The sequence below is a fragment of the Chenopodium quinoa genome, unplaced genomic scaffold (assembly GCF_001683475.1).
Source record: "Chenopodium quinoa cultivar QQ74 unplaced genomic scaffold, ASM168347v1, whole genome shotgun sequence".
In the NCBI taxonomy this organism is placed as follows: Eukaryota; Viridiplantae; Streptophyta; class Magnoliopsida; order Caryophyllales; family Amaranthaceae; genus Chenopodium; species Chenopodium quinoa.
Window position 1 is genome coordinate 2,041,424 of NW_018742810.1, and position 71,790 is coordinate 2,113,213.

Consider the following 71,790-nt stretch of genomic DNA (forward strand, 5'->3'; position numbering starts at 1 on the left):
TGTTTGCTAGCTTTGTAATTTCCTTATCTAAGTTCAACATAAAAGTATAAAACCATTGTCAATGATAGCGGTTTAACACTTTATAGCCGCTAATACGGATCGCGGTTTTACAACTAAAATCGCTATCATGGGTAGCGGTTTTATGTTCAAGAAAAAACGCCGATGTTGTTTTCAGTTTCATCTTGTACTCCCTGCCATTCGTCGAGAAACGCGGTAGCTGTTGTTGGTCGAGCGAGTGATATGAATCATATGATCGCTGCTCTGCTTTGTATAATATTTTTAGTACTACTTTTGTTGACAGAGAGTGTGAAAAAGAAGAGTATATAAGGGTGTAATTATTAAAAGAAGAACCGCTAACTATTTAGTAAAACTGCAATCACTAACAATGATTTTACTAATTAAACCGCTAATAACGTTACTGGTTTCACTACTTACAAAAATTATAAAAATAAATTAATTAGTATCCGGTTCTAGGTGGACAATACTTTGGATCTTTGGGAATTATTTTTTCATCCGACGCATATAGGGAATAAGTTTTGATTTAAGCTATTTATATGGAAATCGTTCTAAAACATCACCTTAAATTTTTTATTATTTTTTTTAATTTTTGTTGAGAGGACATCACCTTAATTACTTACGTAATTAATTACGGAGTAGTTGCTTATTATATCGCAATTGGAATAGTCGCTTGGTGAGTTAGTTACTAAAAATAACGACGGTAAAAAGAAAAAGAGCCAGCTGTTAGATGCTCTTACAAGATGATGACCTCTAATCCAATTTAAAGACGACACGTATATCAATTTAGGAACTCCAATTTACGAAAAGGTACACTGTATCTTACCATGAAACCCACCGTATCATATCACACCCCTAATTATTAAATAAATATATAAATAAAATTGAAAGAAAACGTCTCTGAGAGAAACTACCCGCCCCCCGCAAAAAAACACGAGCCGTTCTTTCTCTCTCATCAATCCCGCTTTTACTTTCTCTCTCTAAAATTACTCACTTTCTCTCTCTATTTTCTCCGCCCTTCCTTTCGACAGCGAAATCGAACTCTGAAGAAAAAACAAAATATTCCGCCCAAAAAAATAAAATAAAAATCAAATCGAATCGAAACCCTAACCCTAAATAGCAAAACTTATCCTCTTCTTCGTCTTCCTCTTCGCGTTAAATCTCTTCCTTTGATTTCACTTCTGTCTTTCTCTCTCTTCAATTTTTGTGGAAGGAATCTCGATTTTTTTGTATTGTTATTGAGAAGGTGGCGAAAAATTAGGGTTAGGGTTAGGGTTTGTAGATGGAATTTCCGAGTGGTGGTGGAATTTGATGAACGATAATAGCCGATGTCAGGGACGCAGGAAGATGATGGGTAGGGGAGCCGAAGGAGGCTGTGGAACGGAGGAGAAGCCGTGTCCGGTTAGTCGGAGTTCTCCGCCGGCGTGTTCTCCGGTGCCGGCGTCGGTGACTTCGCCGGAAAAGTTGGGAGCTGTTAATTTAGGTGTAGACTTTTATTCGCAAGCTTTGAAGGCATTGTCGGAGCGGTCACCGTTTGATTCTGATGAGGTTTTGGCTAAAACTGTTGCCACACTTCCTAGTGGGCTGGCAGGTTTGTTGTCGAAACAGTCTGATAGTAAGAAGAAGCATAAGCGGCCACATTCGGAAACCAAGTCGTCTCGAAAAGGGTCTACTGAGAAGTCTAAGAACTCTGCGCTGTGGACTGAGTTGGAGGATTACTTTAGGGAGCTGACATTGCAAGATATTGAGAGGTTGCATCGATTCTCTACTTCATTTGATTCATTATTGGATAGTAGTAATTCACTCTTAAAAATTCCAGCATTAAAAAATGGTTTTAGGAGTAGTAGTAATGATGATAATATCAATAAGGTGGAAGATGGGCATTCTGATAATCCTGTAGCTGCTACAATTAAGGAGGAAGAAGAGGAGGTGGTTTTGGATGCTGACGTTCCAATGCCAGATGCTGGAGGTTTGCAAGATAAGGAGGATGACGACAAAGATACTGATAAGCTGCCGGATGTTAAAATCGAGAATGGAAGTAGTGATAGTTTGAATGTAGTTGAGAAGGGCCCATCGCCGGAGTATACATTGCCGTCTTGTAGCAGCATAGAATGGGTTTTAGGCTCTAGGAATAGGGTATTGTTGACGACAACACGTCCTACAAAGAAAAGAAAGCTTTTGGGTGCGAATGCTGGGTTGGAAAGACTTATAGTTGCTCAACCTTGTGAAGGAAGCTCCAGTTTATGCCATGTTTGTAGTATGGGAGACTCAGGGGACCAATTGAACCAGTTGGTTGCTTGCAAATCATGTAAAGTTGTTGTTCACCAGAAGTGTTACGGGGTGCAAGGAGAGATTGATGGCTCTTGGCTGTGTTCCTGGTGTAAAAACATTGTTGATGCTCAAGCTGGACCTGCCCCAGGAAGTGATAGACCATGTGTTTTTTTGTCTTAAGTCTGGAGGGGCTTTGAAACCTTTTCAAAATGCAGGGAGGGGAAACGACGGTTCTGCTGAGTTTACTCACCTGTTTTGCAGTATGTGGATGCCAGAGGTTTACATAGATGACACCAGGCTGATGGAGCCAGTTTTATGTCAGGGAATGAAGGATGTTCGGGGGAAGTTAGTATGTAATTTATGCAAATTGAAGCTCGGTTCATGTGTCCGATGCAGTGATGGTATGTTTAGTAGCTTGCTTAGTTATCAGTGATTTGGGTAAACCATATTGATGCAAAAATTTTCTCAGTCAACTGAATTATATCTACTTGAATTGGTGCCATATTATATAGTCTCAAGCCTAACAACCTTTTCAAGTAAATGTGGACCAAAATGAGACTTTTAAGTAGATGGCTTGTGTATTCACTGCCAAGCCTCATAAAGACAAAGAAAGTTGTATTTATATTTTCATCTAGCACCTAGTTCAACTATGCTCCTAATAGCTTACCTCATTCACCCTGTTTTCTTGTGCTGAATTTCTAGAGTTAGTATGTTAAATGAACAACTGTACAATGTATACTCATTGCTGATGCTTTACATTTATTTCCAGAACTGGTATGGTTTACGGCATCTTGTAGTATAAATAAAGGCTTGCCTAGGCAATTAGATTTTGAGCATTGTTTCATTTGATAATATGGATTAAAAATTAAATTACAGGTGAACCTTTGTAATGCTGCAAATTAAATCTACACTTTGAGAGAGAGAACGTCATTTTAGCGATCTTCTATGTTTGACGCACTAAATCAAACTAATCCTTAAACAGTTGTCATGCTTATTTGATTATGCGCATCAGCATAATAAATCTTTATATCAAGTGGACAACATTTCAATTTTGTGTCTGGATGAGTTTATGGGCTTGGAGACTTGGAATGAGAGGAGTGGTGATATAAACATAAATGGTTCTTGTCTTAGTTGGTGTGCTTCTCAAAAATCTTCACATAGTGAAAGAGTTATCTTTACTTGTATGAGAGGCCTTTACTCGGAATTTAGGTTTTTGGCGCTTATACTTTTGGCTTCATGTAGAAAGCTTGGTTGTTGGATTAATTTAGTATAATTTCCTTTCAATTCCCCAAATATACCATAAAATGTAATAGTTTGGCGAGCCTTTTGATGGATATCTAATGTTATGGAAACCTAGTATCTGGAAATTTTGTTTAATTTTTCCTGTTTGGTGGGTTGGCATTTATTGTGCCCTTGTCATTCTTTGGATTCTGTTTTCTGTTTGTTTACCGATCTTTAGTTTGTTTGACCTTGCTTAGTTAATATGTTCATGTTTTTAATCAAATGCCTTATTACCAAAAATGAAAGCCTTTCAACAGTTGAATTGAGAATTGGATACTTAAAGCAGAAGTGAGTTTTTTGGATGTACTTTGCTCTGTTTAAAGGGGAGTTTATCTTTGCTTTTTCATACTGAAAATTCATGCTGGTGACGTGGTGAGTGGTGAACTAGGAGAGGTAGTAGAGAGCAAGGCTTGTTCGATATTCTTGGATGCTTCTGTCTTTAATATCTATGCAATTTTTTTCTCCACTAAGATCTTTTTTTCTCTTGAGGCTTTTTTAGGGCTGGAATGTGCTTTATATTTTATTTTTATTTTTTATTTATATATATCTAACCCAATTTTATGTGATGTATGAATGAGTGAATGCTATTATTTCTGTACCATAGTCTTCATGCTTGAATACTATAAAATGTCTTCTGGTGAGGTATGTCTAAGCTGCATAAACTGTTGTAGGTTGGGTTATCTTTAGATTGTGCTGGTTTGAGTTTTCCCAAGCGTAATAGTTGCTTTCTATAGTGTGCATGCACTTTTATTGATTGGTAATCTGCAGTCTTACCATCATAGACATTTCCTGTCATAATGTTGTCTGTTGTATTCCAGTTTTACATTTTGAAGGGGCAATTTATTGTGCAGGATCATGCAGAACTGCATTCCATCCTCTTTGTGCTAGGGAGGCAAAACATAAACTTGAGGTCTGGGGAAGGTTTGGCTGCGATGATGTAAGCAATTTTTACATTTGAATCTGGAATTGTATATGTGATGGTGTCAAGAATAATTTTTTGCTGATTAACTACCAGTATCAGCCTATTTGATGATGGCTGAAACTGCTTTATTTTGTTTTCTTGACAGATTGAACTACGGGCTTTTTGTTCTAAACACTCTGGGAATTTTAATCCTGAGGACAGTGTTGCCTTAGAGAGTCATGAACAGAATCATGCTGTTGGCAGTGATTTACTTGGTTCCTCAATTGAACCAGCTTCATTGCCGGAGAATAAAATAAAGAAACTCAAAATAGGCTGTAAAAATGGAGATAAAGTTACTTTACAAATCGGAGTAGCAGATGCTGATTCTAATAATTTGGGAGAAAGAGAGTGGCAGGACCAGGGACAAGATGCAAATTCCAATACAAAGCTTGAATTAGGATCAGGTGATGGGGAGAAGTTAAGTGATATGGGCTTAGGGGGTGCATGTGAGGATGTCAAGATATCTCGCCTTCTTGATCTTGGCTTGGTTCTTAAGAAGGTGCGTGCAATTAGTTTCACTTTATTAGCACTTAGTTGGAGTTCTGTTTGTATTCCGTAGATTTGTTGTAACATGTTTTTTCCCCCCCTTTTCAGCTAATAAATCGTGGAAAAGTTAGTTTGGAACACATTGCTTCTCAAATTGGCATCTCAGAGGATTCTTTGGCAGCAAGGCTCACTGTAATTTCCAGTTCTTTTTATATGACAATTTATGGATCAGATAGAATATGAATTTAGCTTGACATACATTGTCTATCTTCATTTCTATAAAGTTACACTTGTAATTAAATGCCCATTGTGTGTGACAATCAAATTGCTACTGCAGGACAATCAGTTAAGCCCTGAATTGTACTTCAAGCTATTTAAGTGGCTTAAAGGTCGTTCTTACCTGGATACCGCAGCAAAGGACTGGAGAGAGAAACTTCGCTGCTTGATGCCATCAGAAGCTGAGTTAAATACTGATGATAGGACTGATGCTGTTACTTTGAGACACTTTGATATTTCAGATGATGTTCCTGTCAAGTCAGTTCCTCCTAGGAGGAGGACAGTTGGAAATATCAGAATTCTGAATGAGGACAAAGATGTATCCTTGTGCAATGATAAAAGACTGGTGAATGGTGCATCAACTAAGGAGGCAGCAGAACATGAAGATATGAATGATGATAATGAAAAACCGAGTAAAGATTCAATTTCAGATAGCATTGAAGAGGTGACATCTTGTATCATTTTGCTGTCAATTTCTTTATGTTAAGTGTATTATGTTCTGGTTTTAGTTGGCTATTGATTTATTATATTATGGGTCGATTGAGTTAGCTTCCTTTTCTTTGCAACATTATTACTTTTATTTCTTGTATCAAGATCCTCTGATAAGCCTGCATCCTACTTTATGTTGTCTTATTCATGAAGACATTAGGGTTGTGATCTGTGATGAAGTTGCTATTTGATGTCCTCAACGCAAACTAGTTTACACGTTCAGAATGTTTAAGTGTTTTAGTAAGCATTTGGTGGGTCTATGTTTTGATATCCGAGCTTAATAGTAGATGTGGGTGATAGTGTGTAATTTATACCCCCTTTTGTCCCAATTTAATTGTCACCCTTCATTTTATGGGATTGGCCCACTAATATTTACTCCCATATTGATTCTCTCTTTTCACCACCAAAAGTTAGGGCTCTACCCCTTCTCTCATTTAATTATTTCTTTTTCCCACTATCTCCCATCAATGTACTTTTCTATTAATTTGATAAGCCCATAACAGTTTATTGCTTACAAGTTTAGCTTGACATAACAATTGTATTGAGACAGAGTACTGTTTTGAGAGAAAAAGTAGATAATAGGTAATTTCTATTGAGAGAGAAGTAGATGTAAATTCCTGTGATTAAAGAGAGCGATTAATTGTATATTGGGAGAAAGTAGATTTGACTTCATGTTATTAAAGAGAGGTGGTAATTGTATATTGTGGAGAGAGAAATGAAAATGTGACTGGAGGTAGTCCTTTTCTTGAAATAGGAGTCCCTTATCAGAAGTTGGTTATGTAATTGGGAATATGACAAACAATATGAGGGTCAAATGAAGAGAGAGTGCCTGAGAGGACTATACTACGCAAAAGAATCGGTCAACACCTTTTGAAAGTTTGGTTCTTTACTGTGTAGGACGTCCTTTATAGGCATTAAAGTAAAGTTGTTGTCATAGTTGCCATTAGTTAAAATTGGTTTCCCACGTGCTTCCTGTCCAGATGTTTCATGATCTCCACTTGTAAGTTAAAGGGAACGTGAAGAGACACTTGTTTTGTTTGTCTGTTCATCTTTTGGATTTTGTGGTAGTCATTATTGATCTGTAATTTTGATGAAACTTTGAACATGTTCAGCACTTTGAGTATCACTTTTTCATGTTCAAATTTTGTGGTAACCTTTTATTTTTATAAGATTCAATGAGTGTATCGTTGTTGAAATTGGCTATGTTATCTTTTTGCAGATTATGGTTGATACTAATGGTGTTGAACGTCCAACAGCAGATGCTTCGCCTACATCTGATAGTACGTTGTTTCTTTTAAATGTAATTGTTAATTAAACTCTAGTATATATGTCAAAATTATTGAATAAGACCACTAGGTATAAGTAATTGTTTTCTGGTAAACTAGTTAGTCTATGTTCAGTATTTTTGTTTTCTCGATCTTGCTTCTCTAACTTTGGTTGCATTAATCTTTTCAAATTTTCTTAAGTATTTTATAAAATAGTTTGTGCTGTATGGATTGCCAGCTAGCTTAATGGCTCACACATATTGTTCAGGTACTATATTGAAACCAAACAGCCATTGTGATATTGATTATAATGGAGCAGAAGAGGGTACTTCTTCTGGAAAGAGTTCATTGTTGGATTTGGACCAGGATACTCCTTCCTGCTCTTCTGTTTATACAGTTGGCTATTGTGATGGGTAAGCCTTCTTGTCAAACTATTAGTTTTCAGTTTTTCACATATATGTTCTTGTGTCTCTTTGAGTTCATCTTACTAGAATATTTGTGCTTGTTATAGGCTTAAAATTTATTTTCCTCTTCATTTGGGGTGAATTGTTTAGCAAATCTCATTTTACAATGCAGAAATAGTGAATCTGGAATCAATTCTTCTGTGCACCCTTACATCCAGAAGAAATTAGATGAAGTGCAAAGTTGGCTTAGTCGAAGAACTCCTGATATTGATGGTTGGGTTTCATTTTTCTGTCTGCTCAATTTCTGAAAGTAGGATGAATTTAAACTTTACTTGTATTTGTAGGTTGTGTAGAACTGGAGTCTTTGGCTATGGAGCAGACTGTAAATGCTGAAAAGAAAGTTTCAGTATGTAATGACGAGGGTGGGGAAAGAGAAGTGAAGGCTGATGAGATGGGTGTTTCTGACTTATCCCCGGAAAATGAATTGGAAGGAGAAATAATCTTTTTTCAGCAGCAATTGTTATGCAATACTGTTGCTCTGAAGCGTAAGAGTGGTCAGTTCCTTGTTCCAGTAGTATTCCTTCTAGTTTTGAGGGTGATTTGATGTCTGATTTACTGTTTCATCATTAACATTGTCTTCCGAGTGTTTTTTTCATTTCGTTAATTACTGAGTCATTTAATTTGGTCATCATTTGGTGCAGATCAGCTAGTTTGCAAGATTGTCAAGAGTTTGCCAAATGAAATGGATTCAGTAAGGAAGCGTAGATGGGATTCTGTTCATGTTAACCAGTACATATATGAGCTTAAAGAAGCAAGGAAGCAGGGTAGAAAGGAGAGAAGGCACAAGGAAGCCCAAGCTGTACTGGCTGCTGCCACTGCTGCTGCTGCTGCTTCGTCTAGAGTTTCGTCTTTGAGGAAAGACATGGTTGATGAATCTTCACCGCAAGAGGTTTTAAATTACAAGCCATTCTATTTGTTGGTTGTGATGTAGTAGCCGTTTTGCAGTATTCCCTTTTACTCGTGTAATTATCGATGTCTTATCATTTGCCCTTTCAGAATCTATTGAAGGTGGAAAGTGGCAGGGTTCGTGGAAGCCTATCATCACTGTCAGCTCCACGCACGAAGGTGTCCAACCCTACCTTGGATGCTCCCAAGGCAAAATCAGACGGATACTCTGATGTGTTTCAGTTTTCTTCTGGGACACCAAAAGAACATCCAAAATCATGTGACATATGCAGACGCTCTGAGAGTTTACTGAATCCTATATTAGTGTGTTCTAGCTGTAAGGTATGCCTAATTTAAATCATATTTTTCCTGTGGACTTGATTCTATTTATTTAATTGTTGTGACGTCTTTCCTTTTCTTTTTGTTTTTTTTGGGGGTTTTATCAGGTTGCAGTTCATTTAAATTGCTATCGCAGTGTCAAGGAATCTACCGGTCCCTGGTATTGCGAATTATGTGATGATTCATCTTCATCCAAGGTTTCTAGAGCTACCGTTATTTCTTGGGAGAATTCAAATCCTATCGAAGAATGTGGATTATGTGGGGCTTCAAATGGTGCGTTTAGAAAATCAAGCAATGGTCAATGGGTCCATGCATACTGCGCTGAGGTAAAATATCAAAAATTTTGCTGTCATTTGCTTGTTTCTCTTACAAGGCTCTAATGGATTTCTGCTATTGCTATTTATCTGTGTAGTGGGTGTTTGATTCAACCTTCAAAAGAGGTCAGGTGTCTCCTGTTATAGGAATGGTATGTCTCCAGACTATTTGAATTCAGTTCTACTGTCATCTTCCGTGTCTATGTTTTCTAATGGGTTTCCGATGTTGTAGTTTAATATACCTTATAAAAGGTTATTCCTTGTATTTGTTGTCTTTTAGCACTTGTTAAATTTGCAACTCTTTTGATGCCAGGAAACATTGCCGAAGGGGAATGACATGTGCTGTGTCTGTCATAAGAAATTTGGTGTCTGCATAAAGGTGAATGTCTATGAGTTTTTATGGCACGCTAGGATTGTGAGTAATATTTTGAAGTGGTAATGAAGACAATATTGAGAATGATGATATGTGGTAATAATTGAGGAAGGGAGAACTACTACCCCCATTTTAGGGGTGATATGTTATCCTATTGTGATAATAGGTAACTATTGACCCCAAAATTAGGGAAATAATTCCCTTATACCTCCCTTCTTATACAATTACGACCTCATTCCTTCTAGAACCATCTTCTTCCACCCCTTTCTTTATTTTTGTCTTTCATTATCCCCTTGATACATTATTTTCAATCCAAACATGCTCTAAGTAGAAAAATGTGCTTTGACCTTTGCGGAGGCTGTTAAAAGCTGACTTTCCTTTCACACTTGCTGTGTAGTGCAATTATGGCAATTGTCAGTCTACATTCCACCCATCATGTGCCAGGTCTGCTGACTACTATATGTATACCAAATACATTGGTGGAGGCAAGATGCAGCATAAAGCTTATTGCAGTAAGCATAGTTTGGAGCAAAGAACAAAAGTAAAGTCTAACCTTTATTTCTCAGACTTTTCCATACTTGTTTTGCTCTTTAATGCTGTCGTGACTAGTTCCTCATTATTTGGTTATCAGGCTGAAACGCAGAAGCATGGTGTTGAAGACCTAAAAATTGTTAAGCAACATCGGGTGAGTGGGGGAAATTTTTTGCATTGTTTATCGCATAAGCTCTTGTTGCTTGTTATGATATTGTCTATTCTCAACTGATTGGTTCCTGGAGATTTTGCAATTTTAGTAGTTTAATTTTTTTTTGGTAAACCTGCTCTTATACACTATCTGTTGGACCTGTTAGATTTACCAGATTGCAGTTTCTCTCTCCTGTGTGGGTGGGCCTTGTCTTTTGTTCCCTTAGCTCTTAGGTCTTTCCTTGCAATTTGTTAAGTGGTTTGTGACATGATTTTTTCCCCCTATGATGGTGGTTATTGTTGCATGATGTCGTTGTCATAGGTCAATGATTTAGTCTCAACAGTTTAGAATCACTTGACGATTGAGTTTGTAAAGGACCTTGCAGATTCAATTTTATACAATGCGGCACTCCTTCCACAATCTCGGAACACTTAATATTTGGTATTGCGATTGTAAATATGTGCATCTGATAACTTCTATAAACTTTTGATGTGTTTTATTTTCTCAGTTAGAATATCTGGTTCCTTTATTTTCTCGTTGTGGGCATGGAACAATGATTGTTTATTTTTTCATGCACATCTGTGTTTTTGTACTTATCTCGATTGAAAAATGTTGCCTCAATGCATGTGTACTAGATCATTTTATTTTATAATCAAAGTAAATTTCTAAACGAAACTATTATGTTTGTTTTGGTCAGGTTGAGCTGGAAAAGTTACGTCTCCTTTGTGAGAGGATCGTCAAACGGGAAAAGTTGAAGGTAATTGAGGAACGCACCTTTCTTTTTATTTAGTATGGAGGGCCTTTATGTTGCTTTGCATTTTTTTTTGTTGTTTTTGCCTGAGATTATTTTAGTAACTTGGATAGCAGTTGTATGGTTTTTAAATGAATGGTGATCGTAGGTCCAGTTTTTCAAACTAAGTGAATTCTCATTGGATAGTGGGGTGTTACTTGTTTAATACCAGCCATTTCATGCAAGTAATTGGAATTTGGCATTTGCTTTCTCTGTTACTAGTAGTTTTGCATGTGAATCTTGTTTATTTTGTGTGAGCTCTTTGAGATATCAATTATTAGTTTGATTTTTTTTTTTGTAAGAGGTAATCCAGGACTGTTTTATTTTGAGTTCCTGACCAGTTGTATGGATTGCAGCGAGAATTGGTTATTTGCAACCATGACGTTTTTGCTTCAAAACGAGATTCTTTGGTTTTCTCCATGCTTGTACACCGTCCCTTCTCATCTCATGAAAGTTCCGACTCGGCTACCACATCCCTTAAGGGGCATGTGGATGGTTCTAGGTCATGCAGCGATGCAATGCAAAGATCTGATGACATCACTGTTGATAGTGCATTATCAACAAAACGGCGTATCAGGCTTCCGCTGTCTATAGATAATGATAAAAAAACTGAAGTTAGTTCAACATCACGTCATCATGTACCAAAGCCGCCGGACAGGGGTTCGTTTGCTGGGAAGCAAATTCCTGTTAGAGCTGCCTTGGCAAGTCGTGATTTCTCACAAAGCATGGATAATTCATTAAATTCCAGAAAGGTATTTAACATTTTTTTTATTTTTATTGTTTATTCTTCTACCAACTGTTTTTTCTCACTGTAGGAGAGTTCTGTCAGTTGGCTTACAACTACTTTAATAAGAATATGGTTAATGCTTTTAATATCTATCTGTGGATATTCTGAATTATGAAATCTCCTCTTTTATGTTAAAGCTGCATAATAATCTTTAGTGTCGTAATCCTCCTCAAAACTCAAAAGCTATTTCTTTTGCCTAGTTAATTTTGTTTTTGACTAGATTATTTTTTTTATTGGAAGACTTGGAGCCTAGGTGGTACTTTTTCGAGGAATTTGCCGTTATGTTTAATGTTTTATGTATCTATTTGATGCCTGTATGCAGCACCTTGAAACATTTGAGAAGGAGCTGGTAATGACTTCTGACCAAGCATCTTTGAAAAATAGGCGGTTACCAAAGGGATATATCTATGTTCCTATTGATTATCTCTCCAATGGGAAGCCGGTCAGGCACAATTCTGTTGAAAGAGAAGAAGTAGATGATTAGATTGGCAAGGTTTTTACTCCATGGCTTGTGCTTCTGGGTGAAATATCATGGTTTACACTGTTATTGATGCTCATGTGGTTGCATTTGTCCTAGCATGAGCCTCAAATTGATGCCTGGATGAAGGTTTGGGCTCATTTCGTGACATGAAGTTCTCGTTTGTTTAGAGAAATTTTGGCATCATTTGTTGTATATTCGTTCTCAGAGCAATTGTACAGTGGGTGAGGGTTTGATCTTTGATTTGTTTTATGGGGCCGCAAGTGCTTCCTATATTTCCTGATAGCAAGATGCTTCTTTTCCTTTGCCGTTGTAACTGTAAGCAAGCTAGAAGGATACACCTGCTGCTAATGTTTTGTAAAGTTAGTGTATATATCCTTATAGTGTTCCGAAGTAATCGCTCGGACATCAGATCAATACAAAAATTAAATTATTTTTCTGACCACTGTTGATCGAGATCTGAGTACATTCGTGTATTTCTTTGCACCTGTATAGGTTTTTTTTTATTTATTTATTTTTTATTTAGATGCACTCTTTCTATAGTCTATGTGTGTCAGTTTTATCTTTGTGGTGCCTTAATCTTGATAAAATCAGCAAGGTAAGTTCAATCTTGGCATTCTAGCTAATTTGTGAATTTTCTTTGCTGGTTGTCTTCTACTTGTGATCTGAAGGCCCCTGTTAAAGTTGAATGGCGCGGACTTGGAAAAGGAGGAGATGCTCAGTTGCTTCACGTATTTTACCTTTCGTTTTTTTTGGAAGAGTGGTGCCCATGGTGGTGTGATTTTGACGGTTTTGAATGAGATATATGTTACTATCATTTCGAAGTACTTGCACAGAAACTGGTTGGATCATTACAGTTCTCTGAGTAGCAGGGGTTAGCTTCTGGTAAGAGATGTTTTAACTTTGAATCTTTCTAAGTAGAAAATTGGTGCGACTCTGGTTTAGCTGTTTAGGAAATACCAGGAAGATATTAAGTGGCGACTATCTCAAGAATTCGCTTATTAAATTCTCTCATTGCTTAATCCTGAGTTCACTTGTGTGAGCATTACTTTGCTTTGGCTTTCTGGGTAATACGGAGTACTCTGTAAGATCAAGGTGCTCTCATATTCCTATGGAATTTTGCGTTCGTTTGGTTGCGTGTTTTTCAGCTACTGTTATTACTTCTATATTTTGCTGTAGATTCTATGAAAGGGCCTTCTTTTATTGTTGGTAGAGATCCTATGGAAGTACGAAGTATAAGATACTTAGGAAGCTTATTACGGAGTATGCTCTTTTATTCTTGTATTTCTATTCGAATAATGTCTTTACGGTGGATTTGAATGATGATAGGTATTAAAGGTTGGATTTGAATGGGAAAATGGGCTTAAGGTTCGATATTTTATTTATTTATTTTATTCTAAAAAGTTGTACCTGTGTAATATGATTTATACATTACGAAGGTAAAGTTAATATAAGTAATACCTGAATTATTTGTTACTTTTACGTAATAATACATATATTGAAAACAATTGGCCATATAAATAATCTTACAACATATGAAAGTAATATAACTCATAGTAATATAATAAGTATATAAACGTTAATTGTGATATTGCAAGGTGATTATCCTACAACATTCCAGTATCACCTAAAAACATAATTTTTCTATAAAATTTCAATGACTTAGCCAAAGATAAAACCCGTGTTATATGATTATCGAGTTTGGGCTTTAGTATCGTTTTGTTGAACATTTTATAATCAAAATGTCAAGTGTTGATAAATAAAAAAAATAAAAAGTAACAAATAAAAACCATACTTATGTTTGTAAAAAAATAAAATAAATAAATAAATAAAAATAAATTTATGTGTTAGAGAATATTATGTCTAAATGCCTTTGAGCATTCACTTTAGGGGCTTTGTTTGATTGACATAAAAAAATAAAGGAAGTGAGACTTGTTAGGAATTACTCATACAGTCATACTAGTTAGGTGTGTTATTTGGTTAACAAAGGTTTAATGAAATGGGGGGAAGTGGAATTTCTTGAGAATTGTAAACCCTCAACAAAATATAGGAATTAGGTGCAAATCCCCCCTTAGGTAAGTAGACATTTTTGTGGGATGCAATTTGATTGTGAGAACTTCTAATTCCTAATTTCTATTCTATATGAACCAAATGACCACTATTTTTTATTTTTTTTTTCCTTTGTTACTTCATTGTCCTAAGCTAGTGTCATTTTGTGTAATTAAGTTTGGAATAATCACTTTTACGAAGAATTCTATCTCGCGAAATCTCTTAACACCTTACTTATATCCACTTTATCCCTTAATTATTAATATACACGCTCTCTAGACGAAAAAGTAATTGTTCCGTAATTCTTTTTCCAAAAACTATAAAACTTGGAATTAACAATAACCCATGGCATAACCCTTGACATTGTATTTCTATAACACCCCCCCCCCCCCCCCTCCCCCACAAAAAAAAAAAAAGAAAAAGTTGACATTGTATCTGGGGCGAGCTAGAATTATTATCATTCTCACCTTCCACACTCTTCCAGTGCAACAAAAACAAAAACACCAATCACTAGGGGAAAAAAAAAAGGAAAGAAAAAAAATGGATGTACCGGAGCTACTGGCGATATTCGGGCCGGGTATCGCCGGCGCCGTATTCGGGGCGGGTTGGTGGTTCTGGGTTGACGCCGTGGTTTGCAGTTCCATCGCCGTCTCTTTCGTCCACTATCTTCCTGGTTTTCCATCCACTCTCTTTCTTCATTTTCTCTCTCCTCGCTTTTTTCTCTCTCTTTCAACAATCACTGATTTTAGGGTTTCTGCTTTTTCTTAATTATTAGGGATTTTTGCATCTTTGGCTGCTTTGATGTTCAATTGTGTCAGGAAAGAGGATATTGATTACTCTCCTTACGATGAAGGCGAGTGGAGGTCTGCTTTTTTGAATTACTGCTTCTGACTTTTTATTTTTGTTTTGCAATTTGATTACTCATAGGGTTTTGATTGATTGATGGATTGTTTTGATTATTGTAATGCAGTAAAATTTTAAGCTAAAGTTTTTTAATTGATGATTTAATTGTTTCTTCATTGATTGTTTTTCTTTCTGTAATGCAGTAAAAATTTTAAGCTAAAGTTTTTGATTTGATGATTTAATTGTTCCTTTGAGTATATTATTTGCTTTTATGTTCATTCTCACCATATTTGCTTGGATCCTGCTTTGTAATGTGATCGTACATCAAAATGCCTCATTGTGATCATATGATGTTATCTGCATATTAAGCTATTAGCTGTGCTTGGAAAGGTGACATCTTTTATTGGTTTCAGTGTTACTGCTTTATCTTATCATCATTCTGGAAACTCTCCTGGTTTGATCATGAATACGTCATTGTGTGGACAGTGATTGTGGTGATGTCCCATTTGATAGTGATCAGGGAGGTTTGGTTAAGTTTACTTTGCTTGCAAATGAATACTTTGTATGATGGTAGAGATGTGGATATAGATACTGAGAAGGTAGCATGCAATCTTGCAGTGAACTAGGAGAGTTCTATGAGTAGTCTTGTATAAAGTAACACGTTTAATAGGGGTCGTAATAAAAAGGAAATACGAAGTGGGAAATATGAGTTATAGAAGAGAAATGAATTAAGGAGTTCAGTACACTCTTTTATGGTGTGTTTGGATAGAAGGAAATGGAGGGAAAGGAAGGGAAGGGAAATAGGGGGATGGGGTATCTTTCATTTGGATAACAAATAAGGAAGGAAGGGAATTGGAGGGGAGAGAAATGGAGGGATTAAATTGAAAGAAATTGATCCCTCCAACAATGGAGAAATTTGGAAGGAAAACTCCTCTATCTTCCCTCCCCCCCTCTTCCCCTCCCTCTCCTTCTTTTCCTTCCCTTTCTTTGTCCAAACACACTGTTTGAGAGCCTTTCCTTCCATCTGGTTGAACTCTTATAACCACTCTCTAGTTTGCTTATGATAAGTTTTCTGGTCAGCTATTGTTTGACAGAATACTGTAGAACTACTGCTTGCATGTGAAATTGGATATTAACTTTGCTGCTAACCAACAATGATTTTAATATGCTGATATCTTCTACTGAATGCTATTGCAGATTGAAGCTTTGGCTTTTCCTAGCTTATGTCGTATCTTTTGTATCCCTTGCGGCATCAGTTGGGTTACTTATACAAGATGCCTTGATGCCTTCCGGACCATCAACATGGACAGGGGTTGCTGGTGTCCTGCAGTGTGTATTTGTGCTAATCAGGTCAGTATTATTTTTGTGATGTTCATTTTAATTTTCTTTTCTGTCATTTTTTGTGTGTGGGTCAATAAAGTGCATTTTACACAATATGGATGTCCCATTATTTAAAGTGATTATAACCTTTTTCATATTGTTGTACACTCTTCCTTGCAAACCAAATACATCATGTGGAACTTAGTTGCTTTCTTTGTTTTATCAAGACCTTATAACAGCTATTAGGTTATGGAATATGGATAATTGGTATGGAGGAATTGATCATTCTAGCCAAGTGTATTAACAAGATAAGAGCTGAGTGACTTGAGTTGAGTCAAGAATGTGGTACCTTGTCATGGGAATAATGAAATGTTTTGAGCTTTAGAAGTTTAGTTTTGTGAGGTACTGTTTAAGATCCATAAAGTTTAGATACTTATAATGGACGCCCTGTCGCCCTGAGAGACCTTTTTATTTTATTTAATTTTTAAGAGGGGGCCTTACAACTTCATTTAATAGAGTACGGACCCTTGGTTTTACCTGATACCAGTACCCCTATCTGGGTATGAGCATCATAGCATTAGATAGTTGCATAAGGTCATAGATTATTTGAAAATCAAGATTTATAACTCTTGTCAATACCTTTCATGTCCAAGAACCCTCTGTGAGCACCAGTTGGATATCTCAGTTAATGTTGTATGAAAGGTTCTCAAATTCTTAGCAAACATTGTTTTGTCATATGAGTCATATCACTTGTTTGAAGGTCATGTTAAAAGAATTATTTCTCTCATGTGATCTTTTCAATTGGGAGTAACCTCAATTGAAATCAGAAGAAAGCATGCTCTGAAGACCCATTGACTATGAAACTGATTGCCTTAGGTATAGTCAGTCGTGCATTAGATACTAATGGAATTTTCAATAGAGAAAAATAAAACCATTTGAGGTGGGAGGGGGTTGAAGGGAGAGCGTGTGCTTATAATGTGATGTACTAATGGAATTTTCAATAGAAAAATTATTTCATTGGAGGTGGGAGGGGGTTGAAGGGAGAGCGTGTGCTTATAGTGTGATATACTAATGTAATTTTCAATATAAAAATTATTCCATTGGAGGTGGGAGGGGGTTGAAGGGAGAATGTGTGCTTATAATGTGATCATTGTTTGACATATGTCTAGTACTCTAATTGTTTTCAAGCCCACCTAGTAACCTCATTTAGGAGACCGTGGTGATTCCCAACAAAATTGCATATAAGTCTCCTTAATACTCGAGATTTTTCAGATGGTCACACTTGGTGAGCATTACCCTGATAGACATGCTTCAATATGTGCATGAGACATTTTTTTTTTAAAGTTCTCGAGTTAGAGAAAATCTCAATGTGATGTGGAGGAAAGTATATTAGTTCATTGAATGGCTGACAAAAGTATTTGCCCTCAATTCATGTAGTGTGTGTGTCTCTCTGTGCATGTGTTTGTAAAGGGTGGGGGGTGTTGTGTTAAATGACATGAGAGCAAATATCATATGTTGTAATGTATATATAGGATTGGGATCCGGTGAGAAACATACTTATTGTGAGAAGGTGAGAAGTAGAGATACATCAAAAGTGTATTACAAATATATTAAATGTAGAATATAGATACATCAAAAATACACTATAGATATATTATAGATACTTTGAAGATACATTATAGGTACATAAAAAATAATTTAAAGATACATTGAAATTATATTATAGATACATTCCAAGTTCATTATAGATACATTGAATAAATCAAAGGAAGTTAAAAATCAATTTGTATTTATCATCTGTTGGCTGTGATAAATTGTCATACGGAATTACAACATCATTAGTAGGAGTCTTTTGCTCCAATCAACATGCTCATCTACTCTCCACTATCCACTTCATCAATAATCTCCACCTCAATACAAACTTCTAATGAATAAACCAAATATTATATACAAAATCAAAACAATAGGTACATTAATTAGTTTCTACAGTTACATTAGTAACCAATATCACATACATTAGAAACAATAGCATATACATTAGAAAAATGATTATTATAAGTGTGACTAATTAAATCAAATCAAATAATTATACAACCTATATCATAATTAGATTGTATATGAAATAATTTGGTGAGTTAGTCTTAGAAAACAATATTAGATACGATATAAATAAACAGCATTGATTCGGAGACATCAAAAATCATAATTAAGCAAAAAGAGGGAAAATCAAAACCTAGATTGACTACAGCGATTTATGACAATCGATCATCTATATCAAAATTCAGCAATCAAACTAAGTTCATAATGCATTTAACAATCTCAAAATATTACTACTCTATCAATTTATCATAATTATGAAATTAATAAAAAAAAAAATTAAAATTATGATTTCAAAACTTTTACCTTTAATGTAGTGTGTGTAATTCACAATCAACGAAATCTGCAGAATCTTGCATGCAGATTTTTAAGCTAATGTAATTTGATTGAATATTTGAGAGAAATTTGAAGTACCATTACAGTGAAGGAGCTTTGAGCAAGAGAGAGAAAGGAATGAAGTAGATAGAGAAAGTTACGTATAAAGTCAATAAAAAGAGCGAAGATCGCGCGTTTTTTTCCCCTAATCTCCACCGTCCATACCTTGATCCAATGGTTGAGCTTATTTCTCACCCTTCTCACCTTAAGGGAGCTTCTCACATGAACCTATATATATATATATATATATATATATACTACCTCCGTTTCATATTACTCGCAACATATTCAAATTTTTCCATTTTTAGTAAATTTTTTTAAATGAAATTACAAAAACACCCTTACATAAAACTTTATAACCTCAATTACATACTTTAAACATAATTAATTAAAGCTAATCTAATCTAACTAAACTCATCTTATCTTTCTAAAATCATCAAATTAATCCACATTCATTCCATCATCTTCTCCATAATCTTTCTCTCTCTTCCTTCATCATCAAATTTCTTCATCTTCTTCCTCATTCCTATGATTTTTCTCTCTCCTCCTCCAACCCCATTGTCATAAATTGTTGAAGACCACCCTTTAGTTGTGGGTTTTCCAAATTCCAGATGTGATGATTTTCGTGGTTCTTTCAAGTTTATGGGTTTGGTTTTGGGGTTTATGGGTTTGATTGTAGGTTTGGTTTTGGTTTCGATTGTAACGAACCGACTTAGTTGAGGGGTATTATAGGTAGCTTAGTATTTTGGTAGTCTAGTCTAGTACTATTAGGTTAGTAGTCTTAAGCTTTAGTATAAATAGAGAGAAGGGGGAAGAGAAAAAGGTAGGCAGAAACTGGATTGAAACTTGTGGGGAGTTGTGACCTCAAGTCACTAATATGAGCTTTGTAGGCTAAACCTGCTACTACCATTTGTAAGAAACCATTAATCTTTAATCAAATTTCCAAGCTTTCTCCTTTACTTTACTATTCTTAGCATGAGGATTATCAGTCTATTACATCGATTGTGGGTTTGGTTTTGGTTTCGATTGTATGTGGGTTTGATTGGGGTTCTTGGTTCGATTGTTGGTTCGTTTGTGGTACGGTTGTGGGTGGTGGTAAGATGCTGGGTGGTACGACTCGAGTGTGGTTCGATTGTGGGTGGTTCGATTATTGGGTTGTGGTACGGTGCTGGGTGGTGGGTGCTACTGGGTGGTGGTACGGTTCTGGGTGGTGCTAGGTGGTGCCAGTGGTGGTGGTGCTGCTGGTTCGTGGTTTCGTGGTACTGTGTGGTTAAGTTTAATTTTGGTTTCATTTTTTTTCTTTGGGTTGGATTAATACTTAAGTATATGCCCTTATTTTTCAATAAGTATGCTTAAGATGTTTTGCCTAGGAATCTGTACATAGCCTCTTTGTTGCGAGTAATGTGAAACGGAGGTAGTATATGCAAGATTGCTTGAGTGAAATTTCTCTCCATGAGTAGTCTGCGAAAGCCTGGAGGATAAGCAACAACTACAACTAATCCTTAATCCCAAAATGATTTGGCAGCTCAACATGACTTGCTAGACTCAATACTCAAGTTGATATCCTCTTACAAAGGCACTATCATAAATAGGACCATTTTCTTAATCTGTTTTTATAAAAATAGAGTAGACTTTGCATCTTCTATTTTGTTAATCAATTGTGCCAGCTTTTAACATCCTAGGATAAGGCTCATTTCATATTGGTAGATTGTAAGCTGATGCTTATCATAAAATTGCGTAAGTAAATTCTGTTTTGAAGGATAGCACTAATTACTGTAGATTCATCTCGAGAGACTAGTAAATTCTAATCAATTGTCTTCAATAAAGCTCCTCCATAGACCAACAAAACCCAAGATTGATTACTCTTCAAAGAAGCTATAATTCATTGTAGCAGACCTTTTCTATGCACAGAATCTTCCATAAAATATTATGGGAAACTCTCTTGTTCTTTCCATTATAACCTTTATGTTTTCTTAGGGGTTTATAATTATAATATTCATTGTTTTCAGCTATGGGACCATTGAGAGGAAATCATTCTTAAATCAACAAATTACTGATGTGAGATTGGTGAACGTAACCTTCAGTTATTTATTATATTTATCGAAAGATTAGGGAAATTGTTAATTTATGATTTATTGTTATTTTTTTATGCTTACTTTCATATGTTTCCTGCCATTTTACATAATTACGATGCTCTTTGCATGTGTAAGTGCAATAATAATTTTGCCGCCTTAGTTTCTAAAAATGCACCAGATGCTAGGTGCTAGGAGGCAATACGTACTAGCCTCATCACCTCAAGCTATCCTAGGAACATTGAGGACATTGAGGCTGTTTGAGGCGCACCCCTCATTTAATTTTTATATTTTACTCCCTTTCATCGTTTTTGCACAAACTTCTAAATAATCATCTTTCTTTATAGAATACCATGAGAAGGAGAGTACTAAATATTCATATGAAAAATAATCTATAATTACCCCAAGCATCTAGTACCTTGTGTGTTTGATGTCTGTGTGCCTTTGGCTCACACCTTGGCATGGGAAACTCTTTGTGCCTAGGGTTGGTTCGTGGCTTTATAAAAAATCATCTTGCCCTATACGGCCTATAGGCTATTGGGACTTGCTTCCCTTCTCTCAAGCTGGTGATTAATTTGGAACTTTGCAGTGCTTTCCTTTTTATTTTTCCTTTAGGTCAATAAATTTTGTGTTAGAAAAGGGAAGTTGGAAATTTGGAATGTGCAACGTTGCTCCTAGGAGAAACATGATATTCTTGTCATATGGCTTTATGCCTCTATTTCATACGGTTCCTTATGACAATTCATGTTAGCTGACCCCAAATCATTTTGGGACTAACGCTTTGTTGTTGTTGTTGTTATTGTATGGATTTATGCCTCTTATGTATATTTATAAATGAACACTGAGTAATTTTATAATTGGGGAAACCCTGTAATTTCTGAAGGTGGTTTCAAGAAGTAGAAATATAAGAAAACAAACAAGGTCTTATTCAATTTGCATGCTCCAATTTAATTGCTCTAGTAAGTCCATTTGACTTTTGGGTATATGTGCCTGTGTGTTCTGGCTACTATACTGCCTGCTTGAGTATGCTCTAGTAACTGCATGCGTGTCTGCCCTATCAATGTTCACATTCCCATTGCTATGAATCTACAACTCTCCTGAGGCTCTGATTTTAGACTTTTGTAAGTACACCTGAGATAAAGCTTTGGAGGATCAACACTCCAATATTTACTTTTGCCATGCTTGCTCTTGCACCTAGCAGGGTTTGTATGCACTTTAGATATCTGCCATTAATGGTTGGGTACATTCAACCTATTAAGTTTTTAATTTGCTCACAAATTTATACTCTTTTTTTGACAGTGGGCTGATCTATTGGACTTCTCATTCCGAGTAGCTTGCTACACATTGAAGGTGCTTTAAGACTTTTGTATAATTTACTTTTACTTGAATGTGCAGTAAAGTAGTTCACCTTGTGTAAATGTCTGTAATACGCTACTGGTCGTGAGCAACAAAGATGAGCCTCACAGAATTGAGTGCAACTCTGTTAGCATTGATTTCTGAAAATTTCCTCATTCTTATGCTCTGAAGCTGTCTCATCAAGTAGGTGGTTGAGATAATTGTTATGTGTTTCTGAGCCTCGACGTATAATCTTTAAACTTTAATTTAGTATGTAAGTTGCTAACAAACATGCTTGCTTGTGTACTGCCTCTATTCAATTAATGTCGTGTCATAAATTAAATGTGGAATTGTAAGATGATCTTACGATATTGTCATTAACAGTATTAAGGATTGTTCTTTACTTCTTTATCCCTTTCATTGTGAACAGCTATTAATCCAAAGTTATTTGTATTTGGATACTCCATGGTTCTTTAGGTTCAATATCTTTTATAAGTAATTCATTTGCTTGGCTAGGCAAAATTTTTGCTACAGATTTGAAGTATCGAAAAGCATGAGAGTAGATTACATGTGCTCTTGTATTGAATTGAAAAAACGAGAAGTGTATCAAATCGCGAATAAAATTTTCCCTCTACTTTTATCATTCCACTTAAAAATCGCGAATAAAGCATTTGTATCAAATCGTATCAAGTACTATGTAAATAGAAGTACTAAATAGAAAATCAAGTACGTTTATACCATAATTTGAATACAATCATAAGGGCTTACAAGTAACAACTCTTAATGGTCAATCAAACATTTTTTTTTTCTTCATACTTTATGGAAATTGTGTGTCTATAATTGTCGTGTCGTGACATTTACAGTGCATTGAGTAAAATTAATGTATTTACAAGATAGAGGACATTAAGAATTACAAATATGTCCCTTCAAAAAAAAAAAAAAAAAAAAAAAGAATTACAAATATGTTAATTAGGATATGTCATTTAATTACAAGGATCATTTCCTATAACTCTCGAGGTTGCCCCAGTTAATCAGGCTGATTGACAAAATAATGTAAATCAACCACTTTTGTGAGCCACCTTTGCAATATAATTGTAGACACCTAAAAATGTCTCCCCAAAACTAAACCCGATGATGAATAACTTTTCACCGCCATTATTGGGCGGGTCGAGTATTTAATCTCAAGAGTGCTTAAAGTCCATGTTCAATTGAACACAGCTTATAACAGATTAGTTCTAATGTTTAGTCAAAGCATAGTCCAATTCATATTTTAACCCAAACCCTTTTTAATTCATTTCATGTTATTTATTAATTTAGCCCGATTAATAAATAATGAGTCTAAATAAGCCTGAAACTCTGAAACAGCACCTAAAAATCACGTACTTAATGATTAAGAATTAGGGTTAAAATGAATCTGGACAGATTTAGGGCAGAATTGGACACCGTGTCACGGCAGACATACCGCGTGACGGTATTGCATACCGTGTCACGGCACACATGCCGTGACGCGGTGTTCAGTTAGGGTTTTTCCGCGACGCCTTATCATTTCTAGGGTTTCGTGCATCACCCTGCTCATTTCCTTTATAAATACGAGGCTGATTTCCTCAGTTCTGGGCACCAAAAATCATTCTCTTTCTCTCTTATGCTTTAGCCTAAACATTAGCCTACCCTCTTCTCTCACCATACTTCCCTTAAGCACTCCCCGAAATCCGTACTTTACCCATAGTTCTACACTTAAACCAAGGCGTGAAAGGTAGAACTATTTGAGGGTTTGGCCCCAAATCAACTCTAGTTTAGTTTAATTTAAGTTCCATTATTATTTATTATTTATTGAAGTTACTAACAGTTTATTCATGATGTGGCAATTCAAGGAAACGCGGAACGTGAGTAGTTAATTCACTTAATTACTCTTTTTATTATTTTTGTTGCTAGTATCATGATTAGGTTTATCATTATTTGATATTATTATGGTTAAATTGCTTCAAATGTTGATGTTGATTCTATCATATTTATTGATCACCGTATTGCATGTTTAAAGGGAATATGTAATTGAATATAACGCCTAATAAGATAATTTTGGACAACCGGTTTAGGTTCCTTTTTCATCTTATTGTTTAATCAAGTGATCACAATATTTTAGAATTATGTGTTGCATTAATATTCAACCAATTTAGCTTAATATTAGTTTGGAGCAAATTGGATCTTTGTTTGCATGCCTTTGAGATCACAGGAAATACTTTTCGCAATAAGAATCGAGTAGAGGCCAACACGGGCGAATGTGACTCCATGACTCACTTTGTACCATCATCCCCGATCCTCCTTTCGTGGTTCCAAACCATATGGAGTTAGTAATCTCATGGATTATGAATGGGGTGTAACCTTCACGGGTCAATCGTTGTTGCCTTTCATTGTCCCTTAATTGTGGTTGCCTTTTATGATCCGTGAACGGTTTACAAGTTCCTTAAAAACCTGTTGGCGGCTCCCTACTTTGCTTTGTCCCTAATCGTATATATGTCAATTCCCACTTCCTATAAGTGCAAAGCATATTCACAACATGCTTAACGTAGGCGCTTCAAACAACGCCTACAATAATACATTTTTATTATGTAAAAAAAAACTTAGATCTAGCATCACCATTCACGAAGGATGAACCACCACCATCCCCGTCTACTCCCTGTCATCGATCATCACGAAGCCACCGCACTACCATCATTATCCCCCTATCATCTCGCCGATCAACCACGAACCACCACAATCATCTCCATCTTCTCATGTTCGTCTCAGCCGCCATCACCATCACAACCCCTTGTTCCTCTCCGAAAGGTCCTCTTCGCGTCCCTCTTCTTCTTCCCTTCTTCCTCTTTCCTCAACAACCACTCCAACGCCGCTTTGCGGTGGTAACAAAAAGACACCCTAGTAGCAAATGGGTGTAAATTAGGGCCATATATATCAACCCCTTAGGGTAGCATCTTCTTCGCGGAAGCAATATTAACCACCTTAGGTAGCGGTGGCGGTGGCGGTGGTTTGCAATAAAGATTTCATGGAGGAAGAAGGTGGGTTGCTGTAATGGAATCATGGAGAAGGGAGGAAGAAAGGGATTACAAAATTATCCCTAATTAAACAAATAAAATTACCCATATATCCCTGATTTACATTGCTTGTCAATCAGACTGATCAACAAGTATTTCCTCTTTAACTCTCTTTATAATCCAGTGATTATGGGAATATAGGATAATGCATTTATCATAATTATTGATATAAAAAACCAATAAATTTTGATAATAATTGTTTCCATTCTAATTCTTTTCCGAAAAAAATTGTTTTTTTAACACGCGGTATTAACTATATGACGTGCTACTTCAAATAAATAGATAATACTTGGCTGCTCTGGCATTTATATGTCTTTATTTTATGCAATAGAAATTCTATCTTTTTACAAGGAATTAAATGTCATAATTTGGAAATATATCAACAGAATCAAATAATACAATGTATTCAAATAATTTTTATTTCAGTAACAAACTCCAGCTGCATGATGTGTATAAATATATATTTAAATGAATGGATGTCATTGAGTTGTTAAAACGATATCAACACTCAGTTAAATTTCGAGTTTAGTGTAACGAAGATATAATCTAGCTCTTTAAGGTGATATGGAAATCTTCTGGAGGAATCCGTTTCATTTTACATGTATGATTTTAGTAATCATCATCAATCTGCATTCACATTTCACAAGTAAGTTTCTCAAACTAGTGGTTTTGTCTTGAGATTTGTTACTAATTTTTTTTCACTTGAATTTCCTTTTGTCTGAATTTTATTGGACCTTGTTTTATAGTTGTAAAATGATGAATTGGTTATCTTACTATAATATTACAAGCTTTACTAGAGTATTTTCGTGTTGAAGGCTGTGAAAAAAAACAAAGCCTTGATTTTTTTCGATTTTTTGTAAATAGGTGCTGCTGTAGGAGTTAATTATGGACTGTTAGGAGATAATCTTCCACCACCAAGCAATGTGGTGAACCTCTATAAGCAAGAAAACATCCCTCTCGTAAGATTATTTGAAGCGAAACCAGAGGTGCTAAATGCCCTAAGAGGGTCAGGATTAAAAGTTTCCTTAGGAGTGAAAAATGCAGATGTAACCAGCATTGCTACGGATGTGCATAGTGCCGCAGCATGGGTGAACTCCTTAGTTGTCCCTTTCGCGAAAGATGTGAATATTGGATGGGTCACGGTAGGCAACGAGCTGGTGTCAGAAGACCCCACTGCTGCGCTTATCACCCAAGCCATGGGCAACATACTAAATGCCCTTAACGCGGCGCAACTTACTGGCATTCAGGTCTCGACAGCTATTAGTGGCAGGGTACTCGGGGTTACTTACCCGCCCTCTGCAGGGGACTTCAACGATCAATCCAAGGAAATTATGATCGCGATAATTAAATGGCTCCAAAGTACTAATAACCCTCTTTTCATCAATGTGTACCCTTATTTTGCCTTCGCATCTAGCCCTACGGATATACCATTAGATTATGCTCTTTTCAATGCACAAAAACCTGTAATCGATGGGCAGTACACTTACACTAGCTTATTCGATGCTATGGTTGATTCATTCTATGCCGCCTTAGATAAAAATGGAGGAGAAAATTTGGCAGTCGTCGTGTCTGAGACTGGGTGGCCTGCTGCAGGAAATGAGCCTTATACAACTATACAAATTGCACAAACTTATAATCAAAAACTGATTGATAAAGTGAAAGCAACCGGAACACCAAGAAGGCCGTCGGCTTTAATAGATTGCTTTATATTTGCTATGTTTAACGAGAATCAAAAGGAGGAAGGGGTTGAACAGAATTGGGGACTTCATTATCCAAACGCAAACCCTGTTTATCCATTGATATTCTGAGTTACATGAACAATTTCTACTTCTTGTAATGAGAATTAGTTTAGTTTATGCAAGTTGTCGAAAATTTATGTAATATAAGCTGCTATGGCTTCAATAATTCTTAGTTATGTGTGTTTCTTATGTATGTTCAAATAAGAAATAACACAATGTTAGTTTCTTTCCATTTCTTTTGTACTTCGTTAATTGGTTTGCTTCTTGTTTAATTTATATAACAACTGAAAATCAAGCAAATGATAAAGAACAATAAGCAACCTCATTAACAAGGTGAGAATTCACTAGGTCGTTACCATTAAGCTAAAAGGGAAAGGGAAAAAAAAGGCCTAAAATAAGGTATAGATTATAGAACACTACAGTACATATAAAACTTATTTATATCAAATTATAAATGTAACAATGAAATTTTTTGTAACATGGAAATTGTGTAAGTCGTATGTCATCCCTGTTGATCTTGAAAGTCAGACTTTGATATAAATACTCTATCAGAGCAACTCTAATGGTTGTAACTAGAGACTTGCTTGTAATTTTCAAAAGTCTCTAGCTATTAGCTTGACCATTGGAGCTAAAAAATACAATTAGCTTGGTCAAGCTAATTTGCTTGAGAAAAAAGTTTTTAAATTTTTTAAAGATTAATATACTAATATAATTAAACTTTTAAAGATAATTGAGAAAGTTAAGCTCATTTAAATAGCTAGCCATTAGCTAACCATTGGGGCACAAAATAGCTACACAAAAAATTGGCTTAAAATCCTATGTGCCATGGCAAGCTTATTTGAAAATTAGCTTACATTGAAGATGCTCTCATGCAAATCTCTATTCATGTAGGATCCGTTTTAATGTAATACTTTGACTTTTACATTATTTATATACCACACTTTAGCTCCGATGATATGGTTAATGAAATATATATATAGTCATGTGGGATTATTTTATTTAATAATACTCCTTAATATATTATACTTGTATTAGTAATTGAAATAACCGCATTGTCAAGCATGTAATAAAAAGTATTGTATTTACAAAAACAGAGGAAGAATTAAATAAATAACATTTGATTTTGATATATTAATTCCTTCTTCTCTAAACAAACTCTTCCAATTTTGTGTGATCATCTTATTATGAAATAAATAGTCAAAAAAATAGAGGGAGTACAGTACTAAGAAATGTAGTCAAAATTAATGCATAAATAGTGTAAAAATCAAACAATTACAAGTATTTTGAAGCTGTATTTTCTTTTCCACTAGTGTATTTTTTTACTACATGTTTTTATACTATTTTTTTTTTTGACGCAATTTTTTTACTAATCGAATCTATTATATATATATATAAAGAAGAGTTTTTTCCCGAGTTTTTAGAGCGTCACGTAGGATTTTAATTTTTAAAAAACTATTAGAGCGCCACTTACGATTAATATTTTTAAAATGCTACAATAGGATTTGCCACGTAAGATTAGTTTTTTTTTAAAGCGCTACGTAGGATTATAATAAAAAAAATCGCCCCGTAAGATTAATAATTTTAAAACGCTACAATAGGATTATGCCTCATTAGATTAATTTTAGAGCATCACATAAGATAATGTTATATTTTAGCCAATAAAAAAAGAATAGCAATTTATTTTAGATCAAAAATTTTATATTAATTATAAAAATAAAATCAACGGGTTTTTTGTGTGGCTGGCCATATTGTGTGGCCTTTTAGATCAAAAATTTTATATTAATTATAAAAATAAAATCAACGGGTTTTTTGTGTGGCTGGCCATATCGTGTGGCCGACTGAGACACACCCAAACACTGACCGAGTAACCTCTGACTGTCCGAGTAATCCCTGGTCGATTGAGTAACCCTTGACCAACCAAATTACTCCTAACCAAGTAATTCCGATCACACGGTATGACCAGCCACATATAAAACTTTGTGAAATAAAATATTATCTTTTTATATTACGAATTTTATCTAAATATGAGAAACAAAGTTAATAATTCATTTTATAGTAAAAAAATTCAAGTAGTGAGCAAACGAATATCATAAAGTTTATTATATAAATATATATTAGTAAAATATTTTATTTGAAAAAATACAAACAAATGCACGGGCTTCATCTAGTGTTAATGATACAAGAAAAGTAGTTATATAAATACAATTTCGTAAAAAAGAAAGAATAAAAAAAAATTAGACAAAATTGATGGGAATAATCCTAACTTTCGATGATCCACTCAAAATAATCCCTACTATCATTATTCCCAATATAATCTCAATTTTGACAAAATATTCTCAATTTGGTCCAATTGATTGGATACTTGCTAAATAGGTTGTAAAATTGAATTATTATTGTTTTTGCTCTCACCCTTTAATTCTTCTCTCCTCATTCATTTTCCCTCTCATGTTCAATTGTTCATCCTTCCCGATTTCATACTGTTATGCCGCCTTTCCACTCCGTCGCCGCCACCATCTTGTTTTGCAGTCAACTCCTTCCACCCTTCTCTTTGCTGCACAACTCTTCCTTCTCTGATTTGTTCAATTGTTTTGCAGTCAACTCCTCTCCTCCTAAGGAATCAAAGACACTTCGAATGTTAAACAATGTGGTACTAGCTTTACATGAAAGACGGGTACCAACTTAAACAACAGAAGGTAGTATGATCGAGTGAGTAGTGAGAAATTATGAGACACTACCAGTAATTAAACCTTTATCGCAATTAGAAAACAAATGACGAATCAAACCAAAACATGATGAATATGGCTCGAGATTTTTCTTAAGAACTGATCTAGCACTCCCGAGTAGGAAATCCCCACTCATAACAGTAACAGGTGAAAAAAATTGAAAATTAGAGATGGAATATGCAACTAATGCAATACATGCTAAAATCAAGTCCAAATCTCCTAATGGTCAGTTTGGATACTAGCAATTCATAGCAAATTATAGTATTGGTCAAATCTTTGGTTAACCAAGAAATTGAAACACAGAATTTGACACAAATACAAGATTGATTTGTAAAGGCCCGGAAAGGAATAAATAAAATTTGACATAAATACACAGGATTCCTAATGGTCATTTCAATTCTCCAGAAATCTCAACCCCACCCCCCCCCCCTTATTTTTTTGGTGAAGGAGAAGGGCTAGGCCCCTAGGAAAAAAACAAACAAAACACACTCAAAAAACAAACAATGCCATAAGGGCATGGCTAAGCAAACTTATTTTGAGGCAATATACAAGGCAAAGCAACACCCCCAAATCCTCCAATAAAACGGTTTGAAAGATTCCTCGGAACCGCTTCAAAGAGGATGAATTTTTGTGTTGCACTCACACCATGATTCTCAAGCCAATCCGCAGCACGATTAGCTTTCCGAAAACAATGTGATATGACAACTTCCCAATCTCTACCAGAAATCAGGGCTTTGCACTTGCATATGATATGAATGTGGGGGGAGTTGGTAGGGATGTCATCTACCAACATTCAAGCAACAGCTTCCGAGTCATTCGAGCAACACCCCCCCTCTTTATATGTATGTTCTATCATCCACCTAACCACCAGTCCGCCACCAACACTGCCATGGGAGCTTCTCTCTATCTCTCTCAGACAAACTGTAACTTCCCTCCTTTTCCACTAGAGTCGGCCATGGGTGATCTACAAACTTCTCTATCGTTTCCGCATCTACACCTACGACAAACTCTACTTATCTTACCTGCTCCCCATCCAACTGTTGATTCCAATCTCATGCAAAATAAGTTCCAAATTCACAAATTCCTAGTTTTTTTCTAGGGAGTACATGATTGTGTATTAATTACGAAGTGCTATTAACCATCCAATTAGGTTATAATGTATTTTTGAAAAAGAATATACTTTGAATTTTTGAGATTTATGAACTGCTCGTTTATTTTGAAATTAACTGAAAACTTATTTATTCCACAATTAAATTTCAGGAACTTTTCCAAACAGTGGGTGCCAAAGAGAAATCCTGGAATTCCAAAGTATTTTCAAAACCCAATATGTGGAAATTGGAATTGAATTCCAGATTCCAATTCTCGGAACTGAAATCAAAGCTCCCAGACACTGCCTAAAAGTAGTTACATTCTGTATTGTTTATTTCCTGTTGATTATTCTGCAATATGATGGTACAAGCACAAGAAAGCAACTAAACTTCATCTCAGTTTCACGTGCAAGCAATTAGATCATTGCAACAGGAAGGCATTAGAAATCATCCTAAGAATGGGAATATGAGCATGTACAGAATTTAAAAACCAAAAGCTCTTAGTATCGTACTTTTTGTCATAAACTGATCAAAAACCATAAGCTTTTCACATTCCGAACATTTTCTAAGAACTCCCGTCACAAAACAAAATAAATCCTATCATCCACCCTCCGTCATCATGGCCAAGAAAAGATAGCAACTCCAGAATGGCAGAATGAGGCGCCAGAAATTATTGCATGGCAAAACCAAGTTCGCTCAGTTCAGTACTACAGACACCCACTTTCTTTCTATCATATCCTTCTCACCAGATCAGCTTTCCCATTCAAAAACAAAGCAAAGCAGAAACCCAAAAAAATCTACCTTTCACTATTTTTCTGAAGCAGTATAGTAATCAAAAATTGAGTCTTCACAGCGAAGAATCAGAGGAAGCACCAGTAGAGCATGAAGCTGGAGAATTTAATTCCATCTTTAACTGCAAGCCTTGAAGCAGCTTCGATTCTGGTCTCCATTTCATGTACTGTCAAAAAACACATTAAAAATTTTGTCAGCTCGTTGAAATTTCAATGTAAGGAACTATATGCAGTTCTCTACAATCAAGCCTGCTCACAGAATAAGGGATAGTGGTTTGAAGTGTTTGACATACAATTGATGACGACACTCAGAGTTGACATACAACTAAACAGACAATTAACCCGCGTGGGTGGGCGGGGTGGGGGTGGTTGTAAGCCACTGTGTTAAAGGATAATGTTGTAGCTACGTTAATATAAGGCAGAAATAAATTACCTTTTCAACAAAAGCATTTATCTCTTCCTGTGTAAGGCCTTCATCATCTCCACCGTCATCCTCCCAACCAAGAGCACGTAAAAAATCCAACTCTTCCTCCGGATGGATGAGTTCATGATGACTCAAATCACTCCCTCTTTGGTCTGAAAAGCTCTCGGCCAAGTCACAAGTACCACCGTTACAATTCACCTCACTGTTTTTATCAGTGGGACTGGCTGGACCAGAGGCCACTTCCTTCTCTTCACCAGAACTCTGCACAATAGATGAGACAACTGAACCAGAATCCACAGCAGCAGCTGAAGCGCCACCCTTAGATTTCTTCCTCACCAAGTTAAAGAAATCATTTCGGCTCTGAAGTTGAGCATGGGACAGCCGCTTATCCACCACTTGTGCACCATTCATATTATAAGCAGGTGCCTTACGCTCACTGTTAGAATGTTTCAGGTGAGTAGGATTCTTAGAAGGAAGAGATGCAACTGGATTAGAGCCAGTAGATGGACCATTAACAACAGTTGTCGCCTTCATTGCTTGAGCAGGAACATCCTTCAAAGCAGGAGAAACTACTTTTTCTCGCCCAGGTTTAAGCAATAGAAGCTTTGAAGAAGATGGATTTAAACCATCTGCTCGGCCACTCCCACCACGGACAACTTGACTCCCAGGTTGCAAAGATGGCATTTGCTGCTGCCCATTCTTAGGACCAGCCACACCTTCATTTGGTCTAGCAGCTGTCTTAGGTTTCAGCTTATCAGATGGGTTAAGTACCTGCAGGGAAAGGGGAAATCAAGTTAAATCAGATTCCTCTATTAGACATGAGCAAGCACTGTATTGAAACAGGCACTATCAAACAGACGAGTAGACAACAGTTCCCTAACAGAAAACTCCCTCCACCCAAACTTATTTGTATTGTTAGTCCAAATCACACCATTGTATATGAAGCAAGAGCAGATACAAGAAATATGAGACACACAAGGCAAACGTAAAGGCTCTTGCCTTCCAACTATGAAATTCCTTAGTGCTTCCAGACCTGTGGCTGTGGGGCCCACACAGAACAAGACGACACCAAGCACTATCTAGACTCACCAAATCTTAATAATGTAGTCAGGTCATACAGCAACACCACCAAATGCAATGCTAAGAAGTAAACAATAGCCAGACAGGAACACTCGTAACTCAATTCAAAAATTACTGCAGCTATCGGATAAAGCTTATTTAGACTTCAAGTACGGTTGACAGACGATTGATATTCCAAAACAAACACCAAAGCCTTAATCAATCTTTAAACTTGAAGAAAGATTGTCATATAGCTAAATAGAAAATATTCAGGCAAGATTACCTTGAAAGAAGCCTTTTTGGAACGCAATATCAATATCAACAAGTTTTGACTATTTAAGGGTAAAATTGAATATACAAATTTATGTTATTTATCTAAATCATATGATTAACTCCTAAATCAAAAATCTACTATACCATATTATTGAATATCAAATTAATCTAAATTCTATGCCATACCATTCAATTACACTAATATATATGCAGGGTAAACCATAAAATTAGAATAAAAATCTTATAAACTTAGACCTATGATAGCATGAATTGTTTCCTAAAACAACCCTTCATCCTTCATTTAAGTCAACTAAACAGACTAAAACTTTCTCCTCTTCCAAATCCAAAGGGTGGAGATACTAGTATCTATGAAAAAAAACATAATTCAGTTCCACTCCACCATTTCCAAGGTTGACAGATTGACCACAAGAGACTAATCAAAGTGTAAATCCACACTGCCATAATCTATAGCACATCTTGACTCTTCTAGCCTTGATTGGTAATTATAAGGGTGAAACAAAACTCATAAGCTCCCCCACCCCCAACCAAAATAAAAAAGAAAAGAAAAATAAATGTTAATGAAAGAATTAATCTAGACTGGACGAGTGGACGCTTTAAACTCTCACATGCTTAATGTACTATCTAATGTACCACAAGAGCCTAATGTCCTATAAGACAAGACGCTTCAAACTCACAAAAGTTATAAACTAATCATGCAAATCTTAGAAGCTAGATCCATCTGACCCTATGTATAACTTAACAGAAATTATATAACGAATGAAAATATTTAGAGGCACGAGTTTGACATTGCATTACAGCAGCTAAAAAGGAAAAATAACTAAGCTTAAAAGCCAACTTCTAGAAGAGCTAGACAACAAAATGGAAAGAGACAATAGTTGTAACAAGCAATCCCATAAACTGTGTATTTATAATAGATACAGTAATCCACTAAAAAAAAATCAGGCAAAGAGGGTGGGAGGAGAGAGTAAAAACATAAAGCTTAACTTCCCAGCATAATTGACCGCATATACCCCTAACAAGTAGCTTGGTAGCCGGTAATAAATGGTGGTAATGGGAATGAATTTTCAATGTAAATTGGGAGGGAATTAACATTGTAATCCCCATGGTAATGCAACTCCATCCTCAAGCATGTGTTTTCATCATGTTTTTTCATTATTATCCATTACCACTTGGGAGGAGGTATTAGGTGGGAATGAAAACTTCTAAAGAAAAAATGGTCAATTTAGGGTGAGCTAGCATTACCATGAAAATGAACTTTGAATTTCCTTACAAATTTACATACAAATTCATTTCCATTACCATCATTTATGGCCACCTACCAAACGGGCCATAATAGTAAACCTCATGCATCAGTTTTCTCTAAACAAACAAGCATGTGCATCTGAATACTACTCAACAAATAGGACTGAATGGCAATAGACTAAAGTTCCAATATCTACAGCAGCATGCTTTGAAGAGCCCATTAACATAAACATAGTAATAGTATTCAAATAAAATACAGAACAGTTTTATTATAAAACAGAGAAATTGAAGCAGTAAGTCGGTAAATACCACACCTCTTAACAATCAGGTTTCGCACTTGAGGAAAACTACAGCAAACCTTTGTCCTACAGCACATCATTAGTATTTTTGATGGATTTCTTCATTAGTATTTTAAATGAACTTTGCAACAGATGAGACTAAACTATTAGGGTTTAGAGAATAGTTTTTCATATTCTCCTTAAGATACCTATATTAAGTTTACACCCTTGTATACATTTGAAGCTTATTGCCCCTTCTCAGCCATTTAATTTTTGTTTAGCAGCCAACTTAACAGGCATTCATTATTGACAATATCATACGACAAAAATAGGCACAGCTACCAGGTTTCCCACATTGAACTAAATAAGATAAATTTGCTGCATGCCGAACAGATCTTTATTGCAGAGCACCTGGTACCAAGTTTTTTTTTTTAAAAAAAAAAAAGTATGGAACTAGAAAAAAAAAAAAAAAAGTATTACCGAGCTTTTAGGCATCGAGGAGGTCATAGGTATCAGCTTCTTGGATCCCACTGAAGGCAATTCCTCAAACCTCTGAGTCGGAACAACTTGCTGCAACACAAATTAATAGTATCACTATTTAGCAATGCTACATGAAATATGAAACCAGTACCGTCAAGAAATGAACAAAATTAATACCTGCGGTACATTTTGAGGCCGCACAGGACCCTGCACCAATGCTTCAGCCATATTCAGACCATTAGGAGTACCTGCATCGCCTGAGATTGAAGCAGAAGAAGGTGGACAACCAACAGCACAAGGAGTTGGCTGCAAGCTGGGGGAAGAGACAATGCTATTGCTGGCTGCCACAGGTACCTCAGCAAGAGCTGATGTCCAACCTTCACAGCCAATCAATGGAGAGGTGCCAATGGACAAGCTCTGAACAGCCCTACTCATCCCAGGTGATGGTACTCTAGCTATATCAGGCGTTGAAGGCCTTTCATCAGTTCCAAGCAACGGGAAATCTTTATCAAATGACACCTTCTGGGTGCCAGCTGAAGGACTACCAATGGTTCCATTCCCGTTCATGTTATGGCCTCTATTTCTCAAATCCAGGACGGATCTGTGTTGCATGAGCTCATCTGGCCTTCTAGAGATCATAGACTGAGAACGTCTAAGAGTGTCCTTCTCAAACCTTCCCCCAATAATGCTTGCCAAGGGATCAGAATATTCGGAATCCCAATTATCAGGATTGCCTAACTTCTCTCTATCTTTAGCGCGGTGATTTCTGGCAGAATTTCTGAATGAGGGCGAGTAAGGGTTCTTATCTTGCTTAATGGAGCCATTGCTGCTCGATATTCTTCGAGAATTAGTTGATGAGCTCCGCTCTAAAACAGAGGAGTGGGGTGCATCTAAGTAACTGCTGCTATTCAAATTCCTATTTCTTTTCGGAAGTGCTAACAATGGACCATCTAGCAGAAAAACATGACATATAGAAGGAATATCAGTTATTAGCATTCAAGTGTATAGATAAAACCAACACACATGTATATAAACAAGCTTCCTAACAAGTACCTGATTTTGAAGATGAAACTTGGTGGTTCAAAGTCCCACCTCCAGTGCTTCTCAGCCATTCCGGAACTAAACTGGGTTCACTTTTGTCCATAACAGGAGCTGAACATGTTAATATACGTACCAACGAAATCTCTGATGAACTTCCCTTCTCTTCTTCTTCTTATTCTTCTTCTATCAATCTCTTTTTCTAGATACTAACCTATATGAGGCTGGCACCATCAACCTTCTCAACCACCTAAAATAACAATCTCCAACCAAATATCCTACTCGACTTCAATTTGTTATTCCCAGTTTCGAAACTACAATTAGAGTCAATAACCCTTAGTTATGAATTTCCAAAAAACAACTCTTCTATCACAATCTCCAGAGCTAACAGTTGATACTCGAATAGTCGAATGCGATGTTGGGTATATTGTCCAGAGCAATACTAAATCAAAAATGAATTGGAACAGCTACCCTCCTGTACAGTTAAAACTAGGGTTTTGAAAACTAATTGAAGCGATGCTACAGTCAATAAAGGAACCAAAGGCGAAGACAAGTACCGACCCACACCAAGAGTATCAATGGAGGCGCAAACAAAAATGCCATTCGCCGAAAGAGAAACAATGGGGCATAAGAGAATTGGTGCAATACGCAATTCTACTCCTCCATCTTTGAAGAACAAAAAGATGGATTTGCAGAACAAAAGAACCACACTTATGAGACCCTCATCACTTTCCCCAACAAACAAATTTCAATCCGCCACAAAATGTATCGTCAATACAACACTTTATAAACCCTCAAACCACAAAATACCCAGATTATTGAATTTCACCACTGCCCCAATAACAAAACCCGAATTAATCAACAATAACGCATACGAAATACAGAAACCCTAACAAATTAATCCGAAATAACCAGAAATAATTAAAAATTCAAAAAAAAATAAACGAAAAATAAACGCAGGAGAGAGAAGGGGAAAAAAATCCCGAAATCCCAACCTCAAAAACGGCGAATAATTGCAGCAGAAATCGAAACGAAAAGGCGAAAGTAAACAGCGTTAAGAGTTTGATTGAAAAATCTCTGTCAATGCGAAAGTAAAAGTGAAGAGAAGTTGAAGGAAGAACCCAGAAGTTTGTGGAAAATTGGAAGACGATGAAATTAGGGTTTTTTTGGTTTTTTGATTTTTTGGTTACAATTTTGGTATCGTAAACGAAAATAAAAGAGGGGAAGGCAGGAGAGAGAAAGAGAGAAAATTGCAGTTCTCAGAAACGAAAAACGGATACAAAGCGTATGAAGAACCACCTTCTTTGCCGAGAGAGAGAGAATTTGTGAAGGTTATAGGACTTTGCTTCTTTTTTCTTTCTTTTTTTTTATTTTTATTTTTGGGTAATTAGGGCGTTTTCTTTGTTTTAGGTTATGTATGTACTGCGTAGTTTGGTTACCACATGTCTCTTCGTAATCCCCTACTTCATTTTCATCGAGGTTTTTTTTTTTTTTTTTTTTTTTTTTTTTTTTTTTTTTTTTTTTTCTACAAGTATGAGTACATGAGGAAGCTTATTTATCCTAATAATGGATATTAATTTAGATGGAGATTTTGACTACTCTCTCTGTCCCTATTTTTTTTGCCCCGTTTGACTTTTCACGGTTTTTAAGACGTATCCAAGACGCACATATTTTCATTTCCATACACGTAAAAATTATAAAAATGTGATATTAATAAAATATGCAATTAGCCGAATCTAACAAGATCACTGATGACTATATTATCTTTTATAGATTAATGGTAATTTACGATCAAAGTTTATCAAATTTGACCCAATAAATGACAACGGGGCAAAAATAAAGGGTCAAAGGGAGTAATAATTAAGATAACCAGTAGCTAATGCTTGATTCATCTTATCTATTTAGAAATAAGGGTGATGATGTTTATCGCTTACTTATCTTAGAAAGGTTAAACAATTACGATTTATCAATAAACTCATCAAACCACTATTGAATCGCTAAAAGATTTTGATTGATTGATTAAGATAACAAATAGGTAACGGCCGAGTTATTTTGCCTGACTAGGTATGCTGATAAAAAAGACTATCAACTTATCAGAAAAAAGGCAAATGGTTGGTGTTAATAGAAACTCATGGGATAACTCATTGGATTGCTATGATACACATTTAATTACTATTATATGTTGAGCGTTTTTATAGCTTTGGGTGACTATAGTAACAACTTGTACTTTTTCAATTTTGTTGTAAATTATATCATTTAAAGTAACTATAAAGAAAGATTTTGATTGATAGTTAAGATAATCATGAATAGCTAACGCTCGATGCTTCTTACCTAATTAGGCATGGGGGTGGGGAAATTTATCCACTACCGGAAAAGATAAATTGTTACATTTTATCGAAAAACTCATCAAACCACTAATTGCATTGCTAATGATAAATTTTTGCTTACTATTTATGTTGTGCATAAGTATAATTTTGTTCCTTTGGATGATCGTAGTAATAGAATACACTCACCAATAAAAGTGTTGGCTAACTTAATATTCGAGGTCGGGTAAGGATTTCCTCATCTCTTCTAATCTCTACTCTCAAGTGTTTGACTCATAAATATTGGATAAAAAAATCACGAGGGTTCAGGTCTAGTCAAAGCTCCCTTACCAAGTTGTGATAAGGGTTACCCAAATTTTAAGTATGCTGGCAAGGAAGACTATGAGTTGATAATTTCATTCGGCCAAATTAAGATAAGTAAAAGTCACGTAAATATAACCCATCACAAGTGGTGGTTATTAGTGTTCGTGTCTTTATTAATGATACAATTGTAGGGTTAGATATTACATACTTTTTTGCCCTGTTATTACATGTGTTCATATGCAATTGATGGTATAAATAATTTTGTAGCGTACTAGCCAACTATCAAGTTTTTCAAAGCACTTTTTTTTTGGTGCAAACTTTTTTTATTGAATTATTTGAAAAATATGTTCTTTTTTACAACATAAACCTAAAATGATTTTTTAATGATAAATGCACTAGGTAAAATTTATCACTACTTGTTTATTATTTTAATAAATACAAAGTCATTAATAGCAACCTAGATAAGGATATATAGTGTCCAAGCAATTTTAAATTATGGGGTATTATTTGATATTATGAAGAAAAAAAAAGGTACATACTAGGATATATAAAAGCTCTTCTAAAACTTATGACATAACACAAGTACTTCATTTGATGTTAATCATGCACCTATTTATTGTGAATTTGTGTACCTCATTGAGCCACTTTTTAATTATCCTTGATGACATGTCACCACTCCTGCGAATTCATATACTTCTACATACCTCCTATCCTTCACCAAACAAATAAAATAATGTCATGATTAGAGCCCATGACATAACATATTCTACCTCAAAAACAGGCGTTGTCAAATTTCGCTACATTATTTGTTTTAGTTTATAATATCATTACAGATTTGCAATCTTGTGATTCTTGTCATCTATCTATTGCCAATTGCAATAGGAATCCTAATTGAAGGATTGATTTATAAAAGATATTTAATAAACCACCTAATTTATTATAAGAAGATCCTTTTAATAAATAGGCTATTATACAACGCAAAGTAGCCTTAATTTTTAAATTATTATTGCTATTAGTGCAACTTAATTTTCTCTTGCTAAGCCAACACTAGACATTTCAATATGTGTAAGTGTTAGAAAAATCATTTGTAAGCATGATTTAAGGTGTATGTTAATAATGATAGTTGTATCAACTTGTTTTAAATAACCAAAATGTTCTTACTTATTTACTATATTTGTAGCTCTAATGGTGCTTTTTTTTTTTTTTCCCTAGTTACATGGAACACTTGCTTAACCATCTAAGTATGTATTTTTATTGAGTTATATAGCCAAGACAAGTTGCTTGAATATGTTAATTTAAAAAGATAAAAAAAAAAAAAATTATACAAATGTGAGTGTATATTGTCTGGAAATGGTATATGAAAAAAATACTGATGTAGCAAGTTAAGGAAAATATGATCGTATCTGACGAATGCATAAAATTTATGATTTTTTTTTTCTTCCCAAAAACACTTTTTATGTAAAATCTAACATGGAAGAAAAAGCATTAGTAGAATATGTTGGAATATATTTCAAACATTAATGTTATATGTGGATGAATTCTTCCACATGGAGAGAATAAGGAGGGAGTGAGTCGTTAATATACTAAAACCTTGAATATGAGTTATGAAACAGGCTTGAGTGTGGTTTTGGTCTAGTGGGCTAAGTGTTATATATATATATATATATATAATCAAAGACTAAACACTTAACACGAGTAATTAAGTGTAATTATTTTTGCCGGTTTTATATTATAAGATCAATTTTTCTGATTCACCAACAGAATATTGATTAAATTTATTTTGTTGAGATATGTGAGTTAATGTAAAATATTATTATAAACTAAAATATATAATTAACACAATAACTTTTTATTTTACAAGGAAATCTAACGATTTATACTTAATCAGTTCATCATAGTAAGAGTTTTGATACACAATCACTATTGCATGACCTTTATTTTTAATTTTTATTTTTATCATAATGAAGCATTTGCTCTAACTCTCTTTGCTGCTACTCGTACTTTTTAAGAACTATACACGGAGTAGGTGAATAAATTCTCGAGGATTTTCATTGTACAACTAATCATTTATTTCGTCTATTTGCTCACAAGGTATAAGTATATGTGCAAAGAACTTTAGTTATAATATAAGGTACAATCTGTACCTAAATAATTTTAGATTTGCAAACATGGAATAGTAAAGAAAAAACATGCAAATAATGAAAGAAAAAGTGATGGAGGGGGATGAAAATTGAGAGCGCTTATTATTAGTATTTTTTAGTGTCGACTAAATTAGTAAATTTTAGTGATATCTTATACTCCCTTCATTTCATAATATTAGTCCCATATACTATTTTTGGCGTTTCAAAATGATCTACCCATATTGAATATGTTCCATTTTTATCTTAATTTTTTTGGAATTAATTGGCTGTGGATTGATGACATGACTCTAAGTAAGGAAATTTCTACCTTGAATTATGCAATTATGACTTATGCTTTCCCAAAAAAAGAAATAAAAAAACTTAAGGCATGTTTGGCATCGTTTTTGGTTTTCAGTTTTTTTTTTTTTAAAAACAAAAAACCAAAAATAAGAAACAAGAAAAAGGTGTTTCCACTTTTTTATTTTCAGTTTTCAAAATTATCATGATTTTAATAAGTTTGACTAATTTTTGATTCATTAAATGACATATATCATATGATTTTGAAAAACAAAAAACTAAACAACGGAAAAATACAGCAATGCCAAGCCCTTAAATAAGGTAAACTAATTATGAATTATTTTGTACTTTACTGTTAGATTCCAAATATTCCTCTTTTCTTATTTTATGTGATTGATTCCATACGAGACTAATATTATGAAACGGAGGGAGTAATCAATCAATAACATAATACTAAAAGCGAATCTGACTTGTCATGTTCTGATTAAAAAATTTCCCGCCACTTTCACTTTCCTTTTTTTTTTTTTTTTTTCAAATCTTCATGCATATTAATTAATATATCATATAATATCTAACTTTCAATTTGACAACTATATTCTAAGTATATTTTATATGCTTTAATGAAAATATTTTAACATATCTTTCATATATTTTATAATAGGTATTTTCTATAATAAACAACATATACTACGTATATAAGGTAATATTATTAGAATAATGTACTACTACTATACTCCGTATCATTCTACATCGTATTTTTACATTGGAAGTATTTTTGCTCCAACCAGGATTAACACTTTAACTTTTATTATATATTTGTTGATTTATTTATAATAATCACACTACAATTCAATAACTATAAATAATAAAAAAAAAAACCTTAGCTTGATTATTAACTGTCACAAAAAATAAGTCACTTAAATTTGTATAAAACACTTGTGTAGGTCAAAGTATGCTATAAAATATTGTGCCGGTCAAAAAACATGCCAACAAAGTAGGGACATATGAAGTATATAAGTATACTACACGAGTTATAAATAGCATAAAAGTTTATTCTCATATAATAAAATCCTATAATCATGAAATTTGTGTTTTTTAAAATGTTTAATGATCAATACGAGTAACTTTTGATATCAATATAACATAAAATTCAAGTTAGTTTTTTTTTTTTTTTAATGAAATTCAAGTATTTGTTTCAATTAAAAATATTGTTAAATTAACATAGTAATTCATAATTAGGTTAAGTAAAAACCGTGCGTTGCACGCGACGTAAACTAGTTAGATATATAAACAACTCAATTTTATTAGTCTTGAGAATAAAAGTGTTGTTTTGTACCTTAAAATTCTTGTTGTGCATAGATGGAATCACATTATCGAAATTTATAATGATAATCACAAGGTAATACAACATGGAGCAAAGATAGTAAGTGATTTATTTGACTGAACTCACTAATCTAGCTCAAAATATTGCCCGAATTACAGACTAGCTTATGTTAAAAAATGTAGTACGTATTTCATATTCCTTAAATTAAGAAAACATTAAAAAAAAAAAAAACAAAGGAAATTAAACGTTGACCGTCATAGTCGAGCAAACAGAGCAAATTTCCAGCGCCGCCAATCACAATTCTTCATTTTAATTTAGTTTTGATTAAAATTTATAGTTTCAGCTGACCAATAGAAAAATCTCCGCTCTTCACAGTCGTCATCGCCGCGTTTTCTCTCTCTTCAACTTTCCCGGTCATCTTTCTCTCTCCTCCCTCTTCTCTCTCTTCACGCCGTCACTCCCATTTTCTCTCTCTTCTCCTCTCTTCCTCCTTCTATCTCTATCCTCCGATCTTCATTGATATTCCAGAAATCTCTCGAATTCATCTTGACTTTTCCTACCATTTCTTCAAATCGAAGTGAATTTGCAGCTGTTTGAGCTAAGAGGAGAGAGAAAAGTTTCAAATTAAGGTATAAGTTATGTTGGCTTTCAATTTTTTTTTGGTGAAGTAGATTGCTGAAGAATTACTTACTGTTTCTGCTGAAAATTCATTCAAATGATTTGTTGATTCTTCGGGAGTTGTGTATTTAAGGAAGAGATCGTGTTTGATTTTTGTTTGGTGGTGATATTATTTTGTGTGAATTTTGAATGAAGGAGATAGTTGGAAGTGAGGGTGTGGAATAAGCAATTAAACACTTGATCTAGGGTTTCTAGGGTTTTGTAATTGATTTTAGGGTTTTATTGGTGGTTGCTGGGGATATTATTCAATCAGGTGGTGAATTTTGGTAAATGTTGCTCGTTTTTCAATGCATCACTTGTCTGGGATTTTTTCTCATAAGAAGCTGAACAAGAAAATGGACCAAGTATCATCTCCCAAACCAAAGCTTGTACGAAGAAATGCTGCCAAGAACTTTGATTACACTCCTTCAGCTTCGACATCACCATCGACCAGTGGTTCTTCAGCGCCACGAACGCGGTCACTTGACTTGGGCGTTGTTGTTGAAAAGACTAGCCTTCGGTGTGAAGGGAATGCTGGTGAAATTGAATGGATTTGTCAGAGCTTAGGGCTTTCTGGACCTGAAGACTTTCAGATTCCTCAGGCAGCTTACCAGGCTATGAAGAATAGATCATCTTCGGATGTTACTCCGAGGACTAAAAAGGAGCAACTTGATGGTGTTGATCTTAAAGTACCAATAAAGCAAGAGGAGGTTCAAAAGTTTGGTGATCGTATGCCTCATAGATTTGGAAATAGTGCTCAGAAGAATGAAATCATTCAGAATGATCGCATTGGCAACGAGTTTAGGCCATGTGGGCCTGCTGTTTTTCCACATCAGGCTGATAATAGTGTGAGACCTGTTTATGGAGGTGGAGGTGGAGGAATTAAAGGTGATCGTCCTCCATTGCTTACCCCTCCGCCAGCAATGTCTCTTCCGGTTCTTGATGATCAATGTTCTACCTGGGAGTTATTAAAAGGGTTCGCACCTGATGATAACAAGCCCCTTCGCGTTCCATATGTTGACCAAACTCAATCTTCTGATGACGAGGAGGATATTAGCAGAGAGGGAAGTCAGGGGGTAAGGATTGGGGAAACTATTATGCTGTCAGGATCTTGTTCTTTCACCACTACAAATGATGATGACTCATCTAGTTCAACCACGGAACCTGTATCGATTATTTCACCAAACGGAGTCTGTAAAGTTAATATAACCCAATGGATGAAAGGCTCTCAATTAGGAAGGGGTTCATTTGGAACTGTGTATGAAGGAATTTCTTGGTAAGTTTTGCTGCTGATCTTCTGTTTAATTTATTCATTTGAATAATGCTTAGGTTTTTGTGTGACCATCTACTGCGTGAGTGCGTGCTTACTTGGGTTGGCTGGGGGCGGGAATGGAGGTCGTCTCTTGGATATTAAGGGACTTTCAAGAGGATACAGATAGAGATAACTGGTCTGTATCTGATAGACTCATGGCTTTAAGAATAATTAATTCAGGCAGCAATCCTTTGTTAAATTAAGGGTGCTGATTCAATCCTTGTTGCAGCACAAACCCCCCTAATTCTGTTTCTTGAGCTCAAGTCTTATAATGCTAATGTTCAGTTAGATGCTGCTGAGAAGGACAACAGAAATGAATGCTTAATAAAGTTCATATTGCCGAAACATTCAATCCCCATTGTTCCATTTCTCCTTGCCTTTCTTATTTCAAGTGTATACAAATCTGAAATTAATAGTCTTTCCTCACTCCTGTATAGATCTGTATGGGAAACTTCTCACTACTTATCAATCTGCTTTCAGTGAGGGATTCTTTTTTGCCGTAAAGGAAGTTTCACTGCTTGAGCAAGGAAGTCAAGGAAGGCAGAGTATCTACCAACTTGAGCAGGTATGTTAGGCTTACATTTTTTATTGTTCGTTTGTATATTTGCAAGTGATAGCTATAGGCTATCAACTATTGTCCAGGATAACAGTCTTCAATTATTGGCTCGGTAAATTCACTTTCTTCAAATTTGTCATTGTCATATGTTGTCTCTGTAAATTCACTTTTTTCCCTATTTTTCATTTTCAGGAAATTGAGCTGCTTAGTCAGTTTGAACATGAGAATATAGTTCGATATCTTGGCACTGAAACGGTATCATATCATGCTGTCAGCTTGTCTTTTGAACCTCATTGTCTTAGAATGGCAATTGCAAATTTGCAATTGGACAGTTTTGATAAACTTGAAAATTGGAGATGTATTTTTGAGTTTTTTATATCAAGATTTTCTAATGCTATTCGATGTTTACTGCAGGCTGACTCAAAACTGTATATCTTCTTAGAACTCGTGACTCAGGGTTCCCTTGCAAAACTGTATCAACAGTATCGCCTTCGGGATTCCCATGTATCTAATTATACAAGACAGATTCTACTGGGTTTGAAATATCTTCATGATAAAAATGTGGTGCACAGGTATGCTGTGGAACTGTTTCTGTAGTTAATTTTTGATCTTTCTTACATTTAGTTATGCACTTGTGTGCAAACTCGTCTATTCACTGTTTTATATTTTGCTTTGAATTGCATAGATCCCCCCCCCCCCCCCCTTTTTTTTCTTTCCAATTTGCATCCTAAAAACCCTGTCATTGAATTTCTACTTTGCTAGAATAGTTGCTTTGTTGTGTGTGTGTGTGTGTGTGTGTGTGTGTGTTGTGTGTGTGTGTGTGTGTGTTGTGTGTGTGTGTGTGTGGGGGGGGGGGGTATACCTGCCTCCTCCTTTTCTTTCTCCGCTACTTCAAAACACACATAAGTATAGGCTGTATAGTACTCTACTCGCTCCACAAATTCACGGGTATGATCTCTTTGGACTTTTGAAGTGTGCTTTGGGGATTGTTTGTTGATTTTAAACTTTAAAGTGAAGACCATAAAATAGGCTAGAAGCAAAATTCATCATCCACGCTATTGCGTGATCCATCTATTTGGTGTGTGTGTGTGGTTCCTATCCTACCATTCATAGGTTACTCAGTCACCTGTCTCACACTCTCACCACAAACTAACGTAGTACATCTGCTTAAAGCAAAATACTTCACTCCAGAAGTAACAAGTGAACCCTAGTTTCTGATATCTGAGCTCCATCATATGGCTTCATAGCCTGTATAATCCTCTCTTTGCAGCTAATTTGTAATTAGTCTTGGAGCCTTAGAAAAAACGTTGTGCTTTGAACAAACCTCTAAGGAAACTCTTCTCGTGACCTTGCCGCATGTTCAGTACCATTGCTCTGAGAGTCTGAGTATATATCCTTGGATCATCAGGGGTCCATAGCATAATATCCATGGTAGGGCAGTGATGCAGGTGTTGTCATATATCATCAACGATAACAAAAACAACAACAAGGCCTTAGTCCCAAAATGATTTGGGGTCGACTAACATGAATCGTCATAAGAAACCGTACAATACAAAGAAAGGGACATAACAAGATAATCATTTGAAAGAGTTTGAAAAAAAAGTGAGTAAGTGAGCAAACAAAAGAGCTTTTAAGAAAAATTAAGGGAGTTTTAAAAGAGAACCAAGAACAAAATTCAAGAAAGTTTTAAAGGAGTGGTTAAAACGCTAGAGTAAAAAACGTAAAGGTTTGAGAAAACTTTAGCAAAGGAAAACAATACAGTTCGTAAAATATTAGTGGGATAAAATAATAAAATTAAATACGAAAATAAATTTAGAAAATATATATATAATCACGGCACGTCGTTGTCGTGAATTTTCTCCTTCCACACCGCCCTATCCAACACTATATTTTCCTCAATCCCCAAAACACTCATGTCACTCTCAATCACCCTCTTCCAAGTTTTCTTAGGTCTTCCCCTACCTCTCGCGATCCTAACACTTTGCAATTGCCCTATCCAACACCATATTTTCCTCAATCCCCAAAGCACTCATGTCACTCTCAATCACCCTCTTCCAAGTTTTCTTAGGTCTTCCCCTACCTCTCGCGATCCTAACACTTTGCTATTCTTCAAGCCTCCTTACTGGAATGTCACTTGGTCTCCTTCTTACATGGCCAAACCATCTGAAGCGATTCTCCCTCATCTATCATCATTTGGATAATATTGCCATTAAGTGCACTTGAATAATGAAAGCTATCCATGTAATGGCTGTATTATGTCAAAATCTGGGCGCGAATGAATATTTATTGTAAGGTTGTTTTTCCTATAAAAAATGCATCTTCCTTTGCCTTTCAACTGATTCTCTTAGCAACAATTTTCCCTTCTTGGTTTCCTGCCTCTCCAAAACCAAAACTTTTTAAAGTGCTGTTCACACTCTTCACAGGTTGAGGCTGTAGATTCAAACAATGCATCAGTCTGGATGATAATCTGTAATTTGACTTTTTGTATTTAGATGCATATCTAGGAGCATTATCTCGTTTGACATACTAACAACTGTAATGCTTCTGAGGATTAAGCTGCATTTTTTTTTTTCCCAACTCCCAGGGATATCAAAAGTGGCAACATCTTGGTGGCTTCGGATGGAACCGTAAAACTAGCAGATTTCGGATTGGCAAAGGTCTGCTGCTCTTTGATTTCCATTTTTCTAAACATCTAGCATGCTTTCTGCAACATTCTGCTCTTTCTCCAAAATATATTTATGAAAGTACTATATCTAATTTGTTTCATTGATGTTACATTGTTTTCCAGGCAACCAGATTAAATGACTTGAAGTCTTGTAAAGGGACCGCATTCTGGATGGCACCTGAGGTTAGCCTTTCTTCATGTTACTGATTTGAAATCTTACATTCCAAATTGATGGTTCAACCATATGAATATACGATGCAGATGGAACTGATGATCCCTTTGCTTATGGTGGTTGTCATATGATGAGAAATTTCTGTTGAGATTTACATACTTATTCTGTTGGGCACTTGCCTGCATGCCTCTTCTAACGATTTTCCAAGCAGTAGATGATTGATATTATATTCTTACACCAGTTACATGTACCAATGCCGGAGTAGGTCATTCAAGAGAAGATCCACCTATGGTCATAGTGTTGTTTGTTTTATCTTAAAATTTGTGCATTGCCTTCCATTAATCCCTATATTCCCTTTTCAGTAAGCTATACTTATACTGGATATAAATCTCATATTCTCATCTTTTGAGCCTAAGTTGTTGCCAAGTGCCAACCTCTTCTTTACACCTTTCAGTACCTTTTCAGATTATATGTTCTTCTCCTTATACCATACTTCTAATGTCGACAGCACAGGATTGACCATATATCTGGAAATGTGTTGCTAACTTCCATCACACTTTGCTTGTTAGCTAGGTCTATAATTTTCTGTCCTTTACACAGATACGTTTTTATATGCCTGGTTTAGATCACATGTTTGGTTCATCGCCGTTGAATGTTGCTTGGTTCATGGAATAGAAAAAACATCTTGGGAGTTTCAGGACCTTTTAGTAGCATATTTTTTTGCATTCCTGTAAATAGGTGCTCTATGTTAAGTTGTGGGTCTTTATTGAAAATATCGCACAAAGTCAATACTTAAGATAGCCCTTAAAGAAGGGTGGAATTATTAATACTGACTTGCTAAGATTAATTAGGAGGAAGTGTATTTCTTAAACCTTATAAGTTATAACACATGGTTAAAGCTGTGTACAGATCCTTCCTCATGGCTTTAACCCACCATATGTTTTATATAACTATTAAAGTGATGTTGGTGTTGTTTCAATAAAAAAATTATCTTCGTTGTCTAGTGGGAAAAAGTTAGTGTTGTATGCGCTAATTAGATCTAGGAACACCCTATGTTACCAGTTGAGGCATGCAAGTGGTTTGATGGAAGCCGGAAGAGAGTGAGACTTTGCATGGTCAAATACTTGCTACTATATGCTGGATCTCTTGATAATTTGTGTTAGGATATGTTTGGCAACATTGTTGCAATCTTCAATTGACCTCTGCAATTGCTTAGGTTTGGAATCTTTGGATAATGGATACTGTAGCTGGGGCTTGGTCTGTGTGTCCTTTGTGGGATTCCTGCATCCAGGTTCCTTTGAGGCTTCTGTCAATTTGTAGCCCACAACATACCTGCCTAAAGAAAATGCTATTTGTGTGATTAGATCTTTCAGAGAGATACTGGACCATTATGCTTAAATTTGAAAATATGTTGTTGGGTTAAAATTCCTTTTACTTCTCATTTAGATCTGTTTTACTTTGGGTATGCAGCTTGTATGCAGGGTCTGCTGTCCTCACAATTTTTTTTTTATATTTACCAGTTTTGACATAGTGCTGAGAACAAAGAGCATTATCATTAGCAAACCTATTAAAAAAAAAAGAGTGATTTATTAAGTCAAGAGGTATTAGGAATGGGAGGATTGGTCAGAAGTTCAGTTTTGAAGGATATGTTAGCTCTCTGAATCTCTGAGATTGGTGCTCCAAGGGAAGAAATATACAAATTAATATTTCACATTACAAATTAATATTTCACATTACTTGATTGGGACCATGGAGGGGTTAAACGAGGGAGAGGGAGACCGAAAATGACTTGGTTGGAAGGAGTTAGGAAGGATATGAAGTATATGGATTTGCATGAGGATGAGGCATTGGATTGTAAGGGATGGAGGAGGAAGATTTTTGTCGATGACTACACGGAATAATCACTTTTGGTTCATGTAGCTGACCCCACTTATGGGATTAAGGCTTTGATTGATTGATTTGGTATTTGTGAACTGTGATGCCTGTCTAAAGATGAGTATTAAATTTTTTTTCCTCCGTGATACACTTAGTAGGTGCTTTGGCATCTTGAGGTTTATTCTTTCAGCCGTTTGTGGACCATAAGCAAACCATTTAGAGTGCTTTTCTTGCATTTTTATTTTGTCTGCTGTGAATCCTAGGGTTGATTTATGGTTTATTCCTTGTAGTCTTGTACTTGCCGAGAATTTCTCTCTTGTGCAACAACACATTGGTTTATGGTTGACTATAATATATGGATATTATTGCATTTATGTACTTGTAAATTCCTAAGAAAGCATGAGCTCACTCTGTGGCTTTGTGTAATTTACTTCTTCCCTTAAAGATTTTTTTGATTTGTGATTTTCCAGGTTGTTAATCAGAAAAATAAAGGTTATGGACTGCCAGCAGATATCTGGAGCCTCGGATGCACTGTCTTGGAGATGCTAACCGGCCATGTTCCCTATTATCCTTTAGAATTTGTATGTGAATCCTATCATTTTTTATGTCTTTTTTTTTTTTTTTTTAACCTTGTCTTTTGGGTCGTTCTAATATTTAGTATTGTGGTGTGGGATTAAATCTAGCATTTAGGCATTTACAGATCTTAAATAGTGTCTTTATACATCTAGTCATCTACACTGTAGGTCTAAAGTCTAACTGTCTTAAGGTATGCTATTTTTCTTGACGGAACCTTAGGTATGTTTACTTAGTCTGGGAGGTGAGGATTGACTAATTGAGTATGGATGTGAATTCAACAATCGCACTTCGAATTTTTTTTAATAAGTGTTGTTTAGGGTGTCCTGGTGTCATTGCAACGGATGCAGGGGAGTGAAGTGTCGTAGAAACAAAGGATCAATTTCTGAGATATGGATGATTTTTAATTTCATACAATCCTTGTAGGTTTCTTATAGTGACGGCCAGATAAACAAAATACAATGACGTGTACTATAAATCAACCAGCTCTGATGCTGCGCTGATAGCTTTTAGAACCATTCAGGGCAGTATTTATGGTGCATTTGTCAGTAATCCCCAAGTTATGTAGAGTCTCCCCCCCTGGCCCCTCCTCCTTTGTACAGTAGACTTAAATAGTTGATGAGTTGTTCTTCGAAATGCCTTACTTATGGAAAATGATTTTCCCATTTTCTTCATTTTCCTTGGTTTGGTTTGTGAAGGGGTGGAAAACAATTTTCCTAATGGTGGAAATTTACTCTCAATGATGGAAAACATTTTCCTTTTACAAAATAAGGGAAGCTGCATTTTCCTCCCTCTTCCTCATCTCCTTTTTACTTTCCTCTCATCCATCCTTACCAATCTGCTCCTATTTTCATTTTCTCTATAACTTTTTATGTAAGGAAACAGAGGAAAACTATTTTTCAATTTTTGTTTTCCTTGAAAATATTTTTCCATGAAAAATCAATTTTCATTAAATTTGTTTTACGTCAAACCAAACGGAGCCTTAGAATTGCATCTTTTGCCCTCTTTTGAGCTATCTTCTGCTTCATCATCGGGTTTAGTCTTCTTGAGTTTCCTCAAAATTTGATATGACCGGCTTGATTTAAAATAGATCAATGGATTTTTGATTTTGAATTGGGCAAGGGAAAAAGCAAAATCCTCATTATTCATTTCATAATAAAAAAATTGAACGACATGGTCATTCGAAGATAGAGGAGTATCGAGTATGTAATCTTTTCTGAAACCCCTGTTTATACACCATGCTTACTTGCTTAGTAGAAGATGTCAGGCTATTGGAGTGTGAGATCCTATTTTTGAAACTTAATTATTGCTTATGAGATGGCCGATTGGTTATTTTTGAGGACACAATGGCACAATGCTGTGGTGTTACTCATGCAAGTTTTTATTTGCCCAATGGCTGCTAATTGGAATTTGCCATGATAATCACTATTGGCTTTGTATCACTATTATTTTTGGCTCTTTATGTTACTTCTGACGTATATTGTCTGTGATCAAGATGGAATTTTTTTTGTCATTATACATGTTACTGTTGCGGCATGCTTTGTGCTCTTCTTTTTATTAGCAGCTGTTCTCATTGGCAATTGCAGATGCAAGCACTTTTTAAGATCGGGAACGGTGAGGCACCTCCCATCCCTGATACTTTGTCCAAAGATGCTCGCGATTTTATCCAACAATGTCTACGTGTGAATCCAAATAATCGTCCTACAGCGGCTGAGCTCTTGGAACATCCATTTTTACGGAGACAACTTTATGCTCCATTAGGCTCAGAGTCACCTATGATGCGCGGGAAATCAATTTGAGTCTCTTGTCACTTGTAATTATTTTGTGGAGGTGAGTGCATCTTAGGTTTTCTTTTAATCTAGAATTCATGACTTGCATGCCCACCGCCATATATTATAGTATAAAATGAGAAGAAAAAATAAGCTCAATCAAACTATTAAACTCTCACCCTGCTGGCATATGGCGGTGGCACTGAAAATTGAGAGAATTTTTTTTGGTGTTTTGGCGGAAGGGTGGGTCATGTCAAAATCTGAAATGTGGGATATCCACTCAAACATCAACCAATTTCGGACAAAGGCTTTTTTTAAATTATTAATCATCTGTATGACCCACAATCAAGGCATATTTCTAAGTTCGAACAGTGAATATCCTGTCTCTTATTGGCCATCTGAGCATCATGTACTAAAGATCTCGAGAGTACGGGTTGTGGGCCTGTAGTCTAAATAGTATACCATTGTACTGGTTTCAGTTTTCACATGTTGAATTTTTTTAACACATAACTCACTTAAAATACAGTAACTTTATCCTCTCCCATTAGTCTTGTGATATTATACTCAAGAGAATAGCTCATTTGCTCTCTCTGTTGAGGCTGTTCCTCGGGTTAATGGATGTTTCCTCCTTGATGGCAGATAATATGTACATTTGGAGTTGCAACGTGTTCAGCAGAGTGTATCAAATAATTGAGTGACATATTTGATTCCTGTATGCAAGATTATCCATCTGAAAGAAAAGAAAAAACCAAAAAGTCAGAGGGATCTCTGTACGCATCCTACTCTGGATGAGTTATTAAATGGTCCTGGATGGCTGGCTAGCCCCGCCAGCGTGCTTTGATTCCTACCTCGCGTGATTCCAACTCCCTTAATTCAGGGATACTAAAAATGCAGAGGACAATCTGTAATATAATAGTCTAGGTTTTGGGGCTGTGTTTGTATCTGTGATCTGAAAATTAGTTAGCATATGATGATGGAATCTTGATTTATGAATGATAGTTTATTACTGTATGTAGGAAGATGGGTTTAGGCTTTTGTACACAACTGTAATTTTTTTTTGTCAGAAACAGTTTTATTCAGATCTATCCTGTGACGATTGTATGTTGTTCCTTCTCTTTTACTTCTACAGCCCGTACTCATATTGGTTTAATACTTTTTTGGGATTATTAAGCAAAGTTAACTCTATTCTTTTTAATAGTTATAGATCTATAGTTGCAAGTAATAAGAGACGAAGAATTTATGTTTTACTTAATTCGTTCTTATAAGATTTATAAGATCTACAGTTGGACAACTAGTCACTACTCGAGAAAATATTGCTGGTTTGATTAATGTATGCCGTCACCTAATCAATCGCTAAATCATGCTAATCAAAGTTAGGCAATGCCGTATTGGTCACTACTTGCGACTAGTGTTTTAATTACTCCGTATAATCTGTGAATCCTAAAAGTACAATTTTGCTGAAAGACCTTTATTAATACTTTCGTAGTAATTCTCTGTATTTGCTTGTCTGTCAATCCAAGTTCAAGTTTTTTTTTTTTTTTTTTTCTGAAAGAATCCAAGATCAAGTTCTGTTATAATAGTATTTGGAATAAACGTCATATTGAAGGGTATATTCTAAATTTGTAATGTCCTAATTTGTCATTTCACAAATTATGGACTTGTTGAGTTGTGGGTTGCTTTCTCTCTCATCATTCCATATATATTTCTCTCTCCTGGCAGATGGCGTAAAAATGTCACATAATGACTTTAATGAGGTGGTAGAGGTTAAGTTTTACAGGCATCCACCTTCTTTTGGCTTTAGCATCTTTTTTACATGTACTTACTATATGTTAAACTCTTCAAATGAGCTATTCTAAACATTAAATACCTCATGGTCTTCATCCATTGTTTTATACGAAGTAATTGCTACATTATTGATGTTCATAACAAAGTTTTTGAGTGGATTGGTGTTATTAATAGTTAATATATCCGCTTTTATCTTTTTATATATACTACAAATACAACTTTACTGTAGTTAATTTTTAGGCTGTATTAGTTAATCTTTAGGCTGTATATATGGAGTATCATTTTTCTTAAAAATATGTCATTTACCCTTCAATATACTTTTTGTAGAGTATATTTTTTGACGGAAAACAGTGAATATTATTAAGCAAAAGCTGAAAATTTAGACAATACAGACCAACGTGCTTCTTGAGGAACTTCCTCAATCCACACCCTTAGCTCCCCAAAAAGTTTACTAAGGTGGGCAGGGCAATGAGCCACCTTGTTACCCCTTCAACATACTTTGTGTATGTATTACTCTTTCCATTGAAAACATTTGTCAAATGATTTGAATCCGAAATTATTAAAGATCTATCATAATGTTTTAATTATAATTAAAGATCCACCCTTCACCATTTCATTTAGAATGAGAGTATATATATTTTTTAATTAATAATTATTTATACGAGTACAATAATACTCCGAATAATTAATACTCCGTAATTCCGTATTAAAACAAATACTGGTAGCATAATTAAGAATAAAAAGGGTAGAATCATACAAAGTATATATACTACTTCGTATATAGTATAGGCATACGCAAAGTAGCGTGGTCACCTTTTCTGGAACGTGAGCGAAGATCGGAGTTTGCCTATCAAGTCTCTCCGCTCTTCCCTCCTCATTTTTATTTTATCATTATTTTTTATTTATTCATAATATCTTCTTCTTCTCTTAATCTTTCTCTCTCTACATTCCTCTCATCTCACTTTCTCTCTCCTCTTCGATTGACGTCTTCGGACCAAATATCAGGTACCTTCTATAATTTCATTCTAGATTTCTAGGGTTTCATTTCCACATCTTATTTTTCCGCGATTTTTGGCTTTTTTTTTTTTTTTTTTTTCGTTTTCTGTTTTTATTATTGTTTTTGCGATCTCTTTTTTGCGGTTATTCGCTATTACGTAATGAATCAGTGATAGATGTGGTTAATTGATTGTACTTCTTATATTTGCGTTGAAAATTACGAATCTTTGTGAATTTTGGCGTTGATGAAGTTTGTATCGTTTCGAGGAAGTTTGCTGGGATTGTTGATGTGAATTTGAGTGTGCTGTGATTGTTTTGGGCGTAATTGAGATCTTTGACTGATTACTCATGGAGTTATACTATTGGAGTTCATCGTTTTACGGCATAGTAAGTAAATTGCATCTTCTAGCTATTTATAGGCATTAGCAAGGCCTGTAAATTGATAATAGAAAGGGTCAAAATCTGTTAAGTTTCATCTTTGATTAGGTTTGTTTGGTTCTGTTTGTTGACGAGAAATGCTACCTTTCTTTTATCTTTCTTGTGGCTGAATTGGGTGATTGAAAGTTTTGGTGAGTGGATTATGTAGAGGAGTTTGTGAAGCTGCCTTGTACGATGTGTGAAAATAGTTTTGTTATTGTTTTGTGTGCTATTCTTCTCTAATATCTTCAACTATAGAAATTGATCGGATTTCACAGAGTACATTGCAGTTATTATGGTGCATTGCTCCCCTTAAATATTCAAATGTAGTTAAATAACGTGGCTAACCGTTCATCATTTCATGTGAAGTGACTTGGATAGTTTTGATAGATTCATAGATTTATGTTAAATTTGGGTGCTTCTTTTTTTTTTATTTTTTAAGATTTTTAGTTTGCTGTTAATGTTGTTTTCCCTATGTTTTTTGACCGTAGAATATCTGTTTTTGTCCTCTTCCACACTTTTTAGCAACATTGGTGAGCTGGTTTGGATGGCCATCTGTTTAACATAACCTTTTTATGAGCATGTGGTCATATGATATGCAAAATGATACTTTTTGATATGGTGTAATATCAGAAGATGAAATGGTGACAACATGAAAAACATATCAAATTTGACTTATCCTTATTGGTTTCTCTATGAATGATCTATATTTATGAGGCACGTGCTCTTAGTAGAGTTATGTTTCCACGAACTTTATTCACGAATTTACTTAAGATCTATTTATATGCCTTCATTAATGAGTTAATTTTTCTTACATTTCTCTTCAAGCACGTTTGTAATGTGTCATTCTATGACATTATGGTTAGTTTTCATTGTTCAAATTAGAATGCATCAACATTATTGTGCTTTCTTGGTTATAATAATTGTTGTCTTTGATGGGATGAATACTATCTTGCTAAGTTTCTTGGTAAATGTAGCATGGAAACTCATGTAACTGATAAATTTCTTACTTCCTAACTTGTAATGTCAGATTCCCAGTAAACTCATTGATTTTTTTTTTTTTTGAAAGACTAAACAAGCTTTTCCTCAAAGTTCTTTTAAGTCTTGCTTCCTCTTTTAAAGCCATGTGAAATTTCTCAAAAGGTCATATTTTTTGTTTTCAAAACTTGGAAGGTCTGAAACTTAAGGAAGCTCAAGGGGAAATGTTTTCTTTGAAAGACCAGCAACCCCTTTCCTCATGATTTTAGGAGTCTCAGTGATAGTTTTCCTCCAGAATTTCTTCAAATAAACAAAACTAATTATAAATCCCTTTTATTTACTACCTCTATTTAAGAAAGATATTGACACTTTCTGTTTTTGTCTATTTCATAAAGTTCTTTGAAAGTCCCACCACCTACAACCCCTTACTCCGGATCTTAAGAGTCTGTCTTACTATATTTACCTTTTTATTACACATACTCATCACAGCAAGACTTTCTTTGTCTTAAATTCTGTGCAAAGTTTTAAATCTTTTTGAAACAGAGTTAGTGAATATTTGTGTTAGTAAAAACAGTTTTTAGATTTTAAAGAAAAATATATTGATTTATTGCTTTAGGCTTTGCAGTTTCATATATCTTTATGGTATGAAATTTGTAAGTAGCACGTCAATGTTTTCGTGTTACATTGTTGTAAAGCCCATTAGGATGTTAGATTGATGCGAGGCAGTAGTATTTTTGTTTATGCTTGTATTGCAATTGCTGGCCATGTAGGTTATTTTTGTTTTCCTGATGGAGTTAGGGCACCTATTAGTTGGTACAAGTAGTTACATAGTACTTGCTAAGATCAATGCCTTCATGGATTAAATGAACTTTATTAAGTTAGATGACTGAATCGGAAGGAATTTTGGGAAACCCCTTAACCACTGTCTCTGGTCAATCAGAATCTGGACCTCCCATTGGTACTCAGCTCTCTGTTCTCAATTGTCAATTGTGGTATGCCTTTATTTTTGTATGCTGACTTAGTTCTTTTGTTTTCTTAAGCCTGTCTAATCACTGATGAACCCTTTTTTGACTTTCTTTCGATAATGTGGAAGTAGTGGACCTGGATTGTTTAAGAGAACGTGCTATGAACCATTTTATTTCATTTGAGATAGATTAGCTTTGAAGCAGTGTATATGTTAACCGAGGAGCTAAGCTGATCATTGTAGGAGCCCGCACTTAATGGATGTAGGTTAATGCATCTGTTGGTGGGGCTAATTGGACTCTAGGTCTAGCCTTGATGTCTTCCTTTTCTTTAATGAAGCGAGAATATTCAATACATCTAAGATTTTATATTTTGATTATCTGAATAAGAGGGTTATATCTTATATGTACCGATACAATTTATTTATTGATCATAATCTGTTGTATGAGTTCAATATCAGTGCTTAGGAGAAGTTTGGAATTTAGAAAAAGGAGTTTGAGAGCAAGTTTGATACATTTTTTTTTATAAAGATATATGAACTTTTGTGACTGATGCTGTGATGGGATCAAATCTCGAAGTATATGTCAAGAAGTGAGCAGTTAGTCAGTTACTGAGGATAATATTTGTCAAAAGAGGGAATTGATACATGGCCTTCAAATCTGATCTAATAGTTTAATGATATGCTAAGTCCAAGTTATTGAGTTGGCCAGGAGTGGTCCTTCGCTACTGGAAAAGATAAGAACGTAAAACTGTTAAAGATATGAAGATTTCAGTAATAGCTTATAAAAGGCTTATTGGTAGGCATGTTTATTTTGAATTTTGCAATTGGAGGCAGTGTCTGTTTTTAATGGCACAGCAGTAACAACCTTACAAACCAAAAAGGGTTCAAAAGTAGGTTTATAGCGTTGGTTAAAAATTGAGGGGGGGTGGGGTGGGAAGAGTAGGAATACTGAGAATTTTAACCCATGACTCTCTGCTTTAGTTTTTCATGGGTATGTAACCTGGGGAGAAGGGGATAGCATGGGGAATTCATGTTGCTGGGCTCTTTGGTTGAATATAGTTTGTCTTGCTTTGGTTTTTTCTTCAAGATAATAGGATGCATTACTGTCATTTCAAGAAGGACAATGTTATATATTTTAATCATATTTTTTCTCCTATTTAACCAATTTATGCTGCCAAAATGTGGGTAGGTTTTGGATGAAAGTTGTATATAATCGGATAGAGGCCAGGTGTTTTTGGTTTTTTGTTGCTTATTTTTGGTCAAAATGGTAATCAAGTGTTGTACACTGGTTTGTATCCTTTTATTCCATGGTATTTGAGCATCATGCAATATATGTAGGTTCTATTACTGTTTAACATCAGCATTCCCAATCATCTCACTGTTATTCATTATGGTTTCGCTTATGGTTGGCAACATATAAATAATGGATAACATCAAAGTCATCTCATTGCAATTCTGCTGGACTTGTTAATGTTATTTTATAATTAGAAATTTGTGATGTACTAGTTATTGAGGCAAGTATTCATTTAATTTCATTTTTAAAGTTCAGTTGAGCTGTGGTCAGACTTATCGTTTATGAGAGTAGAGTATTGATTTCTTCTTGATTCTGAAATTCATGTGGAACTGTAGCAAGTATTATGAAGATATTGGATTGATAATTTGATTCAGAAACTAGTTTTTGGGTTTCGCTAACTCTGTATAAATGTATTGATAATTTAAATCTTGTTATTTTATGGATTTGCTGATTGTTACATCAAGCATTTTTGTTTTATCAACCAACTTCTGGTTCTCAAATCTAATTTATTGATTTATTTTAAGTAAGTGGAAATTGTTGCTGTTTGTATGCCAAGGTGTATTGTTCTGTTGGCAATATTTTATTTTATTATTTTTTTTTAAAAATTATTTATTAAGAGGAAGTTCTTGCTGTTTGTATGCCAAGATATATTGTTCTGTTAGCATAGCCACAAGTCTTCGAGGATAACCAGATGACAGCTGTTCTTTTAATTAGTACAATTATTATCATTCTTTATGTGGAGTTCTTTCTTGCGATTTCAGGTTTATTTATGGCGAAAGTTAGCAGGGTAAGGCGTCTGAAGTACAGATGCCGCAATGGCAAAGCAGAACGATTGCAGATTCCATCCTGCTCGCACAAGATCTTCAAAGACATGAAGAAGCCTTCTAAGCTTTCTGAGAAGAAAGATTGGGAGGATGCTACTTGCTCGGTTTGCATGGAGTCTCCTCACAATGCTGTTCTTCTGCTTTGTTCCTCTTACAACAAAGGCTGTCGTCCCTACATGTGCGCCACTGGCTATCGCTTTTCTAATTGTCTTGACCAGTATAAGAATGCATACGCAAAGACAACTCCCGGTTCTATCACTCCTGACCTCAATGCTGAATGGCCTGAGGAAAAGATGGAAGCGTCTGAGCTTCTGTGCCCACTCTGCCGTGGGCAGGTGAAGGGCTGGACCTTGGTTGAGCCAGCTCGGAAATATCTGAACAAGAAGAAACGAACATGCATGCAGGAGAATTGCTCTTTTGTTGGTAACTACAAACAGCTAAAGAAGCATGTCAAAAATGATCATCCTTGGGCACGACCCAGGGAAGTGGACCCTTCCCTTGAAGCAAAATGGAAAAGCTTGGAGAGGGAAAGAGAACTGAGTGATGTCATGAGCACTTTCTCCCCAGGGACTATTGTTTTGGGGGACTATGTTATTGATCCAAACTTTAACCCCTTCATTAGAGATTATGATGTGGATATGGAAGACTTGTTGGACAATGATCTTGAGACTTTTGGGGCAAGTAGAATCAGGAGCGGTGGATTCCAGTTGCACAGGACATCTGGGATTAATTACGAGTCATATGATGATGATGATGATGACGATGATGATGATGACAACGATGGAATTCATCGTCATTCAGCCTTTGGTAGAGGAGATGATATGATCCCACTTAGCCGTCATCATAGAAGAATGTTGTTTATGGGAAGGTCTCGTCGGAGGAGGCGGCGTGACTGACCTTTGTACAAAATCAGCAGCGCTCTTTGGTCCCCCCCCTAAAAAACCCTGGCGAAGTGGTTTTTGATCATAATTCAACTTCTACAATTGTTTGGGGGCCACATCTTCCAAGGCAGTGCGAATGCAAGTAGAAGTGAATCTTTCCTTTGTTTATTTAAGGTGGTTAAATTGAACATATTGTGATTTTAGATACGGGTTTATAAATTTCTCTCATGTGATTTGGCCTCGTAGGGATAGACCTCGAAAACTTTACTCTGTTACCTGCCGTGTTTGGCGGGTCTCATTTTTAATGCTTGTTTGTGCATAGTGAACATTGACCTGTAGGATACATCGTTCAGGTACATTTGATTCTCTTTAACACCAATCAAGGAAAATTACTCCTGACCCTAATTTTTAGTTTCTCCTTGTATTTAGCAGAAATCTTTGCAGGTTCTTCATGTTGGGGAGCCTTGTCTTTGATTAGATTTGAACATCAGGTTTGTTCGTATGTACAGTTGTATTTGCGCTTTATGCATTATAAATTGTAATTGAACTTGAAAAGCCAGGCAAATTATTTCATGCACCTGAGTGTATTCAGGATGGTCCTCCTGGTTCAGTGAATAATTGATGTGTGCAGCATGGTATGAGCCAGACCGTGAGTACCCTTGGAATTATAATTGATCTGGGAAAGTCGGCAACTTATTTTGTGCACTTGAGTGTATCCAGTATGGTACTCTTGGTTCAGTGACTGCCTGATGTATGCAGAGCACGGTATGAGCCGGACCATGAGCACCCTTTTGGATACTTTGAGGTGCACAATTTTAACTTTCAAGTAACACTATATAGCTTGAAATATGATCATGGGGTGACAGTGAGAGACGACCATATTGCACGATTCAAAGTCACAAATTCACAATGTCATGTTTTAGCAAATGAAGTTTCATGTAGATATTTACAGATATGTATAAGCTTATTTTAAGCAAAAATAATTGAACATCATACAACAAAATAGTTGAACATCATTCAGATCATTTTTGTTAAACATCAAAATGTGTACTACTTCGTATATCGGATAGTTTATGAATTATTGCGTAAATCTTGATATTGATCGTCATTTCGATCAAATCCCCCTTTGCTGCACTTGCTACCACATGAAAATTGCTTCAACACATAGCCCAATTTCTGCCAGACAAAAGAAACAAAGAAAATAATGCAGCAATTATAAGAATTCATCATCAGATTCAGATAGTACTACTACCTTAGAGATTTTAGAAATGACACTTGAAAATCTAAATGCAGTCTAACCTTAGAGAATTTACTACACCTTCCCCTGCCCCGGCGAGGGGAAGGGGATGTTCGGTATCTGTTTTCACGGTCTCTTGATTCGACGTTTTCGTATTTCCATGCCTTTTTCTTTTCTCTACCAAATAATCTCCCAAAGGAGAATTTGAGTGCTTTTAGACGTGCAAACCATCTTCTTCTTCTCTACATAAAAATTTATGCACAATCAACTTTTAATAATTATACATAGGTACCATTTCAATGCACTTATCATGTATACATCAATACAAAATGTTTATTTTTCCTACAAAAAATATAATAATCATGCACTAATGAAATGATGTTTGTGATTACCTTGGGCTTATTGGGTAGATTTGAAAAAACTGTAGGGCTATGATCATGTTGAATCTGTTGGGACCCCACATTTCGGAGGTGATGAGCGTAGGCCAGGAGGTCAGCACGGCGGTCATAGCCGCATGATGGTGTGGTTGATTTAGGGGTGATAGTTCTAATCTTCCGAGGCCGCGGCCCAGAAGTAGATGATTCCTCATACACTGTCACTATAACACGATTAACACTCCATTTTTGTTGTTTTTCCAGCTTACCCATTTTTTCTGCCTGTTTTTTCTCCTAATTTTGATTTGTTGGAATTTCTATCCAAGAGGGGATTAGCACAAAGTCTTTATACCATTAACCTAAAAATAGGATCTTCCAGAGTTGACAATAAATCTGATATTTCCATATAATCATAAATCAAATTAATGTGCAGAGGGATTAATTTGGAAAGAAAAATTAATTAAAAAAAAAAAAAAAGCAAAGGAACAACTACTCCATTGGAGAGGGACTTCTTTTCCCTTTTTCTTTTAAGTTTTAGTAATTTGGACATCAACTGATCAAGGTGACACCTCAATGACTAATCTTAAGGAATGTCCCACTGAGGCACTGACTCCAAAATGGACAGCAAGAAAAGATCTTACTAACTAACTCCAATGAAGACAAGCAACTAAAAAAGAGAGGGTGGTACCAAGAGTAACTACAGATTTTAAAAGTATGTACAAACGTGGTTAAATAAAAGTTATCGATTAATATGTAAAGGAGAATTTATTTATTAGTTATTACTTAAACGAACACTTTTTGGATGTACAAAGAGTTGTAGTAAGTGGGATTTGATCTAAAAATTGAGGTACTATCCCAGTACTTTGTTACTAATTATAAGTCAGTATTCATATGAGTACACTCTTATTTATTACGGAGTATATTTAAATTTTAGACTTTTATAGTAGTATTTGCATAGCAATTGTGTTATTATTTCAATCTACTAAGTGCTTGTTTGGTTGACGACATGCATTCGGTGGGAATGGAAATTTACAGGGAGCACAAGTAATTTTTTCTGATCCTTTAAATGCAATGTGGCATGATTGGCACCAGGTCACCAGTAAGGCCGCAACTCTGCTAGAGAAATTCCATTGATTTCTTGTTTGTAACTAGTGGGCCAAAAAACGGCATTCAATTGAAGAGGCCCGCTTTCCATTGATCAGTAATCAACGACCAAAAGCCCAATCTTTATATCCTGAGCCCAAGTCCAAGATTGAACATTATTAGCCCAACTCATTCAAAGGAGATATTTTTTTGAGCTGCACTTTTAGATTTTTTTTTTTTTTTTTTTTTTGCCTTTTTACAAAAAGTGTCAACCTTTAGAAAGATCTAAGAAATCTAAGAGCATGACGTTTATTGAAGGGACATTTTGCAATGCAATACTATATTACAAAAGTATTGCTGGTGTTTTAATATAAAAGACGCAAAAAGTATGAATATTAGCACATAATTCTAAAACATAATTGTATTTCACTTTCAAATATGGTGAAAATTTGGTTTCAATTAAAAATGTCTCAGATTAGAAAAATTATTAGATATTGCAATATAGATGTATAAAATAAAGGTTATAAATGCATTATATTATAAGATATTCCTACTTGCATTTTTTTTTTCTTTGAGATTAAACTTTGTGTTCCATTAGACCATATTTATAAGTCACTTGAATTCTATACTTGAATACTTCCCTTTTGTCACTAAACAAATGTTGTTACCTAACCCCCAACATCATTTTCAATTTTCATTAAAATTCGGTATTATTTTGGATTTTTTTTTTCCTGGAGACCATATAGGCATATAGGAACTACTAGGCTAAATCAAAAATCACAAACCTAAGTATGTTTTATTCACCCGATCTTCACTTTTTTAGATTCTTAAAATTTTTGGAACTTAACTGAACTAACTCGATTTTATTAGATTATTTATTTATTTAATAATACTTATAAATTGAATTGTGGTAAACTTTAAACTCTATTACTCCGTACTTCGTAAAATTTATTTGAGCTTATTATTAACCATTAATTAATTTTCAAAACTAATTTCTCTAGAAAGAAATGGAAATTAGGCTAACAGACCAAGACTTCAATGTTTGTCCCTCTAAAATTGCTCCAATATATACAAAAAATATAAGATGTTTCATCTAATGAGGAAATGGAGTTATACATCACCCCAAACTTGAATTAGGTAGCTTTCGAAAATACAAAGGTAAGAGGCCGGGCCAAAAGAATGTTAGTGTAAACCTAATAGTGATTTTAGTAAAAAAAAAAAAAAAAAAAAAACTTTAAATTGTTGTTAGAGTTAAATTGATATTCTAAAAGACTTACATCCATCATTTAAGGATGACAATGGACCATGCATGCTACATACTCCGTAAAATACAAGAACAATTTAAGTTTTCTTAACCCAATAACGATTGTAAAAAAGAAATAAAATGGACTTATAGTGCTCCCTATACAATGGAGTAACAGTTAAGAAAAATAATTGGAAATGCGAATAAAACTTGAAAATTAGGACCACAAATTACTTCTATAAGCTCGATTATAGAAGTTTCATATGATGATCAAAGTTGATTTCAAACCCTAATACTACAATATTAAATTCATAAATCAAATTAGGTATTTTGGTTACATACATTGGCTGTGTTCTTGAGTGGACAACATCAGAAAAATCAAAGCAATATAACGAGGAAGATGCTTTTTTCTGATTCTCATCAGCAAAAAAGTGGATTCTAGCTATCCGTTTTTTTTATTTTTTTTTTAGTATCTTTTCCTGTTAGTAATAAAGGTAAAATTAGGAGAGAAATAAAAATGCAAACTTAAATTAATGTTCCAATTGCACTAATAATGTTTAGAGGACTAATAACAGTCCAAATTAAGTGAACGTGATGTAATACCTTTTCATTTTGTGCTAAAATTTCTAATGGGAGTTCATGATCAATTGGGAATCTTTGAAAAAGGTGCAAATATTGTGTTTGACTGGTTTTCTTTCCCTTTTTATTTCATACTACCTCCTTTACATATTAGTTGCAACTTTGGAATTTTTTATGTCTCATAAATAATACCCCAAAGTTACAATTAAGTAACGAAGGTAGTACATACTTCTTTCGTTTCTTTTTACTTCTCAGGTTATGAATATTGCACTATTCTTTACCTTTACTTTGATCATTTTTGTGATTCAATGTCAAGAAAGTATATGATTGTTTGGAGTCTTGTTGTTTAAAATCATATCAAGTGTAAAAAAGATTATTTACAAGAATGTATATACTACGACGTATTACAATTCATTAATTTCCATACAAAAGAAGAGAAAGAAAATTAAAGTAAGGATATTTTAATTAATAGTTCAGTGTTATGCACAGGCTAAAATGATTTAAGATACATCTGAATTACAGAGAAACAAAAACTTTTAAGCAGGAAGCTCTTTTTATAGTATACATCTTTGCCTCTATTTGATTTATTATAGAATAATGTATGAATATTTTTAATTATAAAGTTTGTGTCAATGATAGTGATATATCGAGTAAATATGGAATCTTCGTAACGAACTTTCTCACCATTATCCCATAAATGAAAAGAAAGAAGATTTTCACTTCTTCCTATCCCAGCCTTAAGAAGAGAGTTGAAAGTGTTTCAAAATAGGAATAGTCATGCATGTATTTTAAGGTATTGAATTACTTCTCAAAATCAAACTACACATACAAAAGATTCATAGTTTATGTCAATATATCCATCACAAAAGTTGGGTACGAAATGAATATATGGCCTGTAGTCTACATTGTATATGGGCCACTGCATCATCCAATAGAATGAAGGTTTTGGGATTCTATGATTTCTATCCATCAATACTCTGTCTCATCACTCATCAGAGTCATCACCCTTCTTTGGTCACAAAGCTAAGGCATCCCATCAAACCATCAACTAGTCCAATTTGGGCAACTAGTGCTTATTGTCGCAATAATTTTGATCTAGCATGTTATGCATGCCAAATATCTTTTAAATATGTTTGTATTCATCATCATCTTAGCTAAGTATGTAAATTTACTATTATATTTCAATATACTCGATGTGATATACCTGAATGTATATAAATTAGACAGCTTGAATTCTCGACTTTTAAGGACATTGTAACATCATTTTAGCGAGAATGGCCTAGATAGAGTGAAAATGTTTTAAGTGAAAAGTTGTTTTTAAAAATAATAAAATATCCAACCTGGCATGATATAGACACGCAAGTAATATTGAGTTAATATGGGATTTTGGATCATATCAAGAAAGATTTTGATTCCATCTAGTCCAAGTAGAGGTATAATATTTGTCCATTTCCTTATGTTTGTTTGAGGTCCTAATTAATTTGGCATACCTGAGCAAACCAATATCAAGGTAAAACTAAAGTATTGAATGGAGAGAAATTACACAAGAAATTTGTATAGGTTATAGCACATTGTATTTGGCGCCAGCTGAATGAAATTTCGTTCCTAGTAAATCAGTGATGAAGAAATTTCCTGAATTTCTGTTGAATTTGCTAAATTTGTAAAGATAGAGCACACTTTTCATTAGCTAGCTATAGTCCATATGTTACCCTACAGTACAACAACCACTTGAAATCTCAATTTGATTGGTTTGTTTTTTATAATTTTTTTTTCCTTCATGATTTAGACGTTTGTTGCGAAAGTATAAACTTTAATCAAACTTTGGTGTAATGTCTTAAGGATAAACTGTGGTATGATAAATACCCTAAAAAGGGAAATGGTAGGAATATAATGGGTTGAGAATTAAGAGCCATTCAAAAATTTGAAAGCCAATTTAGTTTTGTATGTAGTTTCATTTTCCTCTTAACTTTTGGGTAGGTGTTACATGCTTACACCACATTTTTCCACAAGAAAAGGAAGTGATATATAAAACCATCATTTAATTTTTCTTCTTCTTTCCTATGAAAGTGCCCAATGTCTTTGGAAAAGTTGTTATTTCTTTTTTGATAATTATTAGGATAGGATTGAATTTTTTAATGGCCTAGCCCCCCACCCCCACTCCCCCTTCCCTTATAACTATGATATTAAAAAGGATTAGGTTAATGACTAAACTCGATTATATACTATATACTCCATTTATATATATTATAAAATGAAGTATTTAGGTTATAATATGAATTTACTTTCTTTCTTTTTTGTAGTGTCTAGTTATATTCATTTATAACAATGACAAGAACTGACAATAAATTAGTTTTATAAAAAGATTAATGAGATTTTTGTATTATATAGTACATTATATAAATGATCAAATAATGACAATGCTTGAAACCATTATAATATTAATGAACGTATTGTATGTTAGGTCTTCTAAAAAAAAAAAAAACATCGTATGTTAGGGAGATGATGTATAATTTTTAAGTAAGATGATTGTGATTGCTTAAAAAAAATAAGAAAAAAAAAATAGAAAAGTAAGATGATTGTGGCTTCTATATAAGTTTAGGGGGATTTTAGATGATTAATTAAGGTGGACAAATTGATTCCATATACTTGCAGCTAAATCATAAACATATGCATAGTCCATAAAGTTGCATGTGAATGGGCCAAAAGGTCGGAGTATAAAAAAGGAGCAAGGGAAACATAAAATCTTGCTTTATGCTAGGTGGGATATATATATATTCATTCATATATTAAATGAATCCAAATGCATGCTCTTTTTTGACCAAAAGCAACCATATTGTATAAAGATGAATGTAATAAAAAAAATAATTAAAAAAAAAAAACAATTCCTACCTTACATTCTTTCCTATTAAACTTATCAATGTATTAATTTAGATTGGATATTTTACGTGATTATCAAATTCGGATGAAAGGAATAAAAATTTCACATAATGATTTTTGAAACATTCAATAAAAATTATTCCAAAGATGTATGATCGAAACAAATCACATATATTTATATGTCACTCAAATTTGAATGATGAGATAATATAATCCTATAATCATTCACGCATAATTAGATTGAGAATTTTTTTTCTTGAAAAAGACTAATAACCTATAATATCAATTCATCAAAAATAGAAGAATATTTATAGGCGAAATTAAAAAACTCCACGACCATATAATGATAAGAAAGCGACATGTAAAAGGGGCTCCCCAAGTCTATGGATGTTATTGAATTGTAGTTTGACAGAAATAATTTTTGTCCGACGTAAAAAACAAACAAAAGAGGGAACTAAGGAGAGAAGAGTGGGGAAATAAAATGCAAAAATATTTTCAATTTTCATTAAAAACGAAAAACAAAATCTAAATTGAATGAATGAAAGGCACCAACTGGGGACGGCCCAACGGAAGAGGCGAGTCACAAAACTTTATTTTTGTGATTAAAAGGAGTCAATTGGCTTTTGGTGATGCTTCGGAGCCGCCTACTTAAATTTGTACCAATTACAATAGTACTTTTTTCCTCAAAAAAAATAAAAATAAAAATAAAATTATAGTAGTATTTTCCTAACCTTCCAACTTAATTCCTTCGTTTTTATTTTTACTTACAACACTTTAATTTTGACAATATTTATACAATTTTATTTGACTAAGTATGATGTTTTATAGGTTAATATTCATTATAACACTTTAACTTTTACACTATTTATATAATTTACTTTAACTAGATATGATAATTTACAAGTAAAGAGAACAATAATCATATGCGATTTTTTAGATACATCTTGTTATATAACTAATATAAGTATAATTTTATTACATATTGATAATTAAAGATATTGGCAATATTAATAATGCATTAGAAAACGTAAAATAAAAAAAGTATTAAAAGTAAATAAAAATAAAGGAAGTATATCTATATGTTTATAGATTCGAGATTATATATTGTTTTCCATGATCCAAAATCATTATACTACTTTTGTTGTTATTGTTTTACCTTTTGGTTTTTTTTATTTATACTATTCAATTTTTTAAAATCAATTTCTTAATTGTCTATCATTACAATGTGTGGAAAAGTGGAGAAGAATTGAAGAAGGTGGTAGTAATGTGCTAGTTATGTCAACTATAATCAATCTTATTTGACAACTATTTATATTTACATTATACTAATGTGAAATAACAAGTAATGCAATATACAACTTGAGTACTTCTCATTTCTCAATGTAATAGTAATTGATCATTCAGATATTTTAATATAGAGATAATAACAACATTAAAAATGGATTGTTATATCCTAATAATAACTTTCAAGTTAAAGATATAAGGTGATGCTTATAAAAAAAAAATAAAATAAAAAATAAAAAATATATATATATATATATATAAGGTGATGGATTTACGTTGTTTAGTCTCTACATTTAATATAAAGTGAAGAAGCTCTCGATTCTCTCATCCGTGGATGTAGGTCTAATTTGACCAAACTACGTAAATCCTTGCTGTGTTCTTTATTTATCTTCTTTATTGCTTTTCTCGTTCTTATTCTTTATTAACTTATTCCACATTAATTAAACACAATAACACTCTTATTTCTCAACATATACAATATCATGAATAGTAATAGTAATAACGAATTTAATTATAGACGATATACAGTTAGTTAGATGGCGTGTGTGAGTCGTGTATATGATGAACACCTAAAAAAGTGTAAACAACCAAATTGGCAAGTTTTGTAAATACTACAGTACCATGTCTACCAAGCAAAGCAGGCAGCTGTAAAATGTAAGCCCCACGTTTTATCGTTCGGAGTTGGCCTGGCTGTTGAATTTCCCATGCGCCACTTCTCAGTATATGACCCTCATCTTTAACTCTTTTCTTTATGTCTTTATGTTTAATTTTTTACCCTGACCACATTTATTTATTCACTATTATTAGCTCATAGATTCTGATTCTGAATCTTAGCTAACTACTCCATAATATTCTTATTATTTGGTCAATAATTTATTTACACCATTTGATTATTTTTTTTAATTTTAAAGAGTGCATTATACAAGTATAGTGTAATGGACTGCAATCACTGCCGTTGGCGACAAATTATAGTTACAAATATCTAATTTTATGTTACAAAAATATCTACGATCGATCTTTTGAGGGATCAATTTGATAGAAACCAATGTAATCAATTTTTGGTGGCATATTTTTAATTAACGCATAGATGAATATACGCACGGTAATGGTGGAGAAATATGCTATTGTATGATTTACTCTGTATTTAATTGGTATAGATATGCTTAGTTAACACATATTGATGATGAATGCAATATCTTGCAAAATTTATACAATACATTCACTATCAATTATTGCAGCCTATAGAAAAACGTTTATCACATTTACATGTATATATGATATGGAAAATCAATACTGTAGTAATCATACACTTTGTAAAAGAACAAGTTAGCTTACACAAATATACTCATCCAAGATAAACTTTCGTGATTAAATTAATAATACTCCGAGTATAAATAAATGATGTTCTTCATATATTGTATAAAATATTGTAAATGAGACTAACATTAAGGCCGAAGAAAGTAGGACTCTCTCTAGCTAAAAAGGTAAAACCAAACAGAAAACAATAGCACAGGCTAATAATTGAGCATTATTAGAGATTAGAGCAGTGAATGGTGATAAAATGATTGATGAAGGTTCCTTGATCATTCCGCTAAGGGTAGATTTATTTTTCTAGACAAATTATTAAATATCAAAATACTTCATACTCATAGCATAGTTAAAAAATTAGTGGTCAAGTGTAATGTACGGATTATTAGATTATAGTATAAACAATTTTCCTAACTTTTAGTTACAGTAGTACATTGTTTTTCCTTTTTGAGAGAAGCCCCCAACATGGTACTTGTAGCCTTGTAGGCAGCTAACCATGCATTTTTTAAATTCATTTTAATTATTGATTGACTTATGTGAATATCGTAAAATTAAACAATGAGAAAAGTTTAACAAGATTTCATTAATTGGCTACGGTTTCCTCATAGTTCAAGTTCCTCAAATGCATGCATGAAATATTCCAACTATAAATGACTTACAGCAATTGAGGGAATACAACATAATTGGGAAAATCTCTAGCCCAAAAATACTAAGGGCATGTGCAGTGAAATTTTTGCAAGTAGATTTGAAAGTTTTGAATCTGTACTTAATATCATATCAAGTAATCTACTTCGTATCTAATAACAAACGCCTCATCAAAATTGAAAAAAAAAAAAAAAAAAAAACCGCATATACAATTATACGGAGTACTAGATATAGCAATTAGAAATTTTATAATGAGGTGCAACAAGAGATAATAATATAATGTTCTTGTCAAAAATATAATGTTGATGTTTTAACATTTAAGCAAACTTATAGGTATGCTATTCACAAAAATATGTACACCTATCATATACAATAATTTACGTAATAGTTGGTGAATTGAATCTTCGCCTATCAATTACGGAGCATATATCAATGTCTTAATTTGATAAATGGATAAATTAGATGGAATTGTATGAAATTTGACATGCATATGGAACGTGCGCCCTGCTTATTTTAATTACAAAATTTCGTTTACTGAATCTCATTAATACGAGTACTTAACAGCCTTTCTGATATTAATTG

At 34.5% G+C, this 71,790-nt stretch overlaps 6 protein-coding genes and 1 pseudogene across 8 annotated transcripts; 5 read left to right on the plus strand and 2 right to left on the minus strand.

The window, feature by feature from the left end:
- The first annotated feature begins 490 nt into the window (after positions 1-490).
- LOC110725308 lies at positions 491-12,601 on the plus strand (annotated as a pseudogene).
- Positions 12,602-14,607: 2,006 nt separating this feature from the next.
- Positions 14,608-22,658, plus strand: LOC110725309 (transmembrane protein 50 homolog). Its single transcript, XM_021904798.1, has 4 exons — positions 14,608-14,878; positions 14,981-15,068; positions 16,246-16,398; positions 22,212-22,658. The coding sequence occupies exons 1-4, from the start codon at positions 14,746-14,748 to the stop codon at positions 22,243-22,245; spliced, it is 408 nt and encodes a 135-aa protein (XP_021760490.1). The 5' UTR covers positions 14,608-14,745; the 3' UTR covers positions 22,246-22,658.
- A 2,629-nt stretch (positions 22,659-25,287) lies between these two features.
- Positions 25,288-27,144, plus strand: LOC110725108 (probable glucan endo-1,3-beta-glucosidase BG4). Its single transcript, XM_021904575.1, has 2 exons — positions 25,288-25,300; positions 26,201-27,144. Exons 1-2 carry the CDS (start codon positions 25,288-25,290, stop codon positions 27,142-27,144), a joined length of 957 nt encoding a protein of 318 aa, XP_021760267.1.
- A 4,068-nt stretch (positions 27,145-31,212) lies between these two features.
- LOC110725310 lies at positions 31,213-37,896 on the minus strand. 2 transcript variants are annotated; one of them, XM_021904801.1, is made up of 6 exons: positions 37,488-37,896; positions 36,508-36,967; positions 35,632-36,404; positions 35,455-35,544; positions 32,111-32,872; positions 31,213-31,844 (listed from the first exon to the last, which is right to left on the minus strand). In XM_021904801.1, exons 2-6 carry the CDS (start codon positions 36,596-36,598, stop codon positions 31,734-31,736), a joined length of 1,827 nt encoding a protein of 608 aa, XP_021760493.1. In that variant the 5' UTR covers positions 36,599-36,967; positions 37,488-37,896; the 3' UTR covers positions 31,213-31,733. The 2 variants fall into 2 exon arrangements, with proteins under 2 accessions (XP_021760493.1, XP_021760492.1); XM_021904800.1 differs by having other exon boundaries at positions 36,508-37,323.
- A 5,081-nt stretch (positions 37,897-42,977) lies between these two features.
- On the plus strand, positions 42,978-53,619 carry LOC110725311 (mitogen-activated protein kinase kinase kinase 1-like). The gene is made up of 9 exons (XM_021904802.1): positions 42,978-44,793; positions 45,310-45,394; positions 45,578-45,640; positions 45,800-45,957; positions 47,970-48,042; positions 48,174-48,233; positions 50,568-50,678; positions 52,257-52,500; positions 53,079-53,619. Exons 1-8 carry the CDS (start codon positions 43,826-43,828, stop codon positions 52,467-52,469), a joined length of 1,731 nt encoding a protein of 576 aa, XP_021760494.1. The 5' UTR covers positions 42,978-43,825; the 3' UTR covers positions 52,470-52,500; positions 53,079-53,619.
- A 1,405-nt stretch (positions 53,620-55,024) lies between these two features.
- On the plus strand, positions 55,025-61,080 carry LOC110725312. The gene is made up of 2 exons (XM_021904803.1): positions 55,025-55,229; positions 59,635-61,080. The coding sequence occupies exon 2, from the start codon at positions 59,643-59,645 to the stop codon at positions 60,591-60,593; it is 951 nt and encodes a 316-aa protein (XP_021760495.1). The 5' UTR covers positions 55,025-55,229; positions 59,635-59,642; the 3' UTR covers positions 60,594-61,080.
- Positions 61,081-61,499: 419 nt separating this feature from the next.
- LOC110725314 lies at positions 61,500-62,831 on the minus strand. 2 transcript variants are annotated; one of them, XM_021904805.1, is made up of 3 exons: positions 62,208-62,831; positions 61,878-62,052; positions 61,500-61,754 (listed from the first exon to the last, which is right to left on the minus strand). In XM_021904805.1, exons 1-3 carry the CDS (start codon positions 62,402-62,404, stop codon positions 61,650-61,652), a joined length of 477 nt encoding a protein of 158 aa, XP_021760497.1. In that variant the 5' UTR covers positions 62,405-62,831; the 3' UTR covers positions 61,500-61,649. The 2 variants fall into 2 exon arrangements, with proteins under 2 accessions (XP_021760497.1, XP_021760496.1); XM_021904804.1 differs by having other exon boundaries at positions 61,878-62,057.
- Between the last annotated feature and the right edge of the window lie 8,959 nt (positions 62,832-71,790).

Coding starts and splice junctions, on each gene's coding strand:
- LOC110725314 (XM_021904804.1), bottom strand. CDS start 62,462: ATGGGTAAGCTGGAAAAACAACAAAAATGGAGTGTTAATCGTGTTATA. Junction 62,058..62,207: donor ATCTACCCAATAAGCCCAAG/GTAATCACAAAC, acceptor ATTTTTATGTAG/AGAAGAAGAAGATGGTTTGC. Junction 61,755..61,877: donor GGTGTAGTAAATTCTCTAAG/GTTAGACTGCAT, acceptor TTTGTCTGGCAG/AAATTGGGCTATGTGTTGAA.
- LOC110725310 (XM_021904801.1), bottom strand. CDS start 36,598: ATGGACAAAAGTGAACCCAGTTTAGTTCCGGAATGGCTGAGAAGCACT. Junction 35,545..35,631: donor GGCCTCAAAATGTACCGCAG/GTATTAATTTTG, acceptor TTTGTGTTGCAG/CAAGTTGTTCCGACTCAGAG. Junction 32,873..35,454: donor CCTCGATGCCTAAAAGCTCG/GTAATACTTTTT, acceptor CTTTCCCTGCAG/GTACTTAACCCATCTGATAA.
- LOC110725309 (XM_021904798.1), top strand. CDS start 14,746: ATGGATGTACCGGAGCTACTGGCGATATTCGGGCCGGGTATCGCCGGC. Junction 14,879..14,980: donor TTTCGTCCACTATCTTCCTG/GTTTTCCATCCA, acceptor CTTAATTATTAG/GGATTTTTGCATCTTTGGCT. Junction 16,399..22,211: donor TGTGTATTTGTGCTAATCAG/GTCAGTATTATT, acceptor TTTTTTTGACAG/TGGGCTGATCTATTGGACTT.
- LOC110725312 (XM_021904803.1), top strand. CDS start 59,643: ATGGCGAAAGTTAGCAGGGTAAGGCGTCTGAAGTACAGATGCCGCAAT.
- LOC110725311 (XM_021904802.1), top strand. CDS start 43,826: ATGCATCACTTGTCTGGGATTTTTTCTCATAAGAAGCTGAACAAGAAA. Junction 45,958..47,969: donor GATAAAAATGTGGTGCACAG/GTATGCTGTGGA, acceptor CCCAACTCCCAG/GGATATCAAAAGTGGCAACA. Junction 48,043..48,173: donor CAGATTTCGGATTGGCAAAG/GTCTGCTGCTCT, acceptor ATTGTTTTCCAG/GCAACCAGATTAAATGACTT.